Genomic DNA, 72089 nt, shown 5'->3' on the forward strand with positions numbered 1-72089 from the left:
GCTGGGAGCAGCTGTCTGCCCAGCGCAGGCACCAGACTCTCATGAATTTCAATTACTTGATGTACAGTCTCCTAAAGTAAATGAACGCCTTTCTTGTATGACCACCAGGGAGATACGAAAGCCTTTGAAGACCTGCAGGGAGTCTGGTTCCAAACTGACATGGATTTTTGCATTTCAGCATACCAAATCCTTAGGTGTGAAATGGTTCCTGCATCCTAAAACATATCAGCCAGAGAATCAGCTGAAAAAGGGGTGCGTGTTACAAAACCGAGAGCATCCAGGGAGCATATGCAAGTGGTCTGTTATCTCTTCCTTATCTGAACTCTGTGCTAAATGTAGCTTTGTTCCACTGAAAGGAAAAAAAATCTTCATGACTGGAAGCATTCTGGTTTTGAGGAGTTATAAGCAGAGAGCAGAATGGAAGACAGAAATGTCTCTCTTTCATTTACACACCAAAATGAGAGCTGTCAAGAGTCTGAATTTCCCTGAATTAATGGGAGGTTAGCACTTTGAAAGTAAGCCCTCTGGATTAAAGAACTGGGGCTACAGACTAGAATTTAAAGACTACAAAGAATTTTAAGGAAGTCCATGATGGTGTAAAAGAGGATGTGGAGCCCAGATTCTTTATTTTTGTATCTTCTGTGGTCTCTGTGACATTAATTAACAAGATCAAAGTGAAAACAAAGTGCTGCTATTCTGACTTGACGAATCACAGGTTCACTTTCTCTTGAAACAGATGTTTTCATGCCATCCATATCAGAGGGCAGCAGGAGAGTCCTCGTAGGGCCTGTCTGCACACATACAGGTGCATGCACACGTATATACTTACATGTTCGACTTCCACTACGACAGTGAGAATGCAGTTATACAGCACCTCTCTGTCCCCACAAACATCTGTATTTTCCTATCAGCTAATGGCTGTAGCTTTATCACGCTGGGACATGTGTTGTGCTTCAGCAACAAAACAAAAGGACTTTTTTTTTCCCCTTTATTACACTAATAAAATCTTCTGTGCACAGATAATGTCGTGATCTCAGTTGTCTGATATTTTTTCCAGCTATCTAACTGTACGTATGTTCCATTTTGTACAGTCAGGTCATCTGACAATGAAATCAGTCCACAGTAAATTTAACAGAGCACCATTAATGGACCAGTATTTTCCACTCTGTCAATCTCTCAGTAGATTTATGAGAAGACAGTCCAGACCTTCAGGTCCTTATTAGCATCCTTTCTTGACACATTCAGCTCTATGACTAAATAGGCAGCACGTTTTTTGCAGTGTTCTTGTCTTTGCCTGAAAAGAGGAGAAGCTTTTAGCGCATTTTCCAGAAGTACATTTTCTTTGCTGGGATGTACAGTCTATTTTTTTGTGGTTACTTGCAGAGAAGAATGAAGGCGAGTAATATCCTTAATGCTGTAATAAAAAGCTGGTGGAGAAGAACTGAATCTGACTTCAAGAAGGGCACTGTGATGAATGCATTGGTCTGTGGGGTGAGAGAAGAGGGAAGGCCACGTAGGCTGAGCCAAAATGCATAAAGGGACATGGCAGAAAGGACACTGTTAAGATCTATATTTAATATTTATTGCTGAGTTGTTCGTGTTCCAAAGGGGATTTTCTCAGGGTGCAGGGGAAAGGTTAGTCTCCTTTTACTTACCCTAATCCAGCAAGGCCCAGAATTTCTTTGCACTGTGTGAATTCTGCATTCCTGATGCCTTCAAAAGAAGGAAGCAACAGGCAGACATACATAGACCTGTCTGTATATAAAATGGGCTATTAGAAAACCTAACAGCTATGAGACTGACATGTTGAAACGAGTTGGTTTTCTTTAGTTATAGCAACAACTTCATTTCTAATTCAGAGCTTATTACAAAAATTACAGGAAAATGCCAGTGTGTTTTTGGTTCATTATGAAAAGCAAGATGGGGTTGATACGTCCCCAGATGGGGAAGCTGGTGGGATCCTCTTGTCATGTGTACTTTTGGACAAGCTTAACTTGAGTACTCTGAGAGGTCAGAGTAGCATGTGGTCTCATGGATTACATGATGTAGTATTTGTTGCCTTTGCACCCTCTCCCTCCTCAGCCATGTAAAAACTCAAGTGTCTGGTTGAAGCTAAGATCCCCCAGATGCTTAAAGGAAGGATTAGGCACGTCTGCAGGACAGCTTGTCCTTTTTTGTCCCCCCCAAAGCTGATTTTCACTGCTGCAGTGAATCTCTACATCACTATGGTGTTTTTTTTCTACTTTGGAGGGACCTGAATAACTTGCTCAGAGAAGAGGAAGCATTGAGTTTTCATGTGCTCAGAGCAGAGCTTACGGAGAGCTTTGACTTCAATTATTATGAAGCCAGTGGTTTAAAAGTCAACCCCATAGCAATGGAAAGAATTTTGTCCTAATTACATAGATCAATATACACTGTACTGTTCAGTATTTGCCACAGAACATGCTGGCTACTGAAAAAGGGCTATCGTGTTCCTTCTCAAAGCAGACATAGTCTTCAGGTCATACAGAGATTGGGAATTAAAGGGGGGAAATGCTGGAGGGTATGGCTACAAGTATGAAAAGGATACAGATTCCCCTTCATCACTTAGATTCAGTGTGAGGTCGTGATGATGAAATTTCTGGAGGAAGAAAAGAAGCAGTTAGATCCTCCAGTGAAGGATGAGGAAAGGAAAAAGCTCGCCTGGGAATTGGTAGAGGTATTGGGGGAAAAAAAATGAGTAGTGTACAAAAGAGACCTTTACTTGTAGGTCACAAGGTTTGATCACAGAGTATGAATTATGAATTCAGTGCTTTTGGCAAGAGGAGATGATCAAGGGTTGGGAAATAAAGGGGGGGTAGGGGGGAGGAATGGGGGTTTAGAAGAGATGATGGACCAAAGCTTCACTTTCATCTTCCCACACATGAGGAGATGCTGTGGCTAAGGCTGGGAGGACACTGGTGAAGATTTTCAGTGGGAACGACAGGAACTAGATGAGAAATCACTTGTGGGCTATGAATTTTGCAAGAGGATAACGGGGTAGAAATGACCTTAACAGATGTGAAAGTGAAGTACTGTCATCTGAGATTTAATATGGCCATGAAATATCACATGGATTCTGGAGATTAAGTTTGCACAGTACAGTCAGGACTGTTCTACCACAAGTTTCCAAACAAAAATGACACTTTACTGACACAAACATTGTGTAGAACAGCATTGTTTTCAGCAAACTCCCAATGAACCACCGTGACTGACCAGAGATCACAACCCTGCTCAGTCTCTCAGACCATCCAAGCCTAAAAACTCTCAAAGCTGGACATTTGGGATTTTCAGTGCACATAACCTAGACACACTCCTTCAGGACAGGGGAACCAATGAGTTTACCAGCTCCAGAATTCCTGCAGAAGACACCTCTCCGCTTGTGAAGGTTGTGTGATTTCCACTCTGCTTCTGTAAATCCCCAAAGTCTGTAGCTCTCATTGTGACTTCCACTACTTGTGCATTCCCAGCTCTCTTGTTGCCCACTAAGGCTGAGTGAGAGGCTGTGATTCATAGGCTGTTGTGCTGCTTAGAGTACTGTGAACACTTAGCTATAGCTTAAAAAGGCACTTTTTAATTCCAACCTTCCATGCTTAAGTTTTTCCTTACAAAAACATTCTGTTACTCTTCTTGCATTTGTTCAGAAGAACTTTGCAGGGTAAAAATGCCATGATCATAAATTGTAGCATCATAGAATGGGCTGGGTTGGAAGGGACCTCAAGGATCATAAAGCGCCAACACCTTGCCACAGGCAAGGCTTTCAATCTTCATACATAATACTAGACCAGGCTGCCCAGGGCCCCATCCAACTTGGCTTTGAGCACCTCCAGGGACGGGGCATCCACAACCTCTCTGGGCAGCTGTTCCAGCAACTACATATTTTAGTCAAACCATGGTTATTGAATGTGCCAAGTGAGGTTTTAAGGGGAATTACTGAGCACCAAGGGGTGTTTTTTTGTTGCATTTTTTTGCATTTTACTTAGCTGAAATATTCCAGAGAACTTAAACCAACAGTTACTGCTTGTAGAATTTGTAAGGAGTCCTCAAATAAACTGCATAAAGATCTTTGTGCTTATCTGATTTTGGGGCCAATCAATATTCATGAAGTCAGAAGTTAAATAGGGGTGTTTTCTTCTGCTGCTAGCATTTATTTCTACCAGTAGAGTATTCAGGGTTATATAAAATATAAACTGAATGACTGAAATGACCATATGAAATATTATCATACATTCCTTTCCTCCTCCATGTGCCTCACTGCCAAGAATTTAAGATCCCGTGCAATCTGTTTAATATTTCCTAGGATGCTGAAAGAGCATTCATCTACTGGTACCTCAGCTCATTACTCAGAAGCCATCGGAAAATAAGCAGCTCCTTTGGATCTGGCACACAGATCCTTCACGCAAGAAAACACCTTCATTCATCACAAGGCCCACACTTTGCAGAGGGCAGTTTCTGCCAAAGTGCTCCTAGTCAGGGCAGTGGGGCAGCTTCAATGGGCACAGGTCAGTCACTTAGTTAGCTCTTGGGGATGGGATATGGTTGAGTTTGAGGATGTCGCCAGTGACCTTTCCTTCTGTCATTAATGGGATTCCCAACTTTGACTTCTTAGCATTCAGTCATGGATATCTGGGAGATTACAGATGTATGCTACCTGAAAGCAAGGTTTCATGAGAGAAAACATTGAAGCATATCCCCCATACAAATGTCAGGTCAGATATTCTATTTATTGTATGGAAGATAGGTGCCTCATGGATGACAGGAGAGTGGAGTCAATGCATTGGCAGCCTTGGCCTGTGCCAAGGCCAAAGTTTTTGCAGCCAACTCTAAGTTTTTGACATAAGAACAAGAAAACAGCCCCAGCCTGTACAACAGTGGCATCGCAGACAGCTGGAAGCTCCCTCAGCTGTCATCAAAGGAAGCTCTACGAACCCCACTCAAACAACACTCAAAGGTTTCTGATTCATAAACGTATTGGCTGGTTCTCCTGCTTTGTGTTGTCTTCATTGAGAAAACATGGGAACTTTTCTTTATGGACCTGACTCCCTTACTGATCTGTATAAATAAACACAAGTATGGATGTTTGTAAACACATTTTTATTTGAGTACAAAGTTCTCTCCATCTTGTTATGAATGAGCATTTCCTAATCGGAAGACGTGTTCAGATGCTGGTACTCTCATGCTGGCATTCACCTCCTTTTACCCTGGCCATAACAGGGTGGAGGCCAAAAGGAGGTGGGAGTAGGGCAAAATGGGGTGATGAGGGGCTCTGATGAGGCCACAGCTCTGGGTAGGATGCTCTGCTCGAACGTACTCAAGTGTCAGAAGGCTTTGCATGTCGGCTGTATTCCCATGGGACTGAGTTATTTGTTTGGCCCATCCAGTGCATTTGACATAATGTGAAGAGTTACAGTTCCTTCTGCAAAGGTACTTGTGGGAGGGGCCTTCCATCATCTCCTAGCACCCACCCTGATAATGCATTGGCCATGTCACAGGTGGCAGAATTCTAGCACAGTCACAGAAGCATATGTAACAGGGACAGCCCAGCAGGATGTGAATGGGGCTGTGCTACTCAACCATCTCAGCCTGCAGGAGAGGAAAAGGGCAAAAAGAGGCCAAGGAAACATAGCAGGACAGAAGGTATGGAAGGGAAGAGTTGGGATGTGGGCAGGGAGACAGGCAGTCATACAAGACGCTGTGTACCCTACACCTTTGTCGTTGAGGGCAAGAGGAACAGAGGACATCATCAGACTATGAAAACCGCCTGTCCTCTGCTGCTCAGCTGGAAAGATGCTCCAAATTTCCAAAGTGATATCATATATCATATGAAAAAGATAAGAAATAAAAATAACACCAGCCTGGCTGTAATTCAGGCATCACCTGGTGGCAACTGTATTGGTGAGGCTGTGAGCAGAGGACAGATGGAAGAGAAGGCAAGTGTTGTGGCTCTGGCACGGACTTGCGTGTGGATGTGATGCAACAGGTTGTCTATGGTCCTGCTCTTTCTTTGAGGGCCAAAGGCACAGAGGAGGACGTCATCTGAGCGGCAAGAGTTGCGGCCTGGGCACGGACGTGCGGGTGGCTGTGATGCAAAAGACTGTCTGTCCTCCTCATTTCTCTTTGAGGGCCAGAGGCCCAAAGGAGGACATCATCAGAGCGTGGAGACCTCCTGTCCTCTGCTGCCCAGCTGGAGAGTTGCTCCACCACCCATGAGGACATCAATACAAAGATAAGTAATTAAAATATCAGAAGCCTGGCTGCAATATGGGCATCAGCTTGGGGCTCCTGTTTTGGTGAGGCCATGGGCATGGCACAGCAGGCAGAATGCTGGCAGTTACCTGTGTCAAACGCGTTGGAGACACACCAGCTTATGGAAATGATAGAAAGAGCTGCAGCCCTCACCAGATAGGCCTGAGGAGACCTCAATGTTGTGCTGAGGCACTGGTGAGTTGGCAGAAAAGAGGGCAGGCACGGGTAGGGCTGGGCCCTAGACGGAGATGCAAGGAGGGCTGCGTTGCCACAGATTGTGTGTCCTCCTCCATTTCTCTTTGAGGGCCAGCGGCCCAGAGGAGGACGTCATCAGACTTTGGAGATCTCCAGTCTACTGTTGCTCAGCTGGAGAGATGCTCCAACTTTCCACAGAGATATCACATATCATATGACAAAGATAAGTAATCAGAATAACACCAGCCAGGCTGCAATTTCGGCATCAGCTGCTGGTCGCTGTATTGGTGTTGCTGTTGGCATGGCGCAGCAGGCAGAATGTTGGCAGTTCCCTGTGTCTCCCAGACACCGTCAACATGGTCAGAACGGGGAGATGATGGAAGGAGCTGCGCCCTCTGCTAGTCCCGGACAGTGGAGAGCAGGATTATGATGTGAGGCCGAGATAAGGTGATAGGACAGAGGGAAGAGAAGGCAAGAGTTGTGGCCTGGGCACGGACTTGCGGGTGGCAGTGATGCAAAAGACTGTCTGTCCTTTTCATTTCTATTTGAGGGCCAGCGGCCCAGAGGAGGACGTCATCAGAGCGTGGAGACCTCCAGTCCTCTGCTGCTCAGCTGGAGAGATGATCCGCTAGCTATGAGGACATCAATACAAAGATAAGTAATTAAAATAACACAAGCTGGGCTGCAGATTTCGCATCAGCTGGTGGCAACTCTATTGGTGATGCTGCGGGCATGTTGCAGCAGGCAGAAAGCTGCCAGTTCCTTGTGTCACCCAGACCCTAACGAGAGGTAAGGCACAGGGAGACGATGGAAGGAGCTGCACCTTCTGCTAGACCCGGACAGAGGAGAGCAGGATGATGAGCAGAGGCTGAGGTGAGAGGGCAGAGGGAAGAGAAGGCAAGTGTTGTGGCCTGGGCACGGACATGCGGATGACTGTGATGCAAAAGACGGTCTGTTCTCCTCATTTCTCTATGAGGGCCAGAGGCCCAAAGGAGCGTGGCCTGGGCACGGACTTGCGGATGGCTGTGATGCAACAGGTTGTCTGTCGTCCTGCTCTTTCTTTGAGGGCCAGCGGCCCAGAGGAGGACGTCGTCTGAGCGTGGAAACCTCCTGTCCTCTGCTGCTCAGCTGGAGAGATGCTCCGCTAGGTATGAGGACATCAATACAAAGATAAGTAATTAAAATAACACCAGCTGGGCGGCAGATTTCGCATCAGCTGGTGGCAACTGTATTGGTGAAGTTGCGGGCATGGCGCAGCAGGCAGAAAGTGGCAGTTCCTTGTGTCACCCAGACACTAACGAGATGTTATCTGGCAGTTCCCTATGTCATCCAGACACTAATGAGAGGTAAAGTACAGGGAGACGATGGAAGGAGCTTCGTCTTCTGCTAGGCCCGGACAGAGGAGAGCAGGATGGTGAGCAGAGGCTGAGGTGAGAGGGCACACAGTCACACATACATTTGCTTGTTCCCCTGCTTGTATTGTCTCTTTGAGAAAACTTTGGGCCCTTTCCTTTTTGCCCTGATTTCCTTAGTGATCTGTATAGATACAATGTTTATAATTTTCCCTGCAGCCCATGCACTCTATGTGGAGAAGGTCTGTGTATGCTGCCATGGAGGAGCCTACAGCACAGCAGTGGATGAGGCCTGGCGGAGGAGCAGCCCCTATATACCCCTATAGGAGCAGCCCTGGGCCAGAGCTGCAGCACATGGAGAGGAGCCTGCAGTGGGGCAGGAGGGCTGGGGGAGCTGCTGCCTGTGGGGCTGTGCTGGAGCAGTGCCTGAAGGCTGGGCCCATGGGATGGAGACATGCTGGAGCAATGCTGAGAGAGCTACAGCCTGTGGGAATCCCACAAGGGATCAGATGGGGAAGGACGGCATCGCATGTGAATCATAACATGGCTAGCTTACCAGTGCTAAGCCACAAAGATCACTGTGTGACCTTCATGTTTCTTGAGAAAAGCTTTGGAACTAAAGTCACTGTCACTGTTGAAGTCACTGTCTCTGAAAACTATTATTTCTTTTAGTTTAAAGCTTGTTGTGTAATTATATACCTTTTGTCAGGTATGGATTGTCTGTATGAAATTTGCTATTGAGTAATCACAAGTCAGCCATAACCTGAGCATCCCTAAGTCAAACTGAAGAGAGGTGTGCACAAACTAGGTTTCATTTCTGAAAAAAAACCCCACAAAACAACCCTCTCTGCCCCAGACAAATGGAAAATGATTTAGCAGAAGACTAACTGGAATGTTTCAGACAAGTGAGAAGTGGTTCCTTAGAGCCCACTTGATGCTGTTGATGGCATTCCATCACCGACAAACAGGGCATTACTGGAGCTGGAGGGAAAATGTTTATATCCTGAAAGAAAAATGTGTCTATGGGTCATTCACTCTGCTCACAGACAGCACATTTCTCTCACTAAACTCTGAACACCAGAGTGAACGTAGTACTGATCGTGCAATCGAGTTCCTGTCACTAAATCCCTGCACCTATGTGTGCCCTGTGAATTCCTTCATGTGGATTGGGCTGTGGGATTGGAGCTGTGGGACTGGAGCCTATGGGTATTACAGCACAAGAAAGATCAGAGAATTATACATTTAAGTAAGCAACACCAAAGCCAGTCAAATTCATGGGAGCATCGTTTAATCAAGCATTGGAAATACACTCTCTTCCTTGGGTGGCATGGAAACGTTGAATAATATGACAAATTTAGGAGGATTGGAGCTGATAAGGTACTATAAGACTGGGTGTTACAAGGGGCACAAGGGGTGGGAGATCCCAGCCAGCTTATGCAGCACAGCTCGACAAGGTCATTGTAAACATAAACACTGCATGCTTGTCTAGCACCTTAGAAACATCACTGAGATACTGGAGGTCTTTAGAAATGGGATTGATAAGATATATTGTTGTAATCTTCACTTTCTGTGAGTAAGGGTTGTATTTCTGGAGAAGTTCCTGCTTTTTTCTTCCTGCAGGCCAGGATGAGTGCAGAGATCACAGCAGTAACTAAGCCTCCAATCACAGCTGCACCAACCAGCCAGGGCCAGATCTGATGGGCTTGCTCGAGGTAGGGGATTAAAAAGTCCTGGAAAGAACCAAGTGCTAGAAAGGAGAAAAACAGAGGTCCTTTTACATGATGCAATGCAGTACCAGTGTATACAGATTGTGTAACAGGTAATACTGGAAGGCTCAGAATGAAAAATGATTATTAAAGTGAAGAAAATTATCTGAAGGTTACAAATAATTCTAGGCAAATTCCATCAGTCCTTAATGTTTCCCCATTTTTTTCTGTTGAAATTGACAGGAACTGAGTTTACTATTTCCAATGCTATTTATGGTTTTGAGAAAGCCGTAAGAATAGAAAGCAAAAGGATCATAGAATCATCAAATCACTGAATCGTTTGTGTTGGAAGAAACCTTTAAAAGGCATCTAGTCCTACTCCCCTGCAATGAACAGGGACACCAACAGCTCCATCAGGTGCTCAGAGTCCCATCCAGCCGTCAGCTTCAGAGTTTACAGGGATGTGGCATCCACCACCTCTCCAGGCAACCTGTGCCAGTGCCTCACCACCCATACTGTAAAAAGCTATCATCTTATATCCAGTTTAAATCTCTCCTCTTTCAGTTTGAAACCATTTCCCCTTGTCGTATCACAACAGACCCTTCTAAAGGGTCTGTCAGATCACGTACAGCACGGGCAAAGGTCCTGCTAGCTCATCATCTGTTGACAACAGTAACTGAGGCTGAGTACAACGAAGAGATTAAGAACAGGTTAAGCCTCTCATAATCCTTTCATGAAGTGATACTCAGCCTCCAACAACTTTGGTACACCCTCCAGACATTATAAATATTTTTTCTTCCATCTTCCAGTTTCACTGGTGCCCTCAGAAGTAATCCCATGTATCTTCTTGGTGCTTTTGAATACACATTGTTTAATATCTGTGCTATGAAAATATTGTTTTAATTTGTGTGGCTTTTGTGATAAGGAGAAAAGTAAAATATCACAAAATTCCCCACCCTGCTGAAATTATCTGTGATACAGATTTCAGTGCGACCTCCTAAATCTGTACGTCATCTTTCCAACAGAATCGTGGAATGGGCCAGGTTGGAAAGGACCTCAAGGATCATGAAGCTCCAACCCCCTGACACAGGCAGGGCCATCAGCCTCCACATTTAATACCAGACCAGGCTGCCCAGGACCCCATCCAACCTGGCCTTGAACACCTCCAGGGACAAGGTATCCACAACCTATTTGGGCAGCTGTTCCAGCACCTCACCACTCATAGTAATGAACTTCCTCCTGACACACAACAGAAATCTTTCCTTCTTCGACTTAAAAAAATTTCTCCTTGTCCTGCTGCTATTAACCCTTTCAAAGAGTTGACTCCCATCCTGTTAGTGGGTTTAGGTATGAAAGGCTGTAATGAGGTCACCCTGCAGCCTTCTTTTCTCCAGGCTGAACAAGCCCAGCTCCCTCAGCCTGTCTTTGTAAGGGAGGTGATCATCTTTGTGAAACAGAAACAGCAGTCTTTCTCTCCCATAAGTATTATTTGGAAACCTAAACTACCTGGTAAAACACAGCATGACATTGAGATGAAGAGATGTCACTTCTCAAAGCTGGAGAAATTAATGTATTTTCTTAAATACTGATGGTCAGTTAAACATGCCTTCCTCCTGCATTCCGCCTCAGTCTCTACAGTTCCTCTAACTAGCTCAAAGCCAACAGCCACCTTTGCCCTGATCCCTCTCCTCTGTTTTTTCCTCTTCCTCCTCATTTGGAGGCTTTGCTACCTTTTCCTGACTACTCACATTTTCACTGCTAATATTCTTTTTTCCTTTCTAATTTTTTTCCTGTCTGTCTAATAACTCCTGGCTTCCAAGCCATATGCTTTCTGTACATCCTTGAGTATGCAAGAGATTTCAGAGGGAGCCAGCAGGCTTTCTTGCTTCATTTCCTCTAAGAAATTCCTGTTCACTTTTATGTTCCTCTTAACCAGAACCCATCGTTCTTCTCTAGAGAACAATTTGGGTTTAAACATTGAAATACTGAGAAAATCCATCTCTGAATTTTGAGATTCTGGGCCATTTTCCACTTGTAACCAGTGCCTTCCTTCAGATAAGAAATAGCTTTAGCTTTCATCTTCTCAGTGAGATTAACAAGGGGTTGAGCCCCTTGTCTGGGGATTATCTGGGCTTTCCAAATGAGTTTGAATTTCACTCTTTGTGTTGATCTTTCAAAGTAATTAAGAAGCTACTTTCCTTGCCTCTTTATTAGAAACATAGACCAAATTTAATAAGAATTTCATTTTCTAAGGAAAATGCTCTCCTGGGTAAAGGCAAGAGATTGGAAGGCAACAGAAATGAATTGCTAAGTGGTAAATAATTTACAGTTTGCTTCTTTGAGCAGAACCAATTCAGAACTCAATATTTCTGGCTGTCACAGTACTTGGCACATTTTTAGATGTACAGTTCTAGGAATAATGTGGTTTTCCGAAACTAGTGGTTTTCATTTATATATACATATATATATATGTATTTATAGTCTTGGTGGTCAGGAATTAAATTACGGTGGCATGAACAAAAGCATAAAAATGCTTGTAATCAGACATAAATATGTAATAACTTTGAGACTATATTTGAAATATTTATTAGTTTGTTTTCTTTCTGAGTAAGTAGAGTTGGTCAAGTTTCGTTACAGAATATTACAGGAAATAATGACTTTCATGTCAGTATTATATTAATAAAAGACCTTAACAATTATCTGGGAGAGAAGATTCCTTAGTCATAAAGTAGCCAAAAATGCATTTGCTTGCTAAATCACAAGCTAGATTTTACTTGAGAATTGAATAAAATAAATCAGGATGTCATAGTTTAACACAGTATGCAAAACCGTACATCTCCATCAGTAAGCAAACTGTACTGTAAAAATGGAGATGCTATAATAATTGATAGTGCTTTGATAAAGAGAAAAAGAAAACAAGTAGAACGCTAGCACTGCTGAAATGTCCCTGGTGCTTTTGCTACATAATAATTGGACTTCTCACCCTTAATTGCCTTTCAAATGAAGAGAAATTGTTCTGCCTAAAACAGGGAAACCAAACATGTGCTGTTTGTTGTGTGGCTAATGCACTGCAAAAACGACTGCACCCCACCGCATGAGTATCTTTTGGATAATAAGTAATTTTGTATCTGTAGCAGAATTTAGCTTCTTCATTAAACAAGGAGGAGACTAGAAGCCACAAAATCTAGTGCCCTAAGCACAAAACCTGCCTTACTGAAGCTTCCCCAAAGACCTCTTCCCTCTCAATGCTTAAGACTGGCCAAGACACCCAGGTCAAAACCATCTCTGAATAGCAGTGGAAGTCATAACTATTACCAATGAGAGCAAAATTCATTTGATTAAATGAAATTATCGTTATGAATGATTCTGTTGTGTTCTGTATTATGACAGGGCAAGCACAATGTCAATAGATTGCTATTTAACAATAGAACAAGAGAGAAGGGGGATCAGTTCCTGGAGGCATCCAAGGCCAGGCTGGATGTGGCTCTGGGCAGCCTGTTCTAGTGGTTGGCGACCCTGCACATAGCAGGGGTGTTGAAACTGGGTGATCATTGCAACCCAGGCCATTCTCTGTTATGCGTTATCAGCTGATCTGGGGAAACAGCAGATTCAGTATCCATCTGTTTTTCTCCCCTGTCCTGTTCATAAGCTGATCCTTTGGTCCATATTCAGATTGTGGTGAAGCTAAGATAGATAATGACTGGTGTTAGTGATTCCTTTTTGACTGGGACTTTTCTAATAGAGTTAGGTTGGCTCTGTGTATCACCAGATGAGAAATGTGAAAACATGCAGGCATAATTTGTAACTAAAATATGGAAAAATGAGAAATAGAAGGATTTATATCTGTATTGCATATACATAGGCAGCATTTAAACATATTGTCATTCTGCAGACATATTCCATGAGATAAACAACAAATTTGACATCTACTTAAAATTGCAGTTACCTGGTTCTTGCAGATACTCGTAGTCATACCCCAGCTCCCTTGATGATATAAAAAATTCTCCATTTCTGTAAAGAGGGATAAAGGGAACCATGTAATTTTCTCGATTGTGCCCAATGGGTGCGTTGGCTGCTGGGTAGACTTCTAGCATGGGTCTGTGTCTTCTTAACCAGCGCTCAAAAATGCTGTAAAAGAAAAAGCATGTCTGTTAATGGAGGCGACTGGCAGAAATTTTCTTCTTGAAGATAAAAAGGAAGAAAAAGGTTGATAATTTTTCTTTTTGAACTCTTGAGAAGTGGCATTCAAAGATTTATGTTTGTGTGTATTATACTTCCCAAGTAGTTTGTGGTTAGCTTCTTCAGCACTGAGTTCTTGTGCAAGCATATGAAAAGCAAAGGACTTCAGGGCTGCAGAGAGGCTTTTAAATCCCACAAGTACAATTCACTGTGTCACTATGACCTGACTGAAGTTTTTGCTCAGTAATTTGCAAGGCTGTGAGATACAGAGAGCAGAATTAAAGACTTCAGTGCTTCCTTGCCACTCTCAGAAACTCTTGTGGCTCTTTTTGGGTGGTCTTGTACCCAGCTGTTCAGTCCCACTACCCTTCCTTTATTTTCCACCCGCTGTAACTAGGGATTTGCATTCCTGCATTAAAGTATGGATATTCCATGGCTGATGTAACAGTACAAAGAGGCTGGAAATATCTTAGGAAGAAAGGATAGGCTGTATGAAACCAAAAGCTTGATAAAGTCGATGAGCAGTCAGGAAAGAAGCTTTCTCCCGCAGTAGGTGTTATCAGCACCTCTGACCTCAGCTACGCTTTTCCATTTATCTCTGCCAAAGGTTTGTCTGTTTAGCTGTCTCCTAATATGGTTCTGAATATTTTAAAAGGGAGGGAGAAAGCTGAAATACTGCACTACAGGGACAGGTTAGTTTGTGTTGGCTTTTTCAAGTGAACTACTGGATATATTTGAAAAGCAAAATCAACAGCCCTCCAAAACATTCTCAGCTCTCCTTTTCTGCTTGAGCTTTGTCTCCTCAGTTCTTCACCTTGTTTCATTCCTCAGATCCTCTCCCACAGCCTTAGTTTCATCTGGAATGGAATTGTTTTTCTCAGAGCATCTGGTATGATGCTATGTTTTGGTTCTGTAATAAAACCGATAACATACCAATGGCTGCTGCTGAACCTGAATGCAATCTCTGTGGAGTGTCTGAAAACTCTGCAAGTAGAATTTTACCTCCTGTCATTAGGCAGAAATGTTGAGAAACACTCTGTTTATCCCACCAAAATTAATGCCCTTTATCATTAAAACAGAGCCTCGGCCATAAACTTGGTTCTTTATTAAGATCAAAAGATTTAGTAGATGAAAGAGCCACTATGTTTATCCACCTTGTCAACCTTTAGTAATGCAGATATTAATCTTGATTAAAATCTTCATTTGTAGCTCTCATCTTCAGTTAAATTTCATCAGCTCTGTCTAGAAAAACCCTTGTCAGAATAATAATATTCAGTTGAAGTTTTCAGATAGATAGATAAATTTAAACAGTGACATCAAGGCTTCAGCTGCACTTATCATGAGAATTTTTGAACAGAAAGTCTGTAATCTCATTACGTCTTTAGAGAATGTCACAAGGAAAATCAATAATCATTGAAAAAGGCATAGAATATAAAGGAAATCAGGCCATTACTCTAGCCTGGGTGGAAGTTGGGCATGGGACTGCTGTCATTACACTGTCTGCCTTTTGCTTCTGTTTTGGTCAAGGCACTCTCACTACCAATGCATTTTTCTTTTCCAAGCAGTCATAGATGAGAGCTGAAACAGCTCTTCTCTTCATCACAGGACTAGTAGAGGCACAGCGGTGGTTTGGATGTAGGAACATGGTAATATTTTATGATGATGGCAGAACTTTGTTCATATTTTGGATGTCTCCTCATGATCTATGCCCTAACTTCTGAATGCCCAGTCTAAAGTACTTCTTGGGGTCTGCTTTTTTGAAGATGCTGAGCAGCCACATTTTGAAAATTTGTAGAACTGATGAGCACACAGCTCAGAGCTAGAAGTTGTCATTCTCCTGAAATAACTCCATATGACATGCTCTGAAATGCAGCGTTCTCTCTGGATGACTTAAATGCCTCAATTTCATAAGCAGTTTCAAGAATTCTTAGGCCGGTAATCTTTTAAATAGAATGCAAATGCAAAGCATTTCCATGGAAATGAATGCATATGCTTTGGATTCTTCTGTTTGCAGTATGGCTCCCACATTAAAAAGCAAGTTTCTTTAGCTGTAGCAGGGGCACTGAATTACTGACTCTTACAGCTGGTTTTGAGATTTAGATGCAATCATACATCTCTAATTACTAATATGTTGTGCTGATGCACAAGCATGTTGGACAATTCACACAGTTACATTTCATGATTCCCAGACTGATGTTGTTAATTGCTTTCATACTCTTTTAAGGAAAACTGGAGTCTCGATGTAGCCTAATATTCTGCCATTGGTTAGTTGCTTTAATTGAAAGGCCTTTGGGATTCTACAACTACATGTCAAGTAAAACAATGACCAGTCTTTTGTTTTGGAATATTGGGACCACTAAATTTTATACATCCCAGGTAAAGAGTATTTGATCATCAGTTGTTCCACTTTCCATGGAGAGAAAATTTTGTTTTCTTCCCTTAAAACTGCTGTGTTATAGAATAACACCCTATAGAATAACCTTCTACCTTGAAAATATATGCTCATTTTGCATGCTTTTTTTCAGTAGCTGCAAACTTGGAAGAGCTTAGGGCTGCAGAAGGAAATCCTCATGCGGAGAGAAAAAGTGCTGATACAATTAGCTGCTCCCTTTGCGAAATGATTATGTTTCTGGTAAAAACCAGGTTAGTGGTAGAGTGGCAGATCTGAACTTCTTGGATTTCTTGATTATCTTGGCAAAACTACAGCTTTTATATCTTCTTTACATCAAACTCTGCACACTCCTTTGCCCCAAGAGCTTAACAAAGCAGTAAAAAGAAAACTGAAAGGCCATTTTATTCTATATCATTTCCATTGCTTGGCATTATGAAAATAACGGTACCAAAAAGAAAGCTAACGAGTCAGGGCTCCGTGATATCCAATCTCCTTATTTTTTCTACTTCCAAAAATATGGTGGACAGAAGTTCAATGAGGGAAATGTCTGTCCAACTAATTTCTTCTTCAGCATGTAGACACAGAGGACAGGCAGACAATTAGTTAGTTGCACAGGTCACTGTGACATTTTCTAGACATGGAGACATTTTTAGCATTGCATTTCCAGCTAGATTGGCATCATCTGGGAGATGCTGGCAGTGCTAAAAAGAACAGATGGGATGAGAGAGTGGTGGGATATACAAAGCGGGATGAAGGAAAGAAGAGAAGAACATCAAAAGCAATTGGAAATTTTATTCAGAGAATGGAAATTAGGAGGACCTACCCTGGGATCTAGTGGAGATGATAAACCATAAATCCTCACTAGCATGAAGAGGAGAAGGGAGAGGGAAATTACTGTGCAAAATACGTGGGTTATTGTCTGTTTATCTACAGGAAATGGAAGAAGAAACAAATACATTGGCCTTTCCTAGGAACTGTGCAAAGAAATATCTTTTTATCTAAGTCATTTCCCTCCTTATGTTATTTGTAGGATGAAAGCACTCAGAGCTTGAACTTGACTGTCACAAAAATTTTGGAAGAGTGAGCAAATTGAGTAGAACAGGCTCTCCTTCTTGCACTGAATCATAGAATGACTTGGACTGGAAGAGACCTAAAAGATCATTCTGTTCCAGCCCTCTGCTGTGGGCAGGGTTTTCCCCCGCTGGATCAGACTGCCCAGGGCCCCATCCAACCTGGCCTTAAGTACCTCCACCAATGGGGTATCCACAGCTTTTCTGGGTAGTCTGTGCCAGTGCCTCAGCATGAATAAGTAAATAATTTCCCCATAATATCTAATATAAATCTTTCCTCTTTCAGTTTAAAACAGTTTTCTGTTGGCCTGTTCATGTCACACCATGTAAAAAGTTGGTCTCCTTCCAGTCTGTAATTTCCTTTAAGTATTGGAAGACTACAGTGAAGTCTCCCTGGAGCCTTCTCTTCTCCAGGATGAACAGGCCCAGCTCTCTTCTTTGTGGGACAGCTGCTCCAGCCCTCTGATTTTAAAAAGCTATCTTTAATTCTTAGTTTCATCTTTCCCAAATTGCATATTTCCCAACCTACTTGAATCACTGTGGCTTGTGGATCAAGCCAATTCCCTTCACTTTATACATCCTGGTGGCTTACTGAAGGGTAGTTTGCGCGTGCAACATGTAAGAATCTCCTGTAATGGCAGGGAATGAAGGTGGCAGCACTTATCTAGAAAGGTCGCAGGCAATCAGGATTTAGGAAATAGAAATTTAAAATATGGAAATGGACTAACTGGAATGGAAATCAATCTTGTGATAACCTTAATGTCCTTTGCATGTCTTCAGTGACAAGCAAAAGTAACTCAGAATAAGTAGCATTTATTTAAAGGCTTTAGAAATAGCTCTATGTAGATTGCAGCAAGGACTATTTCTATCTGGAACACTGCTCCCTTGTACTGAAGAAATCAAAGTGCCCAAATTGCATGTCCAAAGAGGTTAGGGAATAAAAAAGGATAGAAAAATAACATGAATTTTGAAAGAGGCCCTATCTCATGTTCAAAGCCCAAAGAGTCTCCGTCACTCTGTACTGCATTTCCAGAGTAAAAATTGTTTTTAAACAGGATTGTTGTAATGGTAAATATTTAAGATATTAGAACTGCTGGTCAATAGTCAATGCAAAGATTATTTTTGACATTTATGAACAGTATTTTAATGCTGCAGAATAGTTTTATTCAGACATATTTAGGCTAAAAGAAGGCTCAGTGTTCTCATTTAAATAATTTATCTAAGGTTGTGCTAAATTCTCTATCACTTAAACTCTTTGGTTCAGTCAGAGTTTAATACCTTTGTGTCCCAGTGCTGCTACTGTAAAGTGCTGACATATGGTAACAAAAAATAAAGACACCCACCAGGTATGTTGATGCTTTAGTAGTTTAAATTTTCAGTCTGACGAAATATACTTTGCTTTCGTAAAGAGTTTTCGCATGGTAAGTTGCTTTTACAGAGAAAATTAAAGCCATCAGTAAAAGACATGGATATATCACTTCAATTTGATTGTGTATAAATAGACCTGATTATTTTCCTTATCCTGCTCCATACATATGAGCTTATACAACATGAAATGACATGAGCCATAGAAGAAAATTAATTGAAAAAAAAACTTGGTTTAGAAGGAGTGTTGGGGGGAATTAGATTGATTTGAGGATGATTTTTAAAAGGGCACCAATATATATTTCTGGATTCATATTATTCTATGAATAATATATGCAATGGGATTATAGCTAATGAAAGGATGAGTCAAGAAATAAATGGGTTTATTTTGCCAGTGGGAAATATCAAGTGGAGTATAAGCAGTACTGCTGTATGTAGGCTGCATAACTTCTTTCTGTTCTAGCTAAATGTTGTGTGCTCTGAAAAAAAAAAAAGATACAGCTCACAAGGCAATCTTAAAGCTTGGGAAAAGAAGTAAAGTATTACAACAAGAATTGGTATTTTCTTCATGATTTTGAAGAGCCATTTCCAGTCAGCATGCCTCCACTGTCATGCACAAAGCTATGTTTGATTGCAGCGTAGGAAGAGAAACCAGACCGATAGCTGCTATTAGCAATTTCTTCCTATTGTACCACCACAGAGAAGTGACACATAGTGTAAACCTAACTGGATGTTTAGCAAGCTTTTCCACAAGAGGTTCAAGTCACGTGTTTTACCTTGCAATTAAGGACATCTAGAGAGAGGGAAAGGAGGAAGATGAAGTTTCAGTACCTCCACACACATTCCATGCCAACATAAACATGTATAACCCCAGTAGAAGGACAGTGCTGCCCTTATGGTGAAGGTCCATAGTCAGTCTGTGTCTCAAGATACATTCTTGCTTTCCCCTATTTTCTTGTCCTCAGCTTCCTCATATGTGATTGTGCAACCTTGTCATAACTAGGGTTAAGGAACTGATTTGGTTTAAATACTAACTTCTCATTTATTTCCATTTATTTCAGGTTAGTTGAGGTGAGATAAAATCCTCCACCTTATGTGTTATGCTTTTACTTGGTGGTCTGTACAAAAGAGGAACAGAGCTGAGCACCTCCAGGTAGCATTGAGAGGTTAGCTATGGTGGTTATATACCAGTTAGTTATGCTGATTTAAAGCATCTATGGAGCTGTGCCCTTTGTTTTTCATTAGCCTGATATGTCCATGCACCTCTGCTAAGGTATATGGATGAATACTAACAGTTTAGCTGTTACATAGCAGCTTGGCAAGCCACTAATAACTTCATCACATTCAAATATATACCCATGTCACTGGCTGCACCAAACTTGAAAGGGAACCTTTCATTCCTGATTTATGTTTGCAAGACTGAGACAAGGTCAGGCTCACTACAGTAGAAGGAAGGCAGAATGTTGTTACTTAGAGCTCGTCTATAAAATTCATTTCACAATCATGAGATCTGACATTCTGTAAAAGAAATCTGGCAAGCAACTTATATTAGCATTTGGAAAGAAAGGGAAAAGGAAACAAATTGAGGGAAGCTGAAATGCCAGTATGAGGACTGTGATTACACAGTAGTAATCACTTTAAAAGTTGGCACTATCCACCTGTTAATACAAAGTCACTTCAGGTAATTCCTGTTCCAAGCATTTAGGAGAAACATTGGTACTCTGGTACTGGAAGAGATGCTAATGCAGAGGTTGTAATGTCAAGGCACTGCCCTCCTTGCCAATGTATGCAGTTATATTGCAGTGTCATTTTTTTCTTTTAAGTTGGCTAAAGACAGTACAGGGACTCTCAGGCTGGTTGTAAACAAATTGAACCTGTCATAATGCAAGTGTCTGATTAAAAATTAACTTGCTGCCCTCAATTATTGTAAGAAACCCAGCCAATGCCTCCAAAGCTGTGACTCCTCATATTGAGTCAGTGCTGAGGACTGTCCTGGGTTTTGGTGCTTACCCTTGTGGTACCACTACCAAATTACCTCTAGATCAGTTTCCAGACTAGCTAGTGGAGAGAACCATGTATATGTATATGTGGTTTTTTGGGTGAATTAAAAAGAGCATGACCAGCAGGTTGAGAGAAGTGATCCTCCCCCTCTACCCTACCCTGCTGAGTTTACATGTAGACTATAGAGTCCAGTTCAGGGCTCTCCAGTTCAAAAAATACATTGATCTCCTAGAAGGAGTCAAGCAGAGGGCCTCCTATATGAGGAAAGGCTGAATAACCTGGGTCTGTTCAGCCTAGGGAAGAGAAGAACCAGAGACAGCCAGTAACTAGGAAATTCAGATTCTATATATGCATATATATATATAGCTATATTTTCCATTATTAGGCTTTCATCCTGATTGTGCATAGAGAAAAAGAGGATGAAGTTGTTCATACTGTTGGCATTTGCAAATGCTGTATTTTCTTTTTTGATGTATATGTACATATTCATATACATGTATGTACTATGTATGTATGAGCCTATCAGGAATATATATTCAATCTCAATACAGTTTGGACCTGAGAACATGGAGCTGTTAACACTACTGGGCTAGCAAATTTGACAGCCACTCATTTTAAACATAGACTTGCACAAAACAGATGAAAGAGGATGTGTTAGCCCAATGGAGCTGTTCCTTCATGCAAAGCTGTGCTTCTGAGTTTTGTCTTGAAACACATATTCTCATTTAGATCAATCATATGTGTCTGAAATGTGAGTATTCATTTTCAGTGAAGATCTGTCCTGCCTTACTGTTTCCTTTTATTCCACCTTCTGACCAGAAGGGTTTTTTAGTTCTCATAGACCACAGTGGACCAGGCCACCTGCACACCGAGTATCAATGTGCCAGTGTCACAAAGCCCCCTACTTATGCAGCTAAAGTGCAGGCTGCCTCCCCAAAGACTGTTCTCTGGCTGAGTCAAGGCAATGTGCACCAGGCTGACACCTTCCCACTTGTTACGAAGTACCACCAGGGCTGAGGGAGCTGTGTGGTGCCTGAGGATCTTGGCATAGCTCTGCTTCTCCATCCCACTACAAAAATCTGTACTTTCTTCCACTTCCTTTGCTCTCATTTATGGCACTGCACAACCTGGGTACTTGGAGAGCGTCAGATTGAGGTAACAAGAGAGAAAGAGACAGCAAAGGTATAATCCAACATTATAATCCCCATCTGCAATATAATCAACACTACTTTATTTGCTCATGTCCCACTTTATGAAAAAGAAATCAAGGTTGTTTCATTGCTGTGCAGATGTGATATTTTAATATTCCATCTACCAAATTGAAATAGAGCAGCTTTCCTCTTATCTTTATAATGCCCTCAACACCTCTATGGGATTAAGGGAATACAAAAGATCTGCTTCAGGGCTGCACAGCTTCCAGTCTTTGCTCCTGTAATTAGGCAGTGCTCCAAGTGCTCCTCTTCTAGAACACAAAATGCAGCAGCTTCTCCAAAGTTTATCATGAGAAAAAGCTGCTCAGGGACCTGAGTCCAAAAGAGGATTGAGACAAAACAGTCCTGAGCAGAGCTGGCTGCTGGCAGTGTAGGAGTAAGTGCTGCTCCTCTCTAAGAGGAGAGCTGCTTGAGGCTTCAACTGCATTGCATTTAAGCCTTGAAGCACACCTCTCAAACAACAAAGCCTAACTCGTTGTCAACCCATTTTGCCACTCAATGAATCTCACTGACTGATTCTTGTTTTCTCTCTTTGTAGAAAATGCTGTAGGCTGAACCAACAACTGCTGAGCCCAGTTTATTCTTGCTGGGTTGCTGACGGATTACAACATAAAGAGCTTTATTCCTACTGGAGAAGGAGATAATGGATAAGCTGACCATGACACATCGATTATGACAATAAAAGCAGGAGCTGAGTGTTGCAATTTGAGTAGGAATCTGTGCAGAGGAATGTGAATGTGAATACTGTCTAGTGTAGGAATAGTTAGTGCCTCATTGTAACTTGTTTATTGATAGGGCAAACTAACTCCTACATTAACTTGCTTAGCTGGAAAAAAGAGTGAGTTTAGGTTGGACATAGATGGGCTCAGGTTTGGTAAAAAAAAGTGATCCAAACTCTTAACACTTTTCTTAGTCAAGCCAGTCCCTTAATACCATTGAAAGTCAGCAATGCCTCTACCTAGTTTCAAGAGAGAAATTCTTGTTCCTTTAAAATAGTGGTGTTCTTTCACCTCTCGCTATAAATCCTTGGTAATTTTTTGATAAAATTAATCTCTCATTCATGTCTGGGTCTCCAATATTGCTCAGCACTGTTAAAAACAAGAGATAAATAAGAGATGATGGTGTGACCCATGCCCATTGTACTCAGCACTGGTGAGGCTGTACCTTGAGTACTGCATTCAGCTTTGGGCCCCTCACTGCAAGAAAGACATTGATGCCCTGGAGGATATCCGGAGAAGGGCAACGAAGCTGTGAGGGTTCTGGAGCACAAGTCTTATGGGGAGCAGCTGAGGGAGCTGGGACTGTTCAGTGTGGAAAAAAGGAGACTCAGAGGAGACCTTATCACTACAAGTCCTGAAAGGAGGCTATGGTGAGGTGAGTGTCGACCTCTTCTCACAGGTAACAGTGATAAGATGAGAGGGAATGGCTTCAAGTTGTGCCAGGGGAGATTCAAATTGGATATTAAGAAAAAATTCTTCTCCAAGTGAGTGGTTATGCACTGGAACAGGCTGCCCAGGGAGGTGGTGGAGTCACTGACCCTGGAGGTGTTCAAGAAGCATTGAGATGTTATACTGAGAGACATGATTTAGAGAGAAATATGGGTGGTAAGTGAACTATTAGACTGGATGATCTTGGAGATCATTTCCAACCTTGGTGATTCTATGAAAAAAAGAAAAAAAAAAAAAAAAAGAAAAGGAAATAGAAATGTGATCATGTGTTGCACGGGGAAAGAAAAAATACAATATTTTCTGGAATATGTTTCCTGCCCTATCTTTCTTAGGTTCATCATTGCTACTGTTTGCAGCTAACAACAACATCACTTGAAGTAAAAGACAGTACAAATTCCAGCTGCTCTGAAGTTTAATAACTAGTTTCCCCTGAGGAGAAAGATAACAAGCAGATTAAAATGGACTGCTGTGGCAGCGGCTGGACTGACTGTAACCCACTCCTGTGCTCTGTAATTCATTTCTTTTAAGACTGAGAGATTGTCATTATTGAGGTTCACAAGGGCATGTAATATATAAATCACATCTACGGCAGCAAAGTGATAATTTCTTTTGATGAATAGAAGGTAGCTACATGTGGGTGAGAAAAGTACCAAGTTATCCTGTGATTTTTTACAATTTGAACAATTATGGCTGCTATTATTGCCAAAGTGCTGGAGGAAGGAAATTCAGTGCTATGTTAGCTGTCTGCATCAGAGTTTGTCTTGATCATTGTGACACAGAGAGAGCTTTTTTCTCCTCTAGTGTTTGAAGAATAGGTGAAGACGAAGACCAGGTGGTTCTTGCCAAGCTTCAGGGCATAGTAACCTTTACTTTTAAAAACCATTAATAGGCTTGCTTAATATATAGTGTATAAGAGTGATCAATTCTAGAACTGCATTGTCTGAACAGAAATCTTGCAGTAAAAATGATAGGAAACATGCATTTTAAATTGAACTACTTGAACAGAGACTCCTAGATTACTGATTTTTCAGAGCAGAATGGGTCATTAGAAACATCCAACCTGAATCATGATTCTGCAAGTGAGATTGCTAACTACTATTTTCCATATATAATCCAAAGATGCCTGTTCTACCTTCCTCTCTTTTTCCCAAAGCAAGGTAGATCAGCAGCACTAAAGATTTTATATACGTTCAATCGATATCAAGAACATTTATCTGCAGAGCTTATTCCTTGTTCCTATCTTTCCCTGCCTCTAATTCTACCGGTTTTACTCGTGGTTTTCTAGAGGACTTAAAACTGTCTTCTGGAACTCCAAGAAGCAACCTCATGTGTATTATAGACTCAACCCTTGTCTGTCCAGTGAGCAAAGCAGATTAGATGTGTTGTAAGTATCCAGAGTTGTTCCTGGGTCCCTTTGGGTGTTTTGAATTTGAGTAACAGGAACTGCACCATTTCCTAACCAAACCAACGACAGAGTACATGTTCAGTGTCTTGCTATATGATTTGATTTTCATCCCAGACACAGCGATATCAAAGGAGTGATACTGGGGATCACTGTTTCTCAGCAACACCCCAACTTTCCCACTTACACTCTGTTTTCTATGGATATATTTATGTGGTATTTTGCAGTAGATATGAACTCACTCTACCCACATACTAAGCCCACTTTGAGTGAGTCAGCTCCATCAAACAAGCCGAGTAGCTCTGGTTAAGTGGTACAAAGTCTCAGAGTTTGGAGGGGAAGTTTGCTCTAGTGCAATGCCAGCTCAGGGCAGCTACATGGCTTGTGGCAACAGAGGGACCCTGTCTCTTGAAGATTTGCAGATCTCCTCAAGGGTAGGAAGAATTAAGACAACTCCTTCCTTGCTACCTCTAAGAACATATAGTCTAACCATTGAAAAACTGTAAAAAAGACTAATGGGCAGCACTTTTCTTCCTTTGATCTCTCACCTGTTTAAACTCAGATGTTTTCTGCGAAGTTGTGGCTTCCAGTACAGAAGCTGTTGGCAAGGAAGAGATTTCATTACCCATGTAAGGACATTCTGATGGGGTCTCTGCACAGCAGGTTCTGTGTAATACGTGCAAGGCAGGCATGAGAGGCTAGATAGGCAGCTGCTACCCAAGATTTATCACAGAAATACAGTTAATTCCCCTAAGAGCTTTGAAGGTTGAGAAATAACTTTGTCATCTTCCCCATCTTGCTTACATTCAGCTTACTCATATGCTGCTGGTGAAACCACACAGCCTCAAGCTGCTGTAGTTCAAGATGCTTCTGGACAGTGCTCTAAGACATAGGGTTTAAATTTTGAGTGCTCCTGTTTGGAGCCAGGAATTGGACTCCATGGTCCCTGGGGATCCCTTCCAACTAGGGATATTCTATGATTAGTGGTTCTTATCCCTGAGGGTAACAGTAGCATAGCAATATTTGTGCTCTCCCTGAATGGAAAGCATGAGAGAGACTTTAACATGCTTCTCTTTCATGTCAGGGGCAATTGCAGCCAACACTTCATTCATTGCCTGTGCAGAGACAATTAGAAAGATAACTGCTGAGCACAGATGGTTTCCTATCCTGAGCTGACACCATGCAGAAGGACTATGGGAGGAGGTGTATTGCCATTGGCAGCCTCTTGACCTTCCTTTGTCTATTAGTTTTCACACAGCTCCATGCCATAGTTCATTCAGTTCCAGAAAAAAATGCAGCTTTTACTCTATGCCAACTTTTTTTTTTTTTCTCTGTAAACATACCTTAGAAAGCAATGAGTTTTGCTATACTGATATAAAAAGAGAAAATTAATCATAGATTTTGCATTCATGCAATGACTCCTCCCTTTCTAATGGGGATACTGCTTCCTTGGATTCATGCTTTGCCCATGTTGTCTCCCACTGGAGACACCTCAGGATAAGGAATGACTCTTATTTCATGTGTTATGATGTCTGGAAACCTAGTTTTGCCTTACAGGAATTTCTAATGATTCTTTTTGAATGATTTCACTCAAAATGCTTCAAAGTCTCAAAGCAAATAGTTTTTAAAAGCTAAAAACAATCTTGTTTCCTGTCAACATTTCAAAACAAGAGAACTTGGGTTTTCTCATTCTGGTTTTTCTTTTTCTTTCTTTCTTTTCTTCTTTTTTTTTTTTTTTTTTTGTTTCCAAAACCTGAGGTGACATTTAAGAGAAAACGAATATGTTGTTTCTAAAACAGAGTTAAAATAAGAGGCTCTTATTTTGACATAGCCTGGGAGTGAAAAGCACATTTCCTCTTGTTATTTTCCAACAAAATCACTTCTGACACAATCTTAACTTTTTTGAGGGGAATTAAGGCAGAACTGACATGAAGGTGAGTACATTGAGTCCAAAGGGACTGAAAGTGTCTGCAATGGGGTAATGCTGGCATACAATTCATGATGTGTAGATTTTGGTTACTAATATACTTTTGAACAGATTGCTTCAGACATGCTTGTCAATTTGTCACTTCACTGATAATCAGTGTGAATAGGAACATTTTATTGTTAGATCCTGACACAAGCCAGAGTCTGGCATTTCCTAATGCTCACAGCTTTCCAGCCTGCAGAGGAATCTGTGGCAGCTGATGTTGCTGAACAGCATGGGGATGCTTGCCTTGCACAGGTAGAAACAGTGGCATTTTCACAGAGTGCTTAAATTGGTGTGAAAGTTACTCCTGCTTGGAAGCATGCATGTATATAAAAGTCTCTCTATTTTCTACTTGACCTTATACTTGACTTGGATTGCTTTTGGCAGAGTACACCTGTCCACAAATACCCAAGCAAAGGGATGGAACTTTGTCTCTTTGAATGCAGATATTTTGCCCTGTGAGGTAGCAAGCAATAGTCACTACTGAATCAACGGGATCAACATAGAGATGCCCAGTTGTCTCTTGTCACTGACATCTCAGAACTGTAGATGAAGCAATTGCTCACGTTGCCTATATACCTGAGAAGCATAGTCAGAGGCTAAGTATATGCCAGGCACAGCACAGACTAGAGCAATTAGGCAGCCCCTTGATGACATAGCTTATAATTTACACATGGGACAAAGGACAACAGATGGATACAGACAGATGCGAAAAGAACTAAGCAGCTATGCAATGGTGCCACAGTGATTCACCAGTGAAATGGTGAAGTTTTCAGCTTGCTCATATCTTATTTTCCTGCCATCGTCACAATGAAGGGAATAGCAGTGACTAAGGCTGTGGATGCATAGGGTGAATGGTTCCCAACAAGGAGACTAAACTAAACAGGAGACTAAAAGTCTATACTATATCATGTGTTGCTAGAAATTCAGTTCTAAATTGCTCATGCTATAATTAGTGCCTTTGAAAATCATCCATATTATTGTGATGAGCCTTGCCCTGTATTACAGATCTCAGAAATGAGATAAAAAGTGGGGCCCTACTAATAATATCTGTAAGAGTATAAAGCAGTATGGAGATCTTCGGTTGCAACTTATTTTTCCTGTTGATATTTAGGGTTTCTTAGCTCTTTGCAAGGGGTATTATTGGCACAGATAATGGAATTCAAGGGCAGGATAAGTATTAAGGTACAGAAATACAGAATTGAGAAGAAGCCTAAAACATTAAAAGGACAGTGGTGAAGGGAGAACAGATGAAGATACTGTGGGGTTGTAGGGATGGAGGGTCTGAAAGAGTCATCACAGAGGAAAGAATGCCTTTTCAGAGCACAGAAAACACCCTTGTGAGCACAAGTGTGACTGTGGGACCTTGCTTTCACTGACTATGCAGCTGCTCCTTGCAGCTTGAGTGGGCAGACTCCTCCCTTGTTATTCCCTCGTGCTGACTGTAGAGCATATCTGAATGGCAAAGAGATTTGCAATTGGGAGAAATGCTTCACACAGCTAAAATCTCCCTCTCTCTTCTTTTTTTTTTTCTTTTTTTCTTTTTTTTCTGAATATATAGTTTTATTGCATCTTTTTTTTCTTTTTTAAATTATCTTCCTTCCTTCCTTCCTTCCTTCCTTCCTTCCTTCCTTCCTTCCTTCCTTCCCTTTCCTTTCCTTCCTTCCTTCCTTCCTTCCTTCCTTCCTTCCTTCCTTCCTTCCTTCCTTCCTTCCTTCCTTCCTCCTTCCTTCCTTCCTTCCTTCCTTCCTTCCTTCCTTCCTTCCTTCCTCCTTCTTCCTTCCTTCCTTCCTTCCTTCCTTCCTTCCTTCCTTCCTTCCTTCCTTCCTTCCTTCCTTCCTTCCTTCCTTCCTTCCACTGGTTCAACTAACAATTAATAATTTTCACAGCGGTCACCTATTTGTACTAAACCTCAGGGTTTTATCTTTCTCAGCAAATAGGAAGGCAAGGAATCTGATTAATCATTACTAAGGAAACTGTTGCCTAAATACATTCATACTTCATTGCTGAAAGAGAATGACATAGAGAGAAGAGCATTTGTATGCCCATACTTTGCTTTCTGCCTGAGAAAGGTGTTTTCCACACCTCTGCTCCCTCCATCCTTCCCTTCTTTCAGGCAGCAGGCCTGGCTAGGAAGGGCTGAGGGCAACAGATGGGAACTGGCTGTTGCTCAGTTTGGAACGCAGCTCCTGACATTTGGCTCACACCTGTCAGCAGACTCCGTATACACTTGTTTATCCTCCTCTGTACCATATGTTTCCATGGAAAAGCAGTCCCAATGATCTATTGCCATACTTCTATCACTCCTATTATGGTCATAACTGAGCATTTCACAGTCGTTAATGCATTTACCCTGACAGCATTCCTGTTGCGTAGGCATTTAGTATCACCCACTTTACAGATGGGTTAGCTGTAGCTCAGATCAACAGCTCCTCAAAAGTCTTCGGGTATCTCTTGTTGATGGAAGGAAACACATCTCCAGGAGAAGTGAGCTTGGGAAAGCAAACTACATGCTCAGTTTCACTCAAGCAGCTTGTAGTGGTGTGAGGAATCCCTCTTCTGGGTCCTGAACAGATGCTTCAAGCTCTGGGCCATTTTGTTTTTCTTTTGACACAGAGTTGCTTTGTAAGATCCAGCAGAGCTGTGGTTTCTGTCTCCAGTCTTTCTTCACCCTTTGCCAGTAAACTCCCATGTCCCAACTCGCCACATCCTCAGCAAGTTCTGGAGGGGATTTGTCTTCTGCAGGTTTAGTGTAAATATCAGATAGATAGACCATTTCTGCTCCTGTATGCTGTTTCACCTATTTCCTCTGTGCTTTGTATTCTTCCCTGCCTCTCAAAACTTCTTTGCAACCCTTCATAATCAATGTCTATGTAGGAGAGGAACAGAATTCTTTTAAATGTACTGTACGTACCTATCAGTCACCTACTTATTAATTATAACTAAAAGCATGATTAATCTGTCATGGATAAGGCTGCTAAGTAACCCTAATCATGCTAATTCATTTCTGTCACTGACACAAAGGCAGCATTATCATCAGTTTTCATATCCATGTGTACTGAAACCCATATATGCAGCAGCTGCAGAGCACTGGTAGAGTTCTTTCTGCCACAGATAGGACAAGGTTGCATCATGGATTTCTTCATTGCCCCCACAGTGCCTGTGCAGTGATTTATTTCCTTGGCACCAGTAGGATTTAATGATGTTATCTTTTGCAAATAATTTTGCCTTCTAAAATGGATGACAATTGCTGTTATGAAAAGTATTTCCAGGGGCTTATAATGACTATAACTGAAGTTCCTCTGCGGGAGGGGTCAGCATGAAGGCCAAAGTGCTACTTAAGCTCTGCACTGCGTGGGAGCTAAGAGATGTGTAGGTCTTATCCAAGTGTGAACGTCTAAAGAAAACAATGTCTTTTGATATTGCAGAGCATAATGTGTTCCCTTCTGTGTTCCCTTTCTCTGAATGTTCAACTGAGCCATTTTTAAAAGCCTAGATACTGGAAAGTTAATTTCCAGGTGCCAAACTTGAAATCTGTAACTGCACCTGAAACCCTTGTGCATCCGCCGTGTCAAGCAGTCAATGGGCGGATATACTAAATCATAGCTAAGTTGCACTGTTCAGCATTTAAAATGTTCTGAGGAAACTTTCTGGCAAAGTTTCAAAACTGACACTTCCAGAAATATAATTATAACCTCCATATTAGGAGCAGAAGAAAGCGGGGTCACCCTACAAAGGAACCAACCCACTGATGCTTTTGTGACCTGCCCAGACTCGATCCCAGTTTTTGACTGGATAAAGAATGAGGAACACAACCATTAGGTTCATTAATTATATAACTTGAGTAGAAAAAACAAACAATTTTCATATGTACAGCCTTTTGTTCAAACATTATAAAGTTTAATGTATTTATATTTATATGTATGTAAGTGTATTAGTATGCACTGCCTAGAACTAAAGAAGTTCACTGCAAGATGATGTCTTGAGAATATAATCTACATTCCTCTTGTGCTGGAAGCCTTGGAAACCTGGTTAAGGAAACTGTTTTGGTTTTCAGTTGGATATCTGCCTAGCATCCTGCAGGCAGGGGCTCCATCAGTAGAGTTCTGAACACACATGTTTATGAAAGACTCACAAAAGCTTGTCTTGAGTCATAATAATTTTAAGTATCGCCGTTGCCAAGTCATGGTCAGCACACAGTGGGAGAGTAAAAGAAGGCTGGAAAGACAAGTCAAGTAATACGCAACCTTATGATGTAGCTAGCTGATGGAGTGATTTAGGAAATGCAGGATGAGTCAAAAAGGAAGGGTTGGAACAAGCCAATCTTCCACACATATAAGAATCTTTTCCTGAGAGAATGGCTCCAAGTTTTGAAGAAAAGGAGCATTGGTAGTTAAAAAAAAAAAAAGAAATAAATTGAAGTACTTTTCTAGGGCTAGATTTTGGGCTAATGTCAATCTGTCTTCCTTTTGTTTGCTGCAATTGAATTATGTCTTTTAAATGAGGGTTTCACTGCTGCCCTCATAGGTCTGCAGGCAGGACAGATATAAAAGGGGTCTGAAGAGAACATCCTCATTTTATCACTGCTGCTTGAAATTATCTGGGCAGCCACCTGACGTAGAAGAATCTTTTCACATGTTTTTAAAGATTTTTCTTTTTTCTTTTTTTTCTTTTTTTTAAATGGATTTTGCAGTTTAGATTCCTTTTTTATTGCTCTTTAGTTTTCACAGTTATGCGTAGTACAGTACACAGTAAATTGTCACAGAAAATGTTAAGGTCACCATCAAATCTTGGAATGTCCTCCTCACCATAGTAATTTCAGTCTCTTCTTGCAGAGCTGTGCTCACTTACCCTCTCTTATTAATAAACATGACATCTTTCTGTTTGCTTCCCTCTCCATCTGCACAGCTGTAGTCTTCTCTTTCAGCAAGAGACAGTCACAATTTTGTTTGTCACACTGAAATACCAATTTGTTATTCCTTATGGATAGCACACTTGGATTTTCCTTACGGAATAGAAATTAAAAGAGCACTGACATTTAGAATATTAGGGAACTACTTCAACCGATTATAGTCTTGTTAAAATGAGTCATACACTTTCAGTCCAAACCTCTTGACATACACATCCATATGTATCAATTACTATGACATCATTGAAGGACTATTTTTACCATGGTAATAAAAGCTGATTACATTTGTCAACTTTTGAAATGATACTTAATCCAGTGAAAGTAAAGACGGCTTAGGACAGACACTTGCTCTCAAATAATAGCTAAGACCAGTTTTACATCTCTGAAAATGCTGTGCATGTAAAATATTAGCAGTTTTGAAGCGTAAGTGAAAAATACACTGAAGAAACACAAAATAAATTAGGTTTACCAAGTAGAATTAAACTCACCTGTCAACAAATGCATGGTGTAGGATGAAGATTGGATCATTTGCAGAGCCTTGTACTTGGGACATGGAGCCATTCATGTAGATGTGAAGGGCATTATGCAAACCGCTTTGAGATATGTTTGATATTGCAGTGTGTGGATCAGCAAAGCCTGTATATTCCAGAGAAAATCATAGGCTGATACGACAATACATAGAATTCTTTCCCCAGTAACATTGAAGATCCTAATACCTAATTCCAACTCATTTACTTTCAGCATTTTAGACAAGAGCTTCAGAAAACGCATATAGGAGTATTAATAAATTTCAAAGGCATAGCAAAGATGAAATTAGAATAAGCTAAATTAAAACTCCTGCCATGTAGCTAATGCGGCATGTCAGCAAGTGTACTGCTTAATTGCTTTATATTTTTAAATTTCTACATCCATTGTGTGTGACTGCAAGAAGGAAGCCTGATTTCTGCAGGTATTTGTTTACTCTCATTAAATTTACAGTTTTTTCTTTTTCTTTTTTCATTTTTTTCTCTATCCTTACACATTTCTAAAGTACAACAAGCTAGTGTATCTCATCATATATTCAACCATTTAGTATCACTTATCTCTATAGAACTCATTCTTTCAACGGAAGGAGGTAATGCACAAAAATTATTTGTAAATAATCAGTAAAATATTAATGTGTGTGTATTTGGTAAAAAAACAATTGATGATCTTCTTTCACCTTCCCACTTGAGCATGAAAGTCTGTGGACTGCTGTTATTTTGAATCTTAGAATACAGGCTTTACAAGTAGGTCAAACAGAGCAAACCCTGAATTTCTGATCTGGTATGGTAGCCTACCCACACATCAGCTTTGGTGCTGGTAGCCTTTCTTAGCATTGTAAGAGAAGCCTCCTCTCTATTTGTAATGTCCTAAAATAAAATCAGCTAAAACATGTGGAACTTCTCTGGGTTTCTGAAAGAAAACAAAGGTGGAATATACCTATTTCTTAACCTGATGTTAGTCCTGCTGTTTAACCTGCACTCACACATCTTCCTGCCATCTCTGATGTGGTTCATGAAGGTGTCTTATTGTCACAGTTCCTGTATGCTTTAGGATGGGGAAACATAATGTAGGGATATTAAAACATCTTTAAAAATCAATAATCAAATAAAAAGGACTCTGATCAGTATGTTTCTTGTGCTTCTTCTCCATGTTTTCCCAATATTGTCACAGTTTATCAAAGGTGTGAAAAAGATAGATCTCTCTGGTTCACACACTATGAACACTTGCTTTATCTGGACCAAGAACTAGTGTTTGAAAGAGGAGCAGCAGGATTCTTTTGAAGTGTTTCTCCCAACAGTCCTTCTGTTTCCTGTAATGACTCACATCACAGGGCAATTTCTGCCTTAGCATGCTAGATTGAAGGAAATTTAACATCAGTGGGTGTTCAGTTATCAGGACTAGAGCTAGTTTTAAATAACCCTTTCTTCATCAAAACCCTCACGTGTAACATGGAAGTCAAATCCTCAGTATCAGTTGTTTTGCGCTTTTGGGTTTGCTGCTTTTGATTCACAGAAGGTATTGATTGACACACGGCCATAGATGTTTTATTACTATATAGCATTCTGTCAGTTTGGAAACTTGACTACTAGACATCACTGAGAATATCTGCTGGATGGGCTATTTTAATCTCTTTGTGCTTCTAAATTCCCTTATCAGGCTTTGCCTTGTCTAATAATCTCTTCAAACAAAATCTTTTGGTGAAAAGCCCTGGATAATTGTCAGAATCATAGAAGCATTTGAGTTGGAAAGGATTCTTAAAGGCAATCTAGTCCAACCCCCTACAGTGAATAGAGGCACTTACAGCTTTATCAGGTTCCTCAGAGCCCTGTCCAGTCTGACCTTGAGTGCCTCCAGGCATGGGGTATTTTTCAGTACTTCACTGTATACTGAATAAAGCTTCTATATTACACTAAAGGTCAAATAGTAGCTGTGATGCCAAAGAATCAATATATCATAATAACTGTCTGTCTCTTTGATGTCAATATCATGAAAAATGGAGCTAAATTCAACTGGCGACTGGTCACGAGTGGTGTTCCCCAGGTGTTGGTCCTGGGGCCTGTCCTCTTCAATATCTTTATTGGTGACCTGGATGAAGGCATTGAGTGCACCCTCAGTAAGTCTGCAGATGACACCAAGTTGGCTGGAAGTGTGGATCTGCCTGGGGGTAGTGAGGCCCTACAGAGGGATCTGAACAGGCTGGAGAGATGGGATGAAACCAATGGGATGAGGTTCAACAAGAACAAGTGCCATGTCCTGCACTTTGGCAACAACAGCCCCAGGCAGCACTGCAGGCTTGGGGCAGAGTGGCTGGAAGACTGCGTAGAGGAAATGGACCTCTGGGTGTTGATTGATTCCTAGCTGAACATGAGCCAACAGTGTTCCCAGGTGGCCAAGAAGGCCAATGGCATCCTGGCTTCCATCAGAAACAGGGAAGTGATTGTCTCCCTGTACTCAGCACTGGCTGCACCTCGAGTACTGTGTCCAGTTTTGGGCCCCTCACTGCAAGAAAGACATTGAGGTCCTGGAACATGTTCAAAGAAGAGCAACAAAGCTGGTGAGGGGTCTGGAGCACAGGCCATATTAGGAGAGGCTGAAGGAGCTGGGAATCTTCAGCCTGGAGAAGAGGAGGATCAGGGAGGACATTATTGCTCTCTGTAACTTCCTGAAATAACTGGGATGCCTTTAATAATCCCAACATCCCATCTCCCAGTTAATTGGGGTGCATTCATTCATTCTCAAGGGTGCATTAATTCATTTTATTTGTCTGGGTATTAATATTTTCTTTCAGGCTTTCTGAAGGGCATCAGAAAAACCAAGACAACACGTTATGGAGTAAGGTTGACACAAAAGAATATATGAAAATCTATCATATATATATATATCTATTGTTTTTATTTTTTTTTCAGAATATTAGACATTTTGCTGAGATAGCTGCAGAAGAATAACCTCTACTGCAAATACAAGACTACAGATCTACACGTGGCTGTGAGCTGAAACTGATATCACTGCCTAAGAATACGGGAGCTCCTTCCATCTGCTTTGCATCATGGTGTTTTCCCATCCTCTCCTGTGTACTGAATGCAGCTGTTCTTAGTCCTTCTGTGAACTGTTAACTCACTGAACGGACAGAATACTCATTCAGTTTCTTATGCAATGATAAAGAGTACCAAAAAGTGGTGAGAGTGACTGACTAGAGGACTGAGGAAATTGCAGAGAATTAGGGCTGTAGCTGGTGGTAGTGAGCTATTAAATCATCCAGCCAGCATAGAAAGCTGTATCATTCAGACATCCTTCTAAATTCTCATTTAATTATGGTGCATTAGAAATATCCAGTATGGAATACATCGCTGAAGAGACTTGAGGTGTTACCAGTGATTTTAGTGAGAGAAGAGTCAAAATTTTTAAGTCTTTATATGTACAACCTTGTAAATCAGCAACAACGATCCAGTGAAGCTGAAGCAACTTTGATAGAAGCAGGCCAAATTAAATCAGATGAGGATTTAGCCCAAAGCTTATTATAGGAGGAGCTAATCATGTCACTCACAATTAAGGATGCCTGACCCTTTTAGGATGATATATAGGCAGTTCTCATTAAAAATGTAGTGGGGTCAAGTATTTGTCTTTTAATAAAGAACTTAACTATACTCTTTTTGGATTTTACTGTCTAATGACAGAGTCCACAGATGTTCTCCTATAATCTATCAAATGAGAAACATTATGTATTTCAAGCAGGTAGTGTTTTCCTCAAGAGCTCATTTTCCACTGACTGAAGTACTTTAAGTATGTTTAGTGGAGGGTATGCAGACTTTGGAGAGCATTAGCGACCTTCAGTGCTACAGAAATGTATGAACCATTCCAGAAATCCTTTCTCCACTGATTATTTTAGTGCACTGCCTAACATTTGTGGCATTACCAATGTCTGCGAGTTATTTATTGCTGTTGTGTTTTTAAACTAAAAAACTCTTCTTACAAAATATGATTTAGCTTTGTATGACTTTCTAGGCTTCTTACTGGGGCAGCAGGGACTTTAAAGGCCAAATTCTGCTTTGCATATTGCATATTCAAGTTCAGCTGCCTGATACACGTAGCACCACCGTAGCCAGGGATGACACTTTCTTTAATAATCATTCTACATTTGAGTGAAGCTCAGGTCAGACAGATGCACAGGAAAGAAGATATGGATATAGAAATTTTATGACCATATCCATACAGGTCTTTGAAGATAGTGGTGTTCTTCTGACTGAAGCAGTGGCGGAGATTTTCAGCCATTGGAAACATTTTCTCAAGCAATGTTATTGTTGGAATCTCTCTAGAGTGATGTAACTGCAAGATCTGCAGAATTTGGCCTAAAGGGCCGTAGCAAATGAAAGTTTGTGATTATCAAATTTAGACCGTATCACCATCTAGGGTTTTTACTTATGATGACTCTTGTAGAATTTCACTGTGATCTGGTCTGAACAGCCTTTCTGGTTATCTGTTCAGGACCCTCTGTGACTTGACAGTGCTTTCTCAATGTGCAGCACAACCTGAGAACTTGAGCTGGATGAGAGACACTGGCCGTAGGCTAAAACTTTTTTAATTAGAAGTTTTCTGTTGGAAAACTTCATTTTGAGAAACCATTTTTTTGTTAGCTACTTGGAGTGAGAGTACTGAGAAAAGTTTTTTCCAGATGAAAATACTTTACAGGATAGGATCTCATAGAATGTTCTATTAAAATGAAATTACATTTCAAAGTGCTTGATGTTCTGTTCCATTATTTCATGACAGAGAAGGATACATAACTGTGTCAGACAGTGGACTGCTATGACATCATTTGACTTGGTACCATGTGTCATGGGTTAATTCATGAATAATCAAAGTGATATAGAGTTCTAGAACCAAAAAAATATTATTTTGTCTTTTTGCAGAAAACTTAAGAGGCACTGATTTTCATTTGAAATTGCCATAATTTCAAATGATACACTCATTTGAATGTGGAAAAAATATAGAAAATATGGAAAAAATACACTCATCCTAAATGTGGAAAAAAGTAGTTGTTTGGCGATCTCTAATTTCTATGTGTCACATTAAAGCTGACCTACACAAAGAAGCCCAAATCTTAACTTACAGTCAGCTGATCCTCACCTATTTCTTATAATATCAACTGGTTTTCTGTACTCTCCTGCGTCCAGGATGTGTCTGATGAAGTCAATAGTGTTTTCCATTTAGGAGAGTTGTTCAACAAATTCTAAGTAAGTAAAATACTTGCCTCCAAGGAAATATATGCCACCTGCTTTTAATCCACTGTTTTTCAATCAAAGTAGAAGCTACCCTGTCCAAGAGTGAGAGGACATGAATGTTCAGTTCCACTGGGTTGTTGCATTAATGAACTATATTGAACTTAGCTGATCGTATTTGTTGTGGTTACTCTTAATTGATGTCAGTTGTGTCTGCATAGTAGTGTTATCTCTCAGTCCAACATGGATTCAGTGTGGTGCTGATGAATTCCTTTTAGATGGGCAGAATGTGTTTGTTCCAGTTCATGTGGATGCTGAGACATGGAAGGGTGTGGAGTTTTGTCCATAAATGCACGATAACATATCTAAGACTGGAATACTCTGGCCTCATCTTGTGCTCAGTTCTTCTAAGTGATCACAGCTGTTTGGTTCTGGTCATCTTTTGTAAATCTAAAGTAACTCCACTGAAGTCAGTGGAGTTGCTTTGGATTAACTTTGGATCTAGAAGAGATTAGTATTTGACCTTAGGTGTATTGGCACAAGCTTGGGTAAACCAGTAAAGAAGGATTGAAAAGATTTTCACTTAAATGCTGGGATCTGTGAACTGTTAGCAAATATATGAGAATGCCATGGTCCTGAGGTGTAAACTTCAGTGTTGAAATAATTCAGATTTAAAAAAAAATAATAATAAAAAAAAAAAAAGTGTCTTAGAACGAGTTAATGAATTAACACCATACTGGAATAGAAAAGTCTCTCAAAGTATTCAGAAGTCTTTATTATATATCCTATACAGCTTTTGCAGACAGGAAGGTGGTAACTCCATTTGATGGACAAGATCTGGGTAGTATTCTGGAACTCTCAGTTCTGTAATTACTGTTATTTTCAATTTTAAGGCATTTTAAGAGAATGAGAAACACACTTAGAGAAAAGCCTGAAGGTGCTGTTGAAGCTGAACCTCAATTAAAATCTAAAAGCAGTGGTCTGAAACGGCTTTCATTGTGGAAGCACCAAATGCTTGTAATGATAGTAGTGTAACAGGGTAATGATAGTTGATTGGGAAAGGAACATTCTATTCTTCAGCAATTTTTGATAATAATTTTCAGGAGAATTAGTTAAAATGCCTTTAAAGAAAAATCAGCAAACTGATTTTAGGACTAGCTAGTTTTATAGATAGTTCAGGCTAGAAGGGGTAGTTATTTCTGCACTCTATTGAACTTCCTTTTCTTTCATAACAGCACTGGAGCAGTGTAGATAGAGCTCCTTCAGCTAGGCTATTAAAGTTATATAACAATATGGTAAGGGCACTGGGAGTTGTGCTACAGAAAACATTACTTTCTTAACAGGATTTTCCATGGTAGAGAAAGGACTGTAGTACTGGGTTGGTGTTTTGCATCTGGCTTCACGTCTGTGGAATGTCTAAGGACAGGACATTTATTGTCTCAGTCTGTTCCCATTGAGCTTTTTCTTACTGTAGTGCAACCTCTTAGCCTTCTTCCACATAAAACCTAGGACTTGCAAATGGCATACCCCATTCCTACAGAAAATTGTTCCATCTCTCTTTTTCCCTCTTTGAATTACATTGGAGAGATCATACAGGCATTATGAAAAGGCTACTATGTGTGCACATCTCGACTGGCTGAGAAAAAAGACACAAATTCACTCTGTCCTGGTTACAGACTAAATGGACGCACCCAGAGGTCATGCAATACTATGTCCAAAATAATATATGCTACTTCTGTGATCATCTAAGCTTCTCTATCGTATCTTGCTTGAGTTCATCCTTTAGGACATGTAGTTTTGTCCCAAGTTTATAGGAATAATATCAAAGCTCATTGATGCCTACCCTAGTGGTGGTAAGCTGGAGCTTCATGATCTTAGTAGAAATATAAACATTCTTCCGGTTCTAAAGATTTGTTATACGGAAGAGGAAAGCTCACTAGGAGGAAAATTTGATCTACAAGAGCTTCTTGCAGATGCAGAGATATTGCCACAGTTTAGATTACAACGTGATCTCTTTGTCATAGGCTGATGGCTCCATTTTGTTAATAAAGATCAGCCATGACTGCCATGAAATTAATGTGACAAAGAGACAAAGGTAGAGAAAAGAATGATAAATCAATCAGACAAAAACCCTGATTCTGATTTTAGAATTTATATAATAATAATAATAAATAAATATTATTAATAATAAAACAATAGAAGGTTATATAAACTTTTTCTTTCCCAAACTGTACTTGTTTTCTCTTTTCAAATGTAAAATCCACAACTCTGTCCAGAGCTAGAGTCAATAAATATCTATATTTTCTCGTGTCTTCAGTGTACATATTCCACATTTTTTTACTGTTTTTAGTACTGAAACAGATTCTTCTGTTTTTATCCCTGAAAAACCTTTATGGCATTGCATACTCCATCAGGAGTAATACTAGACAATTAAAAGCTTTGCTGTGTTATCCTCACACCAAAGTCCATATTTTATTTTCTGTTCCTTGTGTACTACCTTGCAAGTAAAATCTCTGGGATATCCATGAAAGAATGGCCTACTTGATTCAGCAGATATAAAATACAGCAGGGAAGTAATGGTTTTTGATAACTATAATGTGCTAAACTTGTTTACTAGCAATTTAGCAAGACTTGAAAGAGCCTGGGTCAATAGATGATTAAGAATAACTATTCTATTTACAAAAGAACCCTCGTTTATCAGCAAATTAGGAACCTCTATAATGGATTGGCTAATTAGATAACTGAGCTGAATAACTAAACACTTCAGGAAAAGATGCTGAAGTTAGACTAGATATCAGGGAGGAATTCTTTACTGTGAGAGTGATGAGACCCTGGCACAGGTTGCCCAGTGAGGCTGTGGATGCCCCCTCCCTGGAAGCATTCAAGGCGAGGCTGGATGGAGCTTTGAGCAACCTGGTCTAGAGGGAGGTGTCCCTGCCTATAGCAGGGGGTTGGAACTACATGAACTTAAAGGTCTATTCCAACCCAAACCATTCTATGATTCTATGATTAATGTTCAAGTTATAATGTTGTCCTTAACCCTTAGATTCTGGGGTGAAGCCTGCTATGAGTTGCTGAATGCATACATAGAATCCAAGTGGCAGCATCTTCTTTCACCCTTGGCATTCAGCACAGTCTCTGGAAGACAGACTCAGGATAATCCTGTAGTCTGCATGGACATGGTTGCAAAAATGTGCAAGCAGGTTATTAGATTATCTGTTTTTATCTGTTTTTATACAGTTAAATTTCTGTGCGTGGTACTGACAAGTGTTGAGACAATGTCTCATAACAGATGGATGGAGGGTCTGGTCTAGACTGTGCTTTCTATATTTTTGAAGTGGTACTTCCTGTATGTTGATATTCCAGTAGTAATTATTATTGTTTTAGAACTATGTATGGTATAATACAATATATCATTATATTATTTTATATTATAGTATGTTATATTATATAATTATGAGTTGTGCATAATGAAATTAGCTAAAAATGTCACAAGTTTAAAGTCTCTAATCCCAGAGACAATCAAGTTACTGGCAGAGATATCATAGCAGAATGGAACATGTTACCTTCCAAAGTGTTTCTGAAGCTGTAATTGGCCATTTTATCCATGGATCCAGATTCATACCGAGTGAGTGACAGACAAAATTCGACTTCTGATGAAGATGGGAGCCTTGGGGTCCTTGATTTGTCGTTGTTTCCAGGATTTCGAAGTATAGGCCCTTCACTAGTGGCATTGCACAAAGCCTGTTGGCTGTTGTACTCCTCAGATCGAGTGCAGATTACCTGTATAAAATATTTTCTGTTAGTAAAGTTGCATTTTTTTTAAAAAAAAAAATGAAAACAAACAAAAATGCACTTGGATTATTATTTGAGGAAGAAGTGAAGGAAATATACAATATAGTAAGATATTTCATAGAAAACATCACCCTACTATGGTGCGAATTTTGAAATAATGCACCAGTGGCTGTCCATGTGAACCAATGTATCACCTCTTTGTGCACTTAGAAACTCACTAAAGCTAAATTCAGTGTTATTAATCAGTGTGGCAGGATTCAGATGGAGTTAAACCTGCTGCTGCAGCTGCAAAAAGGAGGTTTTTGGCTTCATCTCACTACTGAACAAAGCCATAATCATGGATTTGTCTCCCTATATAATAAAGGAGAAAATTGTTGACTTGGAACATGAAAACAATTGTAATTTGGTCTGAAAATATCTATCTGTTCTTTGTCAGACTAAATGGACAAATCACTTAGTTTCACTATATCTTGTTGATGTATTCACAAGAATGTTGTAGAGATGCATGTATATCAAAATCCGAGGTGCTGTATTCATGGATATTGGAAAAGTACTAAATACTGACATAATCTATCAACTCAAAAGCAAAGTTCCATGACATAGAAAATCATTATTTCTTAGATAACTGTCAAATGACTGGGAATGACAACTTCCAGTCCAGTTTGAGACTCCTGAACAAGCAAGGTAGATCAATGTAAATTCACGTGATAGTCAGTTAATTATGAGTCAAACTCCTTCCCGTTTGCCATAGGTTAAAAGTGGATGCTCAAATTGTCTATGTTTCCCAGATGCTGCTAGCTACCTTTTTAAGCCACAAGAACTTAACCTGGAGATATAGGTCCTCTGATCGCTATGCATCTCTCACGCCTATTATAAAAGCTCTCATACACTAGATCTCATTGCATCTACTGCTTGACCAGAAAAACAACGGGAAATATATATAAACAAACAAATATATATATATATATATATATATATATATATATATATATATATATATATATAAGTTTTTCTAAATTAAACCCATAGGAAGTTTGTACATGTTCTAACAAATATTTCTACTTCATATTCAGGACATTGCCTGGCAGGGAGTCAGAATGAAGAATGTAGGATGGGGGAAAACATAATTACACAACAACAAGCAGAAGATAATGTTAGATGGTTTGTTGGTCCTGGCTGGTGGTACAGTTGATGAATTTACCAAAAACGGAAACAGTGGCTCAAAGCTTCCAGGCTCAAACAGTGCTCAAAAGTGGCTCAAAACTTCATTGGCACCTCAGGAGAGGTTGAGAGTCTGAAGTAAATCTGCTATCTAATGCTTTATTTTTTTCTTTTTCTTAAAACAACAACACAAACAAACAAACAAACAACAACAACAACAACAACAACAAAAAAAACAGAAGAAAGCAAAAAAGACCAAAACAAAATATCTCAAAAAGCAACCAGAGATCTATTCAAATGGGATCCTGTGATTAGCAGGTAATCAGCTGTCATGGATCTAAATAACTCCATGACATCAACATAGTGAGAAAGCTGTATGGAGAAAGAAAAAGTCTCTGTTTTGAGTGATGTACGTTCAAAAGTCTGTCCTGGAAGTTTATCCTTGTTTCATCAACTGAAACAAAGAAGGGGGTTGAAGGCACCATATCTGCAGTGAACAAGGTGGAGGAACGTGAGGTTCTCTGTTATGGGAAGAAGTGAGTGGGAGATGTACTTTACTGCTGCTAGATGTGTACAAATTGCTGGGAATGAAGAAAAACTTTAGGGCAACCTCTGCAATCAATAGAAAGAGGCATCTCCAAAGTGTGATTCAACCCTCCCAAACCAGATGTCTGGTAACTGAGATGTACTTACTTCTAGGGGTGCCAAGCTCTCTCAATTGATTAAGTCAGTGAAAGAAAATGTGTAAAAAAAATCAATGTGGGAACAGTCTCTGGACTGAAGTTAGCAAGGAAAGCAAAATTAAGTGTTCAGCTTAATGTTCTGTTTCTGCATTAGGATGGGATGAATCACACCCTGGAGGCATGGATAGGACTCTGAAGTCACTTAAGACAGAGTCAAAGACAACTTGCTTCACTGCCTAACAAACTTTTGGATGACTGGAAGGAGATGAGAAGAATCCTTTTCTAAGTGATTTGTCCACAAATTCATAGAAAATGTGTGACAGAGCTGGTGATATAACCTAGATTTCTTATAATCTGGAGTTCTTAAGTGATAAGCTTCTTATGAATATGAATCTTGTGAATCAATTATTCTTTTTTTTTTTCTTTTTTTTTTTCAGGAGATAAGAAAGCTTATCAGAGAAATGTATCCACTGAGGCTGCTCTGTTAACTGAAATTTGCCCCGGTCTATTAAAACTGCTAAGGTGCCCTTGGAGGATGGAGGTGGTTGTCTAGCAGGGTTTAACGTGCACAGAACTCAATTTCTCTTGGCAGCTAACCCAAGGATTGTGCCTCTAAGAAGTTTATTTTCATATTTCACCAAGAAGGAAGAGGTAGCGAGATGGAGAGACCTACACTTAGAAACACAAAGCACAACTACACAGCTGTTTTGGTGACTGTTTTCTCTTTAATCTAATGAAGTTCAACCAACTTAACAGGAAAGCAGGGGGATGATTCATGTAGAAGATATTATAGTAAATGTTTTTTTTGCTTATAAAGAATACACAATGAAGACCCTATAAACACACCAGTGAAGAAAACTCGTGAGCCTTGCCTGGTGGATCTCAACACTTTTCCCAGTCAGCACTTATCTCAGAAACTGCACTCACAAAAGCTTTCTGTCTAGCTTGGTTTTCTGCAGTCCTTTTGTAGAGCTTCTCCTGACTTTGCTGCCTTGTCATCTCTTGTCTTTTCATCCTCTGCCCACCACCCAGAGATATTACCCAATGCATCCTAAAGAGGAATCATGCATTGCTTTCACAGTTTGCATCTCAGACACTCAGAAAAGGATCCTTCAAGAATAAGCTCAAATATATCTAAACAAAATAACATTTTCCCATTGTTTTGTTTGTTTGTTTAAGTGTGACTTAATTCCACTCAATGTTTGGAGGCTTATAAAAGCCTAAAGTGTTATTTTTTTTAAATTCAATTTGTGTCTCTGTGTAGCCCTTGTTAACTGACTAACCAAACAAAAGCAAGATGCTGAAAGGCATCTGGTAGCGCATGATCAGGAAATGCCAACATAAGAGGCAGGAATGAAAGTGCTTAACTGTGCCCTTCCTGCCCTGAACTAAACATTAGAGTCTAGATGTAAAATGAGCTTGGTTGCTTTTCCAGAAAGGTGTAATTTAGGTGTTACAAGTTATAGTTCTATCCTGAAAATATTATTTGCTGCTTTATCAGTCAGGTGAGGTGTCAGTAGTAACAGCACATAGGTCAGTCAAAAGTGTCGTGTTTGTTTTTTTCCTTCTGGATTTAGTCTGCATAATGTTTATACAAAATAGGTCACAGAATTGCCTTTATATATATATATATATATATAAAATTCAGTATGAAGTCTTTCTACTAAAAAAAAAAAAAAAAGAAAAAAAAAGCAGTATAAACACATTCCCTTTTGAAACAGCCCTAAGCAAATTTCTCTGTTCACCCTGAACAAAACCTCACATTCAAACTGCACCCAGTGCCTGTGTGCACAAACGGAGATTCTCTGAGGAACAGCTTATGTAAGCAGTAAGCAGAGAAGACACCAGTAGATGGCAGTCCAGAATGCGCAGCAACATTCACGGGCCTTGTTATCACCACAAATAAATAAATAAATGAGAACCCCTTGGTGCACTGCAGCTGAGATGCTCTGCATAGCTCTTTGTGTCATTCCTTCGAAAACGGGCTGTAAATGTGCAGAAGCATTGCTGTTGTTTAGTTTGCTCCTGCTTGCACGGACCAGCCCCTGAGCTGAAGTAAAAGGAATTGCTTTTGGCAAAGTTCAGTCTTTTATCTACCATTTTTAAATTCAAAGCTTCGAAGTTTTGAGTGACAAATTATTTGTGTTTATTACATTGAAACATGCAGTACATGCATCATATACCTGAATACCTGGAAAACTTGATGAATAATTTTCCTGGGTGTTGAAATGGCTGCAAACTGAAAAAGTGCTCTGAAATTCCTTTGGCTGCTGAGGAAGTGTAGCCACTAAGAAACATATCTGTGCCTTGGCCTATTGCTTCCTCAGAGACCCAGTTCCTATCTCTGCTCCTCTTCTGAGCCCATGAACCACAAATCTACCTCTCTCTGGAAGATGTATCAGAATGTTTTTGTGGTTCTATGCTCCAGGTTAATACAGCATATAATAATAACCCTTTTGAATGCAGCCAGAGCAACCACTTTTCTGTGGGGCACATCATCTCTCTCCCAGCGGTCAGAAATGAGCATTTCCAAGTCCTCCTTTGCTGCATTTGGTCATCCCTCTGTACTCAGCTCTGGTGAGGCCGCACTTCCAGAACTGTGCTCAGTTTTGGGCCCCTCACTGCAAGAAAGACATTGAGGCCCTGGAACATGTTCAGAGAATGGGAGTGAAGCTGTGATGGGTCTGGAGCACAAGTCTTATGGGGAACAGCTGAGGGAAATGGGATTGTTCTGTCTGGAGGAGAGGAGGCTCAGGGGAGACGTTATCATTCTCCACAACTAGTTGAAGGGAGGTTATGGTGAGGTAGGTGTTGGCCTCTTCGCCCACATAACTATAGAGATAGGACTAAAGAGAATGGCCTCAAGTTGCACCAGGAGATATTAAGGTTGAACAATAGGAAAAAATTCTTTTCAGAAAGAGTGATTATTCACTGGCACAGACTGCCCAGGGAGGTGTTCTAAAAGCATGGAGATGTGTCACTGAGAGACGTGGTTAGTAGGCATAATTGTGATAGGTTGACTGTTGCACCGGGTGATCTTAGAGGTCTTTTCCAACATTAATGATTCAATGATTCTATGATTCCCACATGCACACTTGTCTCACTAGTCTAGATGCATAAACTGGAGCCCTGGATTCCACTTTGTACCAGTTCAGTGCCTTTCTCTTTTCCCTTGTTTTCTCTTTTTGTTCTCACACCCTTGCTTGGAAGTGGCATTCAAGTGCAGGACTCATGCTAGATTTAAAATGTGGCAACTGTAAAGAGGTTTAATTTCTTAATTTCTTAATTTATTTATTTTTTAAAATGGCTGCATTAGGACCAGACGTAATCTAATCCTAATTAAGTGTCAAAGCTCAGGCATTTCTTTATCTAAGAGGAAATATCCAGGGAAATCCCCAAATCTACAGTAGAACAAACTGTACTTTGGGAGCTTACTTTTATAGGCAGCACACTAGCAGGTGCTGTATCTATAGCAGTCCAAATGGTTTCTAAGAGATTGTGTATATTTATATCTAATTCTTCATGTACTCATGAATGTTAGAGGAAATAGGAAGGTAAAACAGACAAAGAAAAAAGAAAATTTGTAAAGTAAAACTTCAGAGAAATTCTAAAAACCTTTGTGTGCGTTCTGTATGCAAATGAAAGGTCATTAATTATCTTTGTGACCCTTCCAGCATAAACATTAACTGGAAGAGCTATGAAACTCAAGGCTACAAATAGATGAGACAAATGTGAAGTGACAGGTATAAAACAAACCCACGCCCTGCAAGGTATTTTCTCAGCCTTCAGAAAAAGTGGATGAGTTTTGTCTATTTGCTCAGATGCAGCCCAAAACTGGTGGATAACTTGCATTGCATTCAACACCTCAAAATGTTGCTGGGGAGGAGTAGGAAACTCTGCTATCAATTAGAGCTGCAATATTCATAAAGTCTTTCCAGCTTGACAGACTGTGATTCCCTGATCTCTCTGTCTCCAAGTTGTGCCCTCAGTGTTGCTGTATCCATGTCCACCACAAATTCCCAGACTCATCTTTCTATAGATAGTTTTTGTTTGTTTGTTTGTTTGTTTGCTTGTTTCTAGTCAATTACAAATAAATAAAAAGAAATAAAATACAGTTTTTATGAAATTCAGTAGCTATTAGCTTCCATACTTTGAAGTTTTTTTTAAAAATTTTTATTTATTTATTTATTTATTTATTTATTTATTTATTTATTTATTTCCCGCAGAATTGTAGAATGTCCCAAATTGGAACTAACCCACACGGTTCATCATGTCCTACTCTGGGTTCCACAAAGGACTCCTCTCCTTGCCTCCTGTTGCCTCTCTGCTCTCTTTGAGGAGCTGTAGTCTCCATGAGGCCTCCTCTTAGCGTCCTCTGAACAAACAAGAGGTCACAGAATCACAGAATCAGAAATGGCCCGGGTTGGAAGGGACCTCAAGGATCAAGTATCATCCATGTTTACTAGATCTGGTTGCCCAGGGCCCCATCCAGCCTGGCCTTGAACACCTCCAGGGACTGGGCATCCACAGCCTCCCTGAACAGCCTGTTCCAGGACCTCACCACTCCAAGGAAATCCTTGTATTTCTTCCCCTCTAGACCCTTCATCATCTTTGCAGCCCTTTTCTCAGTACATAACAGAAAAACAAATGCTAGAGAAACTGGGAAAACATGCTAGAGAAGAGCTGACTACCGCCCAATGTCCAACCTCATGATCTGGTAGAGTTATTTTCAGATTACAGTGACATTAAAAGGCAGAGGAAGCCCAACTGGCTGCACTGACATGGCTTTAAACTGGATTTGATGGGGAAAGGGTATGTACTGCTGTGAAAGAGAGAATAATTGGTCCATAGATGATAACTTTTTAGTTCAAGTACTGGACAGACTGACCAGAGGTGAAGCACTGCTGGACCTGTTGCTCACCAATGTGGAGGAGATTTTTAAAGATATTAAAACTGGAGGTAGCCTGGGCTGCAGTACCATGTCCTGGTCAAGTCTGTGACCTCAAGGAACACAAGGCTGGCAAAGAATGGAATCAGGACCCTGAAATTCGGGAGAGTGAAATTCAGGCTATATAAAATGCTGTCCAAAAGTGATGGGACAAGAGGGCAGGTATATTTAAATTAGATGTTAGGAAGAAATTTTTTACTCAGAGAATGGTGAGACTCTGGAACAGGCTGCCCAGAGAGCTTTGGATGCCCCATCTTTGGAGGCATTCTAGGCTAGGCTGAATGGGGTCTAGGACAGCTTGATCCAGTGGCTGACAGTTAGCATGTGGCAAGGGGGTTGGAAGTGCTGATTATTAAGGTCCTCTCCAACCTAAGCCATTCTATGATTTCCATTCTTAATAGTGGACAGAAAACAGTGCTTCAAATGATTCCCTCAGATTATTCAACTAGCAGTACAGCTCCGTGATAAGCTGTGCTTAGAATTAAGTAACAGTGCCTGAATAACAGAAATTATTTCTTATCAAGTCATATTTGCAGGTAATGGGTATAAAGTACTGCCATTATTAGTTCAAGAGCCCTCTATCCACTTTGTATTTTTGGAATTTATTTCCCATTTGTAGTTACTTTCCATTTGTAGTTCTGCAGGGCTATACAGAAAGAAGTGCTGAGGGAAATTCTTGATTGTTGCATCAAATAATTGGCTCCAGGCTTGCAACACCGCAGCTGAGAGTAGGCAGCCCTCCATGCTATGCAATTGCTTCTCACAAATAACTCTTTTAGGAAAGTTCAAGGGATGGAGGGTGAAGTCAGTGGTGTGGCCTAGCTGCATAATTACAAACATAAAACAGCATTTATATCTTTCTGCTTTATTTTCCTCACTGCTTGTCCAGTACATGGGGGGAACCCCAGAACTCTGATGCTAAAATCCAGCAGAAATATTCTGCTTTTAATTGCAGAAGTCTTTTAAAGTTTATTTAGGTATTTATTTATTTATATTTACATTTGTAGCTCCACTGATTTCAGTAATTTCTCCAAGTTATCTCTGGTGAAGATGAGAGCAGAATTTCACCCACTGCTATTTAAGCAAGGCATCATAATTATTTCTTTAGCAAATTCATTAGCTTGAATAATTACAGAAATGAACAGTAAACCAAAAAACTCTCAGAACATCATGGAAAAGCTGCATTTCCCACCTTGCCTTCAGATAAATTGCATGGAATTATAAAACTTGATAAAGGTGCTATGCAGTCCTAAATAAATCTAAACGCAACATTTGAATCATCAAAAGCAAGTAGCTGAAAGCGTAGGAAAATCCTTTCTACCCACTCTAAAGCATGAAAGAAACAAACAATATCACTAAAGATCCCTGATAGGCTTACTGGTAAAAACAGAGGCAGGAATCAAAAGTTTCACTTAGGTGGTAAACATGAGGAAAATGTGGACTGATAATTCACTCAGCTAAGTGGTAACAGCATCATGCCAAATAAAACTAAGGAGAGAGCAAGAATTTCAGCATGTATTCATGGGTATCCATGTTGCCATGGCAACTTCTCAATGGAATAAAGTATTTTCTCCTTTCTTTAGGGATTAAAAAAAAAAAAAAAAGAAAGAAAGAAAGATGCTGTTCTGCAAATAGACACTTTGCCTTTTTAAAATAAACCCATAACTGTATATTGAGCAGAATTTCCTCCTGTAGCAGACATTGTTTTGTTATGCTTTAGAAAGAGACTTAATAACTTAATATTGTAAAAGGACACTACATTACAGATTTGCTATTCAAGAGGTTTCTCTTGCCTTCTTTTTAATCTGCATGCTTTTTAAAAGCCTAAATTCCTTCACATTTCTGGATCTTCCTCTTCTTCCTCTCTCTTTTTAAATCCTCTTCTTGTTTATCACCGGAACGTAGATAATAAACATATTCTGCAGCAGATCTATGGTTTCTGGTTGAAGCTAAGGCTGTATTTATTCCATTTCAATTTTCTGGGCTAAGATTCTTATCTCTTATTTTTTGCATCTTAAAGCAACTGTATCAACTAAGTTATTCCATAGTCAGCAAGTGTTAAAATTTGGATTCACTGCCAGTAAAGAAATATCAGTTAGTTTTTTATCTTTGCCCCAAGCTCTCTGACTTAAAATGCCACTCTGTTCAATTTTGGTCATTCTTTCCTAGATAAGGCAGCTGATAGGGGACGCTAAAGTTGAATAACCCCCTTTGAATTTAAAACTGTGCTATTTCAGAAACTGGAAGCTATTTTGGAAAGTATAACATTTCCAGGAATGACTGAAATATATGTGATAAACATTTACTTTCAGAAATGACTTGGAAAGCTTCATCGAAGAACTTAGGAGTTTTTATTCATAGATACTGACACGGAATGTGTTTTAAATATAGAACAATATTAATTGCTGTGTCTGTTGAAGCTATAAAAGATATGTGTTTTAAAATGTACTGATTTCATAAACTGTGTTTGTTTCCAGAATGTATCTATGATCATAGCTTTAAATGAGAAGTCATAAACTGACTTCTAAGTTCTTAAACACATTCACTGTGACTGGTAAAGCGTGAGGGTACTTGCCACTAGGATGAAGAAGTTCTAAGAATTTGGATATGGTTAATAATATCTTTGAAAAAGAGAGCTAAATCTAACTATTCGATCCCTCCACGGCTTTTAGAAAACATTGCTAGCAGCTTGCTGATTCCTTTATACAACCTACCTCCTACAGCTTTGGTTGTCTCATCCGGTACATTACACTGAAAGCTCCACTTGACAAATATAGCCAGCTCAATTTTAGTTTCATTTATTCCACGTTAACACTTGTACCATTTCCTGTAACTCTTTATTTAGTTGGGCACAGACTGGGATCAGATCTACTGCATTCTGATAATGCAATCAAATTTAGTTAGTAGAGTTCATCTTGATTCGTTATATTAGAAATAAGGGTTTCTTATTGATCCAGTGGCTGACAGTTAGCATGTGGCAAGGGGGTTGGAAGTGCTGATTATTAAGGTCCCCTCCAACCAAAGCCATTCTATGATTTCCATTCTTAAAGGTGGACATTACAAATACGATCAAAATATATATATATATATATATTTACTCTGTTTATGTCTATGGCTAAAATATATGTGGCCAGGAATGTTTCTGGGCACTGAGACCAAATTACAGAATCTCAGATTGGAAGGGACCCACATACGCATACATTTAACAACACATATATTTACATATATATGTGTTTATACAATACATACAAAATTTATTCCAGAGAATGTTCTAAAATAGGTCTGCTGTTGTAGATGGAAATGCTTGAGTTTACAGGACTAGATATACACTGCATTATTTAGAGGGCAAAATTAAGACTAAATACAGAAAACCATCCCAGTAACCCCAGTTAGTCATTGTTTTATAAAGGCCAGAATATCAGCGATTTGCTGGCTTGTATCTCTTTCACTTTCCATTAAATCACTAACACTGCTCAATCTTCATTTGGGTTGTTGGTACAGAATTAAATAGAACAGAACTAGATTTACACCAACATAATCATAGACTTCAGTGCCAGAAGGGACTGTTGTTATTGTCATGATGGAGTATGTCTGTGGAAGCCAATAGACCTCTGCCACTGTATTTTAGGCACTGAGATAATAATGAGCAAGAGCCAAATAAACTCTAGAAACTCTGAGTGTCAGAACAGAACAGTATAGTTTGATCATATCAGACTGCATCACCTTGGCAAATATGTAATCTTGGTTTATAGACTAACTCACAGTGTTTTTAAGTGGAGAGGATAGCTATTGAACTTACTTATTTCCTTTGAGCAAGAAGGATCACTTCTTGTTTTGCTTTAGAACTACTGAGGTGAACAGAACAGATGTTTTTTCCATGCTCTAAGGATTATTTACTTATTTATTTGCTTATTTATGTTGAAAGCAGACAAGACTAATTGGATAGTTTTAACTCTTTATATAGAAAGTCAGTGAGAAAGGAGTAGATCATATTAGAACTGTTTACTTCATTCAGACACCAACAATTTTGCAGGGATTGTGTGCTAGCTATTTGCATACATAAAAATTTCTTTAACTCAACTGGCTGCTCCGGCACACACAAGCCTGTTCTGCTAAAGCTCATGCCTGGAAACAAAGGCATGACTTTCCTCCCTCTAGAGTGACTTTTATTCATAATTAAACTATGTTCTACTGTCAAAGCAGAGAGAGAGAGATGAATGAGTACTCTAAATGAAGATCCACGTAAAATCTGGAAAGCAGTCTACGTTCTCTCCAGATAGTGCACCTCACTTAAGTACTTAAAGTCAGGTTGGATAGTTTGGGCATGATCAGCCTTTCCCTTCCCCTGGTTCTTCCCTTTCTTCTTATCCTCCCCTTGCCTTCATCCCTTTGCCTGTCCTTACCTGCCATGAGGAGAAAAACGATGCTGGGCTCAGTAAATTAGGGTTGGTGGGGTGTTGGCCACCCATGTATTCATCAGTGCAGATCACACAGTCCTCTGCATCTCGCCAGTCCCAGTAGGGGATGGTGAAGTTCTCATCACCTGTTATCTTCTGTATCTCACGTTCCCACAGCAGCAGAAAAGCACGATGCCAAGGCAGAAAACCAGGGGCTTCATGGGCAAAATCAATGTCCCTCCACACATTGGAGCCGCCTAAGAGTGTGTCTCGAGAGGCATAATAATGCATCCAGACAAAGAGATCATATACGTTGATATTTCTGAACATGGGGTTGGAGCCGTTGTTCATCTGAGCATATGTGCCAGTAGCAATGACATAGTCCTTGCTGGGGATGTTCTTTGCTAGGTTAAGGTAGGCAAGGAACTTGTCCTTCTCTCTGATGGTGAGCTGGAAGATGTTTCTTCTTGTTCTCAGTCGTCTTTCAGTGCAGTTTTGTCCCGAGAAGCCAAACTTGCACTCCCCACAGTTGAACCCCATGAAATTGCCTCTGCATCTGCATGTCCGGTTGTAAAACACAGAAGGCCAGTCCTCTCTGTCATCCACTCCTGAGAAAGGGAACTGTGGTCCCAGAGGAGCCTGAGAGAGAAGGATGCGCTGGCAGGTTCCTCTGTTGGAACGCTCCCCACAAGGGGACCCATCTCCTTCCCAGGGAGGACAGCACTCCTTCCTCAGCAAGCTCTGTGTGTTCGCACAGACTCTGGGGAACTGCCCAGTGGATGGCTGAAGGATGGCCAGCAGTAAGCTCATGGTAAATAGAAGCATCCTCACAGAGCAGCAGGGGAGCACCAGTGTTATGCTTCAGTGCATGAAGATTTCTCTCTTGACTGCTCCAATGACCTGAGTGTGAAAGAAACTTCTCCACCCAACTGGGAATGCTTCACCACTGACTTCTGCTACTGTGCACCCTCCAATGTCCTTCCCCATTCCTACCCTGGATGCATTTACGCACAGAATACACTTCTGTGATTAATCTGATTATCACATGTTGTGGATGAAAGCCAACTGACTTTTTTTCCCACCCCCTACAGGTTTCAAAATGAAGGCATTTATAGCAAAATTTTAATCTTCTGCCTAGCACATGATTGCTTTATTGTTGCAATTGGAGAAGTAAGATTAAAATCTGGACATGGGATCAGCAGTTGTCTGTTCAGCATCATTGTTTGATAATATGCTTCTGTGTAAATTATTGTTTAAAAAAAGATCCAGAAAATCTGATCAGTTTAATAAGGACAGTGAGCATAAAGATGAGAAAATGACTATTAGTGTGCACATGGGATGGGGACATGATAAATTATTTGTCTTTGTCTTTTTTGTATTTCAGCTTGAGCTGACTTCACCAGACCAGCAACAAGTACCTACAAAGTGAAAAATTATTAAGAAAATAATAATGTCAATTGCCCTGTTATGTCTAGCATTTTAATAGATAACTCCATGCCAAAACCTGCACCCAAATTTCTTCAGTTTGTTGAGAATACATACAATTTGGTATCAGACTTGATAACAGTATTTTTAGTGGGACCTGGAAACCAAACCTTGACTTCTGCCTTTCTCCCATAAGAATGCATCAAATCTATGTGCTTTACTCTGTATATTACTCCAGACAACTCACCCCTTTTTCTTCTTCTAAGAAAGTCTGATCTGCAATTGAGGACTTATACGAAAACCATTAGAAGTTATACCTACTTTGAAATTACCCTTGAAGCAGGGACAGCTGTTGGTTTACTTGTGGGCAAACTGCACTTAAATTATGCAGTTTTTTTCAGCTATCAGTGTTACTTCTAAAACTGAAGGAGTTTTGTTGTCATTGTCGCAGTTGCTTTAATTTCTTTTTCTTTTTCCCTACAAGAATAATGATTACAGAGAATCTCAGGAAGGCAGGAACAACATCTAGGGAAATAAGTGAGAGCTCTGCTGGGAAACGATGCCTTTTACTGGGATCAGCAGGTCATCACATGACCATGCTGAGGAGCACGAGGTGCTTTAATCCAGTTGGCTTCTATGCCTCAGATATTCAGGGAGATTATCTCTGAGTGCCAGTGCCTGTGATGGGGGCTCTTGGATCCGAAAGAGCAAGGGGAAAGGAACTGTATTTTCAGAAATAGTTCTAACCACTGGCTGATGCTTACTGTTGTTTGTCTGATTCTCCTGGTTTCCATGCTAGGCTTGTAAAGCAGATTGTGAAAATTGTGTTTGTTTGATTTATTTTATTTTCCTTTTTCCTGGCTGTTTGGGAATTTTTTGCAATCTATTTCTTTTAGTGTTCCTCCTGTGGAAGCTAGTGCAAAACTGCTACACATGAGAAGAGGGACATCTCGAAGGATAACAATCTATATTTTCTAATTTTCAATGAAAAGCTATAGGGATTAAGAAAGGCTTGAGGCAAAGCCTCATAGGAAAACAGAATAGCACTTGAATATATATTTAAGCAAACAGCCATACACAAAAATACATTCAATATCTTATGTTTATATTCAATGGGGATTTTATGTTCAGTGTTAAAACAAAATAAGAATACAAGTTTGTCATATGACACATTTCTGAAGCAGCTGGTTAACAGAGGAATCTCCTGTGAAACCATATGAATGAGAAACTCTGAATGAGAAATGTGACTGACAAGAAGCATATGCTGCCCTTCTTGACCTGCTGATGAGCAGAGACTTCCTTTAATTAACTGTCAGTGATTCAGACTGCATTTGGAAATTCAACCTTTCCATCTATACGCAACTGTAAGTAAGACAATACATTTTCCTGTTCTCCTGTGTGACTGTAGAGTCAACAAAACATGAGATAGTCACACCTCATGTGCTGCATCCAGGCCAAATTCTCATCATTAATAATATCACATAAAACTTTCTATTCCTTCAGCCTGTCAACACAGAATTCTGGAATATCTTGAGCTGGAAGGGACCCACACTAGACATTGAGTACAACTCCTGGCTGCACAAATGACCACCCAAAATTCAACCCATACCTCTGAGAGAACTCAAACAGAACCTTCATTTATTTTTAACTGAAGTTTTTGTATCAGATGAAGTTAGACTTTAGACTGAGAACTCTGTCTTGAATTTTGCCACTGGATAAACACCATCATGTTGCATGCACTGAAACCTCATTCTCACATCTGAGTCCCAACATCTGAGTATGAGTCAAGACTTTTTTATTCAAGTTTGACAAATGCTACATTTTTCACAAGATCAGCATCACTGTAGCAGACCACTTCCTCTATCCCCAAAACACACTATTATTTGTTGGCCCTTTTCAATTTTATCTGATTCTAGAATAAAAATGACCACAAGTCACATAAAAATTGGGTTCTGTAGAGGAGAATTCTAGGAACAATCTAACATGGGGCCCTGCCTCCTGTCTCTGAATTTTAACTCCACACAAAAATTTGCAACTGGATTGCCTGAAGGATTGATTTCAGTGTAGCAGAGTAAAACAACAATATTTAAGATGTAAGATGTGCTTTCATTACAAAGTTCTTAATTGTCTTATAGAGTTGTCAGTAATAACAGATAAGAAAACCATCACAGATACAGAATAGTGAGATATCTTTCTGAAATACACATGCTATTTTTCTTGTGGTTTTAGGATTCGTTTTTCAGCATCATTGCATTTGCTGAACTAAATTGTTTACATTGACAGCACTCATGGTTTTCTGATGTAATTATGAGCAAAAGAAAAAGAGCAAATCAAATTATACACAGTGCAAAAATAACTCTTGACCAGAGTTAACTCACATTTAGAAGATGCTACTGGAAATTTCAGTTTTAGGCTTCTGATAATGAAGCAATCAAAGTTTCAGGTAATATCAAGGCATTTTTAAAACTTCTAGCACCTGGATGGTACTGTGAAGATAGCGTGTCTCTGTATAATTTCTTAATGATTTTTAGGAATTCTGTGGGCTTTTTAGTGGTTTAATTGTCTATGTAAAACAGAGAAAAAATCTCGGAAAATGAAAAAGTGTTTTTAATTGAAATTATTTTAAAAACCAAGTATAAAATAATTTAGAAACAAAGGCTGGATAAACACATTGAGAGTTCGTGCTGCGCTGTTTCAGTGGAGAGAAAAATTCTGTATAGAGAAAAATAGAAAAATAATACATGGCTATTTGAGATGGATGAGTACAAGGACCTTTTGACAATGAGAGAGCACTGACAAATGTAAGGAAAGATAGGCTATTATCCAGCCAGGAAATTCAACTCAACAAACCAGTAGTCTTAAATTATGCTCTCTGATCTCTACTCGCTACTCACTGTTGCTCAGCATCAGCATCCTTATGCACTACACGAGGCACTGTGTTTGAGACATCTGCCTGAGCTCCTGCTGAGCTTGTATTTCATGTAGCTGAAGGACTAAGCATTGTTTTTTCTTCCCTTTCCATGTCCCAAGTTCCAGATGGAGCTAATGGTATTTTTGGTGGCTTACCCATGAGCCAAATCTGGCTCCTGGCCCCCAGAAGGGGAGAACAGTGGTGGAAGCAGAATGGTGATATTTGAACATGTCATAGGTACTACCATGAGGAGTCCTATCTAGCAGTGAGAACCACGAAAGAGCCAAGTATTCAAAGTTTATGCAATGAAAGGGATAATATTCACTTTCAATCTATGACCAATTTTTTATCTTAGGTGAGAAGAAATCACGTTTCTCATTAGAATGTGAGCATTTGGCTCTTTATTGAGAAGCAGGCTAGGAACTCCCACATGCTTTTTAGCTGAAGATAAATACCCCCACAACTTTTTTTGGTATGATATCTGGAAATAAGACTTAAACACCCATTTAGATGTATGAAAGGAGCACAGCCTCAGGCTGAAAAATGATTCTGAGCCCTGTAAGTAATCAACTTTTAACTCAGGAGCAGCATACCTAATATCCTCTCAACACAGCTGATGATATGATGGATATACTTGCAGGTGTATTCAGTCGTGAGTGGGATGTCGGTCCCTAATCTGAAATTCAGTGTGGACAAAGTTCAGTTAAACTTGGCATGTGCAGCAAGTCGAAGCACTTCTGCCACCCTGTGCCAGCCTTAGCCCTGAGCCCTTGCAGAAAAATTCCTGTATGTAATTGGCTTCCAAGGCTAAAATTGTTATGGCATAATTTTACCAAGAGCAATCACTGCATTATTGAATCAACCCCCTTACTGATCACATTAACCTATTCCATGCTTGAATCCCTAGTCTCAGCATTGATGAATTGCTAAAGAAGGCTGAGCCAGTGTTATAATGTTGTTGCTTTTATGCTATATGCAAAGATGAGAAATGCAAGTTCATGTTCTAACAGAAACAGAAAGGTGTGGACAGATGTTATCTCATTGGTTACAAAGCCTGCTAGCATGAAGTTAGTTTGCCCATTTTAACACCATTGAACCACTTCATTTTAAAGGATCAGTGTTTTTATTACAGAATCATATAATTACGGAATCATTTGAGTTGAAAGGGACCTGTAAAGATCATCTAGTCCAACTCCCTTATAATGAGCTCTCATGCAATGAACAAAGTAGCTATAGTATTTTTGATCGGATACTGGAAGACCTAGAGGCTGTGTGCACACCAGCCACTGGTCTGAAAACACAGAGTGGGAATTAGAGCCAATGTGTAGAAATATAATAACAGGAATAGCAGATCTGCCATCCAAAGCAAGGCAACTAACATACTGATCTGTACAATTTAGATCTTTGCTGCAGGCTACACAAAACCTATCTGATACCCATCAGTCTTGATGACAAGACAGCAGCTAAGGGGGTTCCTGAAGCAGTACTTTCTATACTTTTGTTCCACTCTGCTTATACTTCACTTCTATTTGGCTCTTTGGTGAAGACAGCCTGGGTTCTGGTTTTCTGGATCAGAGTGGAAATTTTTGTGAGTCTGAATGCCTTATAGAGGAAAAGTATAGCAATTTTATACTACTATGCAGCTGATAGATGCATTTCACCTTGATAGAATACTAGTAGTGCCCACATATAATTAGGTGGATAATAGTATAGTGGTTCAGGAATTCCCTGTTTCATCTAACAGCTCACTGGTGCTGAAAGTACAGAAAGTTTTTCAGCAGTCTGATGAAAAGCTATCCACATTCTGCTTATTTTCCAAGGGAATTTGTCCTTCTGAGGGGTCAGACAAGCACTCCAGCTGATGCAAAACTAGCAGTGGAAACAGCTCGAGGAGAAACAAGGCCAGTCATTACTCTCTGTTCGGGCACTTAGACCAACTCACTCATATTGTCAACCTGTCATATTGTCAACCTGCATCCTTACTCCTCATAGCAGGTACACCCTGCTGTGTTGATAGCAGCTGCACAATCTTAGTTTTTTAGTGAGCGTATAATCTTTCTCATTCTTTCCACTAATCTCTGATAAACTTAAGTCTGTGGGTTAGCTTGGGGGAACCTTCCTCTGGTGTTGCCCACTTAAGTAGCTCCACTTCAGAAGCAGCTGTGTCTAGTAAGTGTTTTTCCATACCTGAATGCCCTCAAGTCCTTCTCATGGACCTGTCCTTCTCCATTTATCCAGCTCTGTGGAGATACAGGACAGTAATAAAAGCTTCTAGAAGATGTTTTTGTATGAGCATGTGTTTTGGGAAACAGAACATCAAGTACTATATTAAAAAAAGTGAGAGTGAGATTTAGCACAAAGCAGGTCTCAGCTGCTCCTAGTGGTAAAGCAAGCATGGCTATGCAGTGTCAAAAACTACATTTGAAAAAGGAAGGAGTGAATCAACCAGGACAAGTATGTTTGTACAAACCAGTTGGGACCTTCTGAGGCTAAGCCATTTGTATAAGCTCTTGAGCTGAGCTCAGTTAGGATTTCATTAAGCCTTGCCTTTCTGTGCAGATAGTAGGGAGACCTATGCATTAGTTAAGTATATCACATGCATCTATTACTCTTTGTTTAAAAAATTTATTTTATTTATAAATTAGTCCCTTCAATGAACTAATAAAAAAGTTTCACTGAATATTTAAAGCAGAGAGGAAAATGTTACAGCTATTTAAGTGTGTTCCAGAAACCTGTCAGTGTAAATCAGTACTTTTCAGATGGAAACAGATAGTGGACTTTTCATCTAATATACAAAATACGTAATAGCTTTTAAAATGCAAAAGTGCTGTAAATATGATTAAACGTGACTAGTTCTAGTGTAGAAAATACATACAGAAGAAATTAATCTCATTTCTTGCATTTGGGCTTTTCCCTTTCAATCCTGCCTTAACCCGGGGTATGCTTTATCTCCTTTGGGCTTCAAGAGCAGATGGGCTGAGTAGACCTTCAGCTATTTCAGAAAACTCCTAAAAATCTCAAGTTTTGTGTGTGTGTGTTTTTTTTATTGAGTTCTGAAAGTCCACAGCTTTTGCTTTGCCTGGAGCCCCCTTATCTCTGTAGTTCTGGTAGAAGGAGCAGATCAGATAAAACAATGCTGACTGAGAGGCTACAATTTGCAGTAGACATGGAAACAAAAGCCACCAATTGAGAAGCTGTAGAAAATGGATGTTCTCTAACCTAACCTCCCAGCCTGCTCTCCATGCATCTGCTTATTACTGTAATATTTTCAAGAAGGGGACCCCTGTCCCACAATGGGTGAGAACAAGCTGACCTACCAGTCTGCAGAACAGCCCCCCTCTGCTTTCCCTGTCCTGCAGAGCAGAGAAGATGGTATGGTTCTTCAGCCCCAGACCACTGAAGTGAGATAATGCAGACAATAAAGCAGGCAATTATAACAGCTCTGCTTACATATCTATTAATTTAAACCTCTCTACAATACACAAAAGGTAAAAAGACACACATTGTTTAGAATTTAAAAAAAAAAAATCTTATTAACCTTCCACAAATCTCTGGCAATACTCAAAGGCCGAGCTAAAAAAAAAAAGACTCAAATATAAGATGTAGTCTCTGATTTCTACCCCCTGTTCAAATAATCACTAATGAAGAATCGAACTGTACTGAATTTGACTTTCTCTGTAGAACTTCATTAATTAATCCACAGTTAAATAAATATATAAATAAGACCTTGACATTCAATTTCACTTCAATGCAGATAGCAGTTTCTTGTGCTTCAAACTTGCTGAATAAAGAACAAAATGTCTTGGTAAGACATTAGGCATCTGGGAAAATAAGAGTCCTTCCAAAGTAGTGTACAGTGCTTCTGATAAAAGCTGATAGCTGTGAGTTAACAAAAAGGTTAACTGGGAATGATTTATCAGATTTCTCTTTATTCTTTGGACATAGTATGTAAAAACCTGGTAAAAGTGATTTTTCTTCATGTCAGTCTTAGTTATTCTGCTACATTCTTTTCTGATGAAAATTTTCATGCACTCTAAAGCTGATGAGGCAAATTCAGGAAGAAAGGCATCTCAAGGCAAGCGCAGACACCATCTTTGACCTCAGAATCCTTTGGATTGTCTAAGGATGGGAGATCAATCCACAGAAATGTTTATTCAGGCTTGTTCTGTTTCCAGATCCACTGTGCATCTACCATGGCCTATTGTGAGAACAACACACTGCACAACACAATCCTTTTGTCTGACCACTTTTAAAACAAAAACAGCTTAAATTCTGCTCCACTGAGGCCTGTGGTATGTTTAGAACATATTTCTTCAGCCTGTTTGAGGTCTATACTGAAGAGCAGCACAAATATTACCATAGGATCGTAGAATCAAAAAATGGCTGAGATTGGAAGGGACCTCTAGGTCCATCTGGTCCAGTCCTTGATCTAGCAGGGATACCCAGAGCAGGTTGCCAAGGACTATGCTGGCTTTCAAAGATCTCCAAGGTGAAGACTCCAGAACCACTAGAATACATATTACAATATGAGAAATACATGCACATCTCCTTCATATTCAAAAGCAAATAATTTGGAGTAATTAATGCATAAAGGTTTTGGCTTTATTTTTCAAATGAAAAGAAATGTTTACAACTTTTCAGAAGAAAAAGAAAACACCTAAGAAAGCTGTGAGAGAAAGAAATTTTGTGGCCAACAAAACAGATTACGTTCAGGTGATTCACACTGATGTAGTAAACACCTCTGCACCACTCACAGGTTCTGGGAGACTTCATGTTCATGGAAGGAAACTTGTAAGAAATGTATATTCTTGAAAAACCTTTATTCTTCTTAAGCCAAAGAATGTCCATGTAGAAAACACTAAAAATAAATAGTTTGAGAAGTGATGCATCAGTGGTGCAGAGTATTAAGACACTAAGGAAAACTGCACAAGTGTGTTTAAGAAGAAATATGTTCAATGTTTCTGGTAAGTAAGTAAGAGGTTCTTGTATCCAGAATGTTTAAATTAACCTTGTGATTAGTCACATGTGAGAGAACTTGGCATCTAGTGTTAAATTCAGTCAAATTTAGGTTGAGTTTGGACTTCCAATCACAAAAGACAAAAGTACAATTACTGTTGAATCCATTAGGACTCTTTTCATGTGGATACTGCCACATGTCGTATATGTGTGTACCAGCATAAACAGGCAGCTTCATTACTGAGGAGCAATGAGAATGCCATGAGAAAAGTACTGCATGTGGGGCTACAGCATGAAAATTACTAACAATGTGCATCTGGCTAATCCTAACACCACTCTCAAATTACGAATAAGCAAACAGCAGTGAAAAGAGATTTAGACTTCAAAACCTTGCGACAAATTACATCTTGATGGCTCTGTATTTGAATATTTTGTAATGATCATTTTGTATATCCTGCTTAAAACCAAACTCTGACTTGAGCTGATATAAGGTTCCGTCACAGAAAACATAGAAAGCTCAGAAATCCCTAAAAACATTCTCCTCTATCTTTTCTGTTTGGAGTGATGGCTCAGGTTTCCTAAGTCGATATTTTGTGTTCTCCCAGAGCTAGAAGAAAGCATTAGTTCTGCTCTACTTTTTGGAAATGTCTTTGTTGCATTGGGGAAAGCTCCTTTTCTCTCTTTCAGTGCTTGAAAGCATCAGACTTCAGCCTTGCTATTCAGAACTACTGTTGTTTTGCAGGGTAATTGCTTTAAGGATTACCTTTTCTTTGCTGATTTTTTTAATTGCTCACGTAACTTGCATGTTAGAAGATTAATGGATAGAATTTAACTACTCAAAGAAGCATGTGAGCTCTGTGACTGCGTTTAGCATACAGGCTTTGTAATATAGGTTATTAGAGTACTAAAGGGGCAAATCCTTCCCTTCCCTTTCCTTCCCTTCCCTTCCCTTCCCTTCCCTTCCCTTCCCTTCCCTTCCCTTCCCTTCCCTTCCCTGCCCTTCCCTTCTTCCCTTCCCTTCCCTTCCCTTTCCCTTCCCTTCCCTTCCCTTCCCTTCCCTTCCCTTCCCTTCCGTTTTATGTATCGGTATAAATTGGTATAATTGGCTGAAATAATTAGATATTGTTTATGTTGGAGAAATTGTAGAAAAAAAAAAAAAGAAAAACAACTACATTACAAAGAATTATCAAACAAAATTTTAGACTGTAAATTATCTCAACCTAAAGCATTTCAGATAGCTAAAATCAAGTAGATGAAATACTTATTCCTTTCCATTTATTATTACGGGATCTCATGTAATTTAGCTGTACAATATCTACACTTTACTTTACTTTACACTATCTTTACTATATCTGTAAAATCTGGTAACATGCCTCCTACACTACATGTTTTATCTTAAATATTCAAATTTCTTATGTTGAGTAATTACTTCTTTATTTATTTTTTTATGTAAGTCTAGTCTCTTTTAAGTCTTAACATGCATATATTGACTCAGCTGAAAAATTCTTGTATCTTGCTTCTCTCCTTCATGTCAATAGCAAAACTGTACATACCACATGCACAGATATGGTAAATAAGTAAACATAAGTTAATACAACTTCAAATGGATTCCCTAATTTCAGCTGCCCAAACCTGATTATTCACCCCGGGCTTCCTTCAGAGGAAATGCCAACATCTCATGAGTATGAGATTTCACCTCGAATATATGACCAGGATAGTTCAGTTGAATCACTTTCTGGAGGTGCCAGTTTCTCCCCATTAACATAAAGAAAAGGGAAAATGCCCAGCTCAGACACTGACATCTGAAGCTGCGTGAGATGGATAGAATAGAGATTCTAACCTTGCATTACCTTACTAGAATAACCCTAGGCAGTCCTTAATCCCAGTAAAGATGCCATGTGCTGCCCACCACTGTTTTGCATTCAGCTTCACTGAAACATTTTCCATTTCTTAAATGCAACAGAAATAAAAACAACCCTGAATGAGATGCTGATTTATTTCCCAAGACATTTATGACAAAAATGTCTATGCATTTTTTTTTTATTTTTTTATTTTTCATTTGTACTGATGAGTTTGGAATAATGAATTTTACATCAGTTTAATAGAAACCATCTTTACAATGTCTTGATACATGCTCTCACTTTTGAATTCAAGTTGTGTTGCCTATATATTTCTAAGTATTAGCAAATCAGAGGCAGTAGATTTTTGCAGTATCAGTTTGTTCTGTAATCTTCATTTTGTTTCCAGGGATTCTTTTGAAATAGAAACATTATTAAGAGATAGGTAGCCTTTCCTTCTAAACAGAACAATATATTTTCTGCAAACAGAGAAAAAACCCTGAACAATATTGTATATATAAGCAAATAGATGTCACAAAGCGTGTTTTTCCCTTTCTGAAAGATTATCACTAAAGATATAAAGTAGAATAATTTAAAATACGATAACCAGTTTTGATTGAAGGAGTCCATAGATACAATGACTTCAGAATGCAATGACTATGGAAACGAAGAAGATATCTCAGAGAGTGCCGAGCTGAAATTCATGCTTGGATTCATTTCAAGTCTTTTCCTTACTGAGAACAACAGCTGAAGGTTTTCAGACTGAATTCTATTGGAATCCTCTTCCAGTGTATCATTTTAATTCCTCAGCTTCCTTATCCTTCATATAAATAATATAAATAGCCTTTTAAAAAAAAAAAAAAGATTAATAATATCGAATGCTTTTTATTTGGGGTATTTATTTACTATAATCATCTTCATTTTCAAAAATTAACAAGTAAATATGTCACTGTAGGAGTACACATCTGTGTATATTTCTCCAGGGTTTCATAATCAATGGTGAGAAAAGGACAATTTTAGTTGCGATCTGTGTAACCTTTTCAGGCGTCTATTTTGTGGTGATGTATTTTGCACGCTGTAAGTACATGTTTCTTTCTATTTACTGTAAAGGGAGTCTGCAGCCCATGTACATTTGCATATGCATATATATAGTTAAACATTACCATATTGTGTACTTTGTCACTTAGTAGTAGGTACATATGCAGGAGAATCTGTAACAAACAAATTATTTCCCCACAGAAAAACTGTGCACACTTTAAAAGCAATTGCTGAAGATGAGGAAAAAATCCTGAGAAACCTGGAAAATAAATGAATAAATTGCAGTCTTCCAAAGGGTTTGTTTCCTTTAATGATCCAGCTGACTGTATGTTTCAAGCCTTTTATTAACCAAAACATTTTTCCAGTTGCTGAAAACTTGCATTAAATAAGATTTTTTGAAGGAAAAAAATGCCTGGTTGTGGTGTCTACAGGTGTAAGAACTTCATATCTATTTTTGGTGAAGCTGGGGATAGGAGTTGATTATTTAAGAAAATATGTACTTTTCATTAATTGTATCATGAAAGATAATGCCTAGCCATCGTTTATTTAAAAAAAAAAAAAAAAAGTCATATTCATGGAAATACAGAGAAATTTGGATTTTTGAGAGATTTTGTAGTTGCTGTATAAATCTTGATAAAGTAGGAGACGGAATAAATAGCTGTATTACCACTTTTTAAAACCTGGAATAAAAAAATAAAACTATTACATTTTCAGCTTGCTTAGGCCTGCTGCACATATTGCGTGGGGATAGAGGATAGAGGGGATAGAGGAGGAATTTTTGAACCCAATTAAAATGGGGAAAGGATAAATAGTCTAAAATACAATGATATAGAGAAAATTGAGGATTCTTCTTCTTGGAGGATAACTGTAATTAATAGTTACTGTTTTCTTCAGTAAATCCTTGCAAAACAAAAATCACTGTAGTTCAAATGGAAAATATAATTAATTTTCTCACAAGAATTCCAAGCCAAATTACACTAAACACATGATTTATCTTAAAAACTTAAGCACTTTGTGATATTTTGTTTATTGAAAGGTTGCCTGCAATGCCATTTAAAAATGAAAAGTCTGCATGTTTTATTTAAAGTACCAAGTTGTATCTTGGTCTGCCTCAATTTCCTCTTTTTTTTTTTCTTTCAGTGTATTGAAGCTGAAGTTGATTTTGGTATGGAGTGACCAAATCTAATTAAAAAAATAAATTTATTTCTTTTAAAGATCTGTTCAAATATTTTAAGTTACACAATCTGGCTTCAGAACAAGCAAACAAACACACACCAAAAAAGTCATGCAAAATATTTCATCAATTGCTAAATTTCAATTTAGAACAGCTTTATTTTGACATTCTCCTGAAATGTTTGTTTTTAGAACATAAAGTGTGTGACATCACAAAAAGCAATAGGTTGCAACTGGAAGATGCTGTTTTTCTGGAGAGTTAAGATGCATGAATTTTGATAACCTGTATGTAGTAACTCCATGGAAGTGCTATGAGTGAGGTAAGGATTTAGTTCAGTTCCTGGAATGGAGGTGTTTTATCAACTTCAAGTGAAACAGGCTAGAAGAGTATGTCACCAGACTGGCTGATACCTTCTGTAAAGACAGCTGGACACCTGGTGAGATAGACCAAAACTTCTTAACTTCAACTGAATAGGTAGTTAGGAATCTATTGGTTGGACACATCTCTCCAGATGTCACCAGCCACATCAACTAGGAGTACTTGTAGATAGATACACAGTGCCTTTCAAGTCTTGAGGATATCCCTGAGGTGTTCCAACTTGGAATCCAACAAGGTAAATGTCACCCTCACCCAACACACTGTTTTCCAGCCCAGAGAAGTCTCTGAGGCACAATTGTTTTCCAGATATTATCAGGTATCTGTATGCCTCCTGTTGCCTCCTTCCCCACATTTCCATAGCAGAAGTGGAAGAAGCTCCTCTGTTGATACTTATGTGAGGAATTACCCATCTGAAACAGAATCTTAATGACCAGTTCTTGTTCATTTTCTTTTATTTATTGGTCAAAAATATCCCAAAAGTGGTCTTGAAAAATTGTGAATAATAAACTCAGGACTTGAAAGGCATTTGGAAGTATACTGTAGTAATGACATAAATAGAACATCATGTTTACAGGTACATTGAGGGTGTTCAGCTTCATGAAGACATGGTTCAGAGTAGAGCTCCAAAACCTTTAAGGAAGAGACTCAGGTTGAATTTAATTACATGTGTGACTTTGAAGTACCATAGTGAGCAATAAGTATCACCATTTGAAAACTCACCTTTCCTCTATTTTGCCACGTCCTCAATGCTTTTATCCTGCACTCCACAGGAAGTCTCCCTTGGGCAAAATGAATCTGCACACAGCTAGATCCAAATGTTATGTGTAAGGCACAACATATTTAAACCTGCAGTATGTCTTCAGAGCCTCACAAAACAGAATTAATGCATTGGGAAGTCTGGCTGTTAGTCTTAGTTTGACAATATTCTTATTGTATCCTACTAATCTGATTTTCAAAGATTTATATGTTAATTTTTCATACATTAATCCCTGAAACTATGCTTGAAAAACCCATGCTATAAATATCACATGGCTAATGCACATTCCAGTGGCAGACAAAATTTACAAGAAACAGACAAACCTTAGAATGATAATTTCATTATATCACTCTTATAAATCTTAGCAGCTGTTCTGACACTTTAATTACAAAGTGACACTTTCAGTCTTAACATATTGTGACCAGTATAATAAATCATTTCATTTAATATGTGTCATGACTTTGGCCACTATAGAGGAGATATTTTACATTCTATCTCTCTTACTAAGTCAGAAAGACAACAAGAGATTGAATACTGTACCTATGAAATTCAATATGAAACTGGAGTAGTCCTGAATTTATCACAGCACAAATACATATAAGATGCCACATAGGTTCTTGTGTTTGTGCATAGCATTCTTCCACTAGGTGGGTGGGTGTTGGTCAGAATGTGCCTTTAGGCACACATGAAAACTCATAATAATTGCAATAAAAGCTGCAGAGGTAGTGTAGATGTGATCTCTTATGTATATCTATGCCTCTTTATCCTGAAATCTTTACATTATACGAAGCCATCGCTGTCTGTGTAAGTCTATCAACTTTTATCTTTATTTTCAGATGTTTTTTCACTATAAACCTAGTACTGAAGCAGCAAGACTGCTATCAACCACATGGCACAGATATTTGAAGTAAGTTATTTGCAAAAATATACATATTTTGAAGGGAGATCAAGCTGATTTCCATGGACAAATACTTTTACATTTGTGACTTTGGCATCAGAAATATTCTTCTTTCCCAACACTTGATTCTTGTTTTGGCTCCATCGTGCTATGCTCCCTGTGTTCATTTCAGCTTTTTTGTTATTGTCAAGTTCTAAAGGCATTTAACTAAATCAGAATTATGAATGTTGCAATTAACATCGATTTGTGAGCATTCTCCTTTGCAAAGATGAAATCATTTTGCAGATGTCTTAGGACATGGAATTTTTAGATGATCATTTTAACCCCAGCCTACCAGGCAGTAGTTCATAAGCTGTGAAATGTTATCAGGTTGGAATAGGGCTATTCATTATTTTGTTCAAACACAGATACTGTCCTCCCCTCATTGGATCATTTCTTTTAGCGATTAGTTCTATTAGCATACATCTCGGTTACAGCATTAACATTGTGTGACAAAATGTGGTATCCAGAATTAATGAGCAATTCAAATCTAGGCAGTTATGACTTTAGTTTCTGGGTGGCTGATTTTTTCATTGTTTTTAATTTCTGAAATTTGAAAGGAAAAGAACATTATGGCCTCTGGCCATCGGTTTTACTTTTTGCTTCTCTGCTTGTTGAAAGGTTCGTATTTTCTATTGATGAACCCGTGAGGTTCTGCACAAAAGGAACCCATCCTGAAATCAGCTCCATATGGACATACCATATGTGCACACTGAGTCCCACTGAAGAGAACTACAGTTAGCACTTTTTATTTCTGCTACAGCATCATGCATATATTCCTAACCAAGAACCCCGTTGTGCCAGGCACGGTATAGACAAAAAAAGTGTTAATCTTCATTCTTCCAGAAGGACCATAACAATACAGATAGAGCAAATTCTACAAACCATAATGGCGGCAGACCAGGTTGTTAAATGTTACGTATCTTTATTATTCCATTACAATCAGTAAATTATGCTGTGATTCCCTTTAATGTGCATCCCTCTAGAAGGGGCCACTGTATTTCCTTTTGGTACGTAAATCCCATATGATCTTTCCTGCTGCCTATGAGGTTGCATATAACATGTGTTAGGAGTAGGACAAGATATAATTTTGCATTATGGGCTTTTCTATTCATGGAAGCTCCTGTGAAATAAGGCATGCTATGAATGTGTAGTGCACTAACAACCTTGCAGGAGATCATTCCTTTCTAAAAATCCCCCCTTTTTACTATGCACTAAACATGTTCACACTGACAGACAGTGTAATATTCCTATTTCTGTATAAGTTATGTCTAATATTGCTTTGCATACATTCCTTATGTGAATGATAGCCAAATCAAATCTATGGTTAATTCTCCAAAATCTATTTTTTTTCTGACAAATATTTAGAGGTAGCATGCAAAGAATGATGCTGATTCAAAGAATCAAGGTACAGACAGGCTTGTCTCCATTAGGAATGTTATAGAGATGGCTTTTCAGGCAGGAAAATAGAGAGGGAAAGATAATTGTACCTACTTTGCAATCAGCAAATCTGCACAAGATTTCCCGACCAAGCTCTTTCCAAGTAGGTCACAGTTATATTTCAAGCTACTGGCATAAAAAAAAAACCAAAACACATTGAGCTTAAAATCTAGAATCTAAAGATTAAAAATAAGATACAAAAACTTTACAGTTAAGATAATGCCTCACTAAGCCATTTATCTGGAACTGTTGTGAATTCTTTATTATTTAAAGTCTTGAAATCAAGTTTGGAAAGCTTTCAGGAGGAGATGCTCTTGCCTAATCTAAACTAGTTGTTTTACTTACTGAATTTCCAGCTGAGGTTCTCTGACCTGTACTATGCAAACCGTCAAGTTAGATGATCATAATGGTCCCTTCTGGCCTTAAAATACATCAATTTATTAAGCAACCTGCTGTAATGCTGTGATGCAGAGGCAATTCACATCAAGATCTGAAGAACACTTAAATTAATTGTTTCATTAAAATCCATTTGAATGCTTTTACATCTTGATGCACGCTGCTTCTGGGTGCCTTACAGATTTTATTAGGAGATCTTCAGCCTAAAGAGACTATTATGGTTGCCCAGCCTGACTCCTGCATTATGCGGGCCATAACATGGTGTTCTTGGGGAAGGCATGCAGTGAGGAGCCCTGACATCACATCCCACCCGTGGGTGGTTCTCTGGCTACCTCTAGGAGGTGCTTCCCAACAGCTCTGCTCATTGCTCTTGTTGACATCATGAGGAATGAGTTCAGTACTGTGTGGGAGCGCATTTCAGATCTTCCGTACACCTACAGCTTTATGCCAAAAATAAGATGCAATCATTTGTTTCCTAGGTGATAACTGCACTGAGCCTGCGTGGTCCTTGCTGTCTCTAAAATGGTGAAGTATGTTATCAGCCTTTCTTGTAGTGCTTTTGAGGCAACGTATCAAACAGCTTTTACTGCAGAACAAATGACTTGCTGATTACTTTCACGTGGAGAAAATGTATTGCAGTTTGCATCTCAGTACTTATTCTGGGGAAAAGTCATTATTTTTCCTTTTTGTTTGCTTTTTCTGTGACAAATGAAGGGGAAAGGCAGCAAGAAAGCAAAGTTCCTAGGTTTCTAAATGCCAAAAGATATTACAGATGTTCTTTCATAATAGTCCATCTAAAGATGTAACTGTAAGAAGGCTCAGAAATTCCAATTTTGATTTTTCATGGAAATTCTTCCATGCAGAATATCTAGGTGTGTTTTCTATCTCTAGTGTATCTGAATGTCAAAAGTCCATCAAGGTATTTCCTTCACACTACTCCCCTTTACAATAGTCCGTAAAAAGTAATACAGCAACTATGAAAAAACCTTCAATGATTTTCAGTTTAGTCTTTGATTTCCAGTATATCCAAAGTCTATAAATTTTGCACATACACGAAGAGTTGGTTTTTTGGGAAGAGTCAAAATTTCTTGATTTTTTTTTTTTTTAATAGTATGTGCATTGCTATGTATTCTACTTCAATTAAGGCAAAAATGAAAGTAAAATTACTAAAGCATTTGTTTCATGATGTATCCTACACATAATGGGCAAATGGGACTTCAAATAGAAAGGCATTGTTGCAGCCTTAGCTTTAGAAGATCATAGAATCATAAAATCACAAGGTTGGAAAGGACCTACAAGATCATCTACTCCAACCATCCTCCTATTACCATTGCTACTACAAGCCACTAAACCAGATCTCGTAGCTCCTCATCCAGACACCTCTTGAACATTACCAGGGACGGCCACTCCACCACCTCCCTGAGCAGCCATTCCAGTGCCTGACCACTCTGAGAGAAACAATTTTTCCTTATGTCTAATCTAAACCTCCTCTGATACAACTTGTGGCCATTTCCTCAGGACCTGTTTGTTAACTGAGAGAACAGGCCCCCCCCCCACACCCCCCTTCAGGAAGCTGTAGAGAACATTGAGGCCTGAGCCTCTTCTTTTCCAGACTAAACAATAAGATGAAGTTTTCTGATTTAATATTTATGAACATATTCATCCTGATTATAAGCAGGAGCCAAACTCCAAATGCAAAGATTTGAGCCTTTCTGTTTAGTTGGTCTCTGGGCTCAGATGAGGACTGGAGTAATCTGTGTGCTGTATTGTTGACTGGTAAAGTGAGGCTGAATTCCTAGTTCCATAAGCGGAAGGTGTGGTAAGAATTTCTGACTGTTGATGATCACTGAGATTTGTATCTATACTTGATACATATGATGTACATGTGTGTATGTATGGGGGGAAATTCTTCTGCTTGCAATCCAAGGGTCCACTTAAGCAGTTTTCTTTTCATACTTCAGAAACTGATATTTTATTTATTTTATTGTCCTCTACCTCAAAAAATAAATTGGAAAACGGAAAGATTTATTATTAAATGTCTCAGTGAAAACCGCTGAAATGATGTGAAACTAATGGAAAGGCAGGCTCTAAAATATGTAGAGCTAACTACTTATCCTGATTTTCCACTTAAATCAAAATTCTGATTATTTTAACAAGTTCAGGAGAAGGTCACACATTACGATGATAATCTGCAGGGCTTTGGAATGGTAGCAAATTCAGAAAACTTAATTTACATAAACAGTTCTGATATTACAAGATCAGAAGACGGCAGTTTGCAACAGGACAAATTTCTGTGATTTTGAGCATGTGATTTTTGAAAAGAAAACATAGTTTATTTAATTATAACTTAACACTGCATCTTGGCATGAAGAGGGTTGTAGAAAAAATAATGGATCTATCGCACAGAATGCCAAAGTGAGGTGAGAGGAATGCTGCCTATCAGTTCAAATGATCTGGTAGCATACTTAGATGCTATGAAGAACTGTAAGTACAAAGCACTGACTGTTTTGACTGACTTTTTTAAACTCCCTCGTGTTCTAGGAATAATGTAGACATAATTCCTTCTGGCTACAAGGAATGACTTGTTTTCAGTCAGTGCAAACAACAAACTTGTTATCTCTGGAAAGAATTTCATAAATAGGGCCATAAAG

The 72089-nt window shown here is 39.3% G+C and overlaps 1 protein-coding gene and 1 long non-coding RNA gene across 3 annotated transcripts; one reads left to right on the plus strand and one right to left on the minus strand.

Annotated features, from left to right (window-relative positions):
- The first annotated feature begins 7461 nt into the window (after positions 1 to 7461).
- On the plus strand, positions 7462 to 8450 carry LOC107308458. Of its 2 annotated transcripts, XR_001552811.1 has the most exons (3): positions 7462 to 7607; positions 7776 to 7889; positions 8031 to 8450. It is a non-coding gene; the product is annotated as an uncharacterized LOC107308458 (long non-coding RNA). The 2 variants fall into 2 exon arrangements; XR_001552810.1 differs by having other exon boundaries at positions 7462 to 7889.
- A 632-nt stretch (positions 8451 to 9082) lies between these two features.
- TYR (tyrosinase) lies at positions 9083 to 53033 on the minus strand. Its single transcript, NM_001323239.1, is given in 5 exon segments — positions 9083 to 9558; positions 13464 to 13645; positions 31952 to 32099; positions 40771 to 40987; positions 52195 to 53033. Coding segments are annotated over 5 exon segments (1590 nt in total). The 5' UTR covers positions 53014 to 53033; the 3' UTR covers positions 9083 to 9334.
- Between the last annotated feature and the right edge of the window lie 19056 nt (positions 53034 to 72089).

Source organism: Coturnix japonica, chromosome 1, assembly GCF_001577835.2.
Source record: "Coturnix japonica isolate 7356 chromosome 1, Coturnix japonica 2.1, whole genome shotgun sequence".
Taxonomy (NCBI): domain Eukaryota; kingdom Metazoa; phylum Chordata; class Aves; order Galliformes; family Phasianidae; genus Coturnix; species Coturnix japonica.